Source organism: Cryptomeria japonica, chromosome 7, assembly GCF_030272615.1.
Source record: "Cryptomeria japonica chromosome 7, Sugi_1.0, whole genome shotgun sequence".
NCBI classification, from domain to species: domain Eukaryota; kingdom Viridiplantae; phylum Streptophyta; class Pinopsida; order Cupressales; family Cupressaceae; genus Cryptomeria; species Cryptomeria japonica.
In genome coordinates, this window is record NC_081411.1 from 568,369,518 (window position 1) to 568,430,465 (window position 60,948).

At 35.5% G+C, this 60,948-nt stretch overlaps 1 protein-coding gene across 4 annotated transcripts; it reads right to left on the bottom strand.

The window, feature by feature from the left end:
• Positions 1-29,386: 29,386 nt before the first annotated feature.
• On the bottom strand, positions 29,387-60,608 carry LOC131036326 (putative pentatricopeptide repeat-containing protein At1g16830). Of its 4 annotated transcripts, XM_057968178.2 has the most exons (3): positions 59,800-60,608; positions 58,229-59,637; positions 36,755-36,955 (listed from the first exon to the last, which is right to left on the bottom strand). In XM_057968178.2, exons 1-2 carry the CDS (start codon positions 60,548-60,550, stop codon positions 58,382-58,384), a joined length of 2,007 nt encoding a protein of 668 aa, XP_057824161.1. In that variant the 5' UTR covers positions 60,551-60,608; the 3' UTR covers positions 36,755-36,955; positions 58,229-58,381. The 4 variants fall into 4 exon arrangements, with proteins under 4 accessions (XP_057824159.1, XP_057824161.1, XP_057824160.1 ...); XM_057968176.2 differs by lacking the exon at positions 36,755-36,955 and adding an exon at positions 29,387-30,511 and having other exon boundaries at positions 58,229-60,608; XM_057968177.2 differs by having other exon boundaries at positions 36,755-36,950; positions 58,229-60,608.
• Positions 60,609-60,948: the final 340 nt, after the last annotated feature.

The following is a 60,948-nucleotide window of genomic DNA, read 5'->3' on the forward strand; positions in this document are numbered from 1 at the left end:
GCAATTTATAATGATGTAGTAGGATATGGAAAAGGTTATAGCGGCATAATGGTATTAATAAAAGAAACATTGGGATGAAGCATTTAGTTGCAACAATAAGATACAAATATATGATATAAAATGTCACAATAAGATACAAATATATGATATATTTGGTTTAAAATATCAGAGAATGAAAAGCACATAAGAATTATAGCTTGTTATTTTATCTCTCAAGTGTCAAAACCTACCGAAAAATGTGTTGGAAAATATTAGAGAATGAAAAGCACATAAGAATTATAGCTTGTTATTTCATCTCTCAAGTATCAAAACCTACCAAAAAATGTCACAATAAGATACAAATATATGATATATTTGGTTTAAAATATCAGAGAATGAAAAGCACATAAGAATTATAGCTTATTATTTCATCTCTCAAATGTCAAAACCTACCAAAAAATGTGTTGGATGGTGGAGCCTTATGCAGCCATAAAAAAGATATTTCATCTTATTCCCATTAGGGAAAGTCCTTCTATTGGGATATTCAATGCAATGACAGGAAATGAACAAACTAGAATGTTATGTAGCAAGGAGGATAAAAAATTGCTAATTAACAAATTTTTTGTTCTAATTTTATCTTGAAAAATGATCCTGGATAGCTACAAACTAACTTTCAGTTAGAAGGATTGCTATTGAATTAATGATCTTCCTTTGAATTTTAGAGGTATAAATCTTTCGTATAATGAAATTTTAATTTTAATTATGTTTTCAACCAAAAAAAGGAAAGATTTGTCTCTTAAAGAGACAAAGAGAACATATAACATAAAAGAAAAAATACTGCATTTAAACAAACAAAACATTAAAGAAACAACTGCAAATTCAACATCAAGAGAACCCACAATACAAAAACCATGTCTGATTTATACAGCAACCATATTATTCTCCATTTATTTGCGGTCTTGAAGACCTGAGCATTAGTTTCATGATATCATTACCATCTATGAAGATTGCCTAAAAAATGCACAACCCAATTTAATGTCACCCTTTACTCTGGTGACCTCCTCTTCTATAAGATCCTTGTGTTCTATCTCAGTTCTTCTGTCAAGATTCCTAAAATAGGTTCTAAATCTTGGGACCCCTTCACAATACCCAACTAATTGGCCCCACCAAAAGAATTTTTTATTTATTTCAATCAGTTCTTGAGCAAAAAGACCAATGACTCTTTGTTATACATAAAAAACTATAACTATTCTCGTAGCAAAATCCCTTCATAAAGAGTCACTTTGCTACTTTTTCACAATTGTTGACATCTCATTTGCAATAGCACTTCTAACTTATGTTATATCAGATACCAAACATAATATCAACAGCCTGCAATTATTTTTAGTTGAATCAAATTACCTCATCTCCTTTTCTTAAAATGGTTAATAACATCATTTCTCATATATATGTTTTTTGTGACAAGGCCAGTATTCTAGTCTTCAATTCCCATTTTCTTCAAATTTTTGGATCTAGTTTGATGCATGTTTATTTATCAAGCCTTGATATTTCTTGTAGTAGATTATATCTAGAACTAACATACTGACATTGGCTAGAGGAATTCAATGTTTCTCTTATAATCATATTGGCGTAGTGCAAATCATGTTGGCTAATGTAAGTGGATGTTCTTTGTGGCACAAATTTTGTTGATTGGACCTTACATTTTTTGACCTCTTCAAAGACAAAACAGTTATCTAGTCTTTAGAATGCACTCAGACACCATTACCTTTTATATATATACATTATAATAGATGTTTGGTGCATTCTAGGAATTAAATAGTCATTGCCCCTCACATGGATGCGATTTTTTTTATCTACCTATTCCTTCTTACTCAATCTTTAAGATCTTATTCACTACCTTATATTGCACATTACATGGGGCATATCCTTCAAACATTGCCTTTCATGATACAACATTTATGTCAACCATTTTGTCAAATAGTCGCATGCCTTGTCAGTGCTTCCACATTTCAGTCATGTCTACCAAAGCTAGCATTTGCAACTACAATATCTCACAAAATTCATCTTTAATTAATTGAATAAATTATCTTGATTTATCCAATTAAAGCTAGAGGAAATATTTAATTAATTAATTCAATGATTAAAATTATTTGATTAATGATGGTAGAAAATTTTGGATAGTTAATAAAATAAATATAATTTATTCAATTTAGAATTTGGTGATGTGAAGCGAATTGACGACAAGAAAATGGTTAGGAGATAATTTCAGGTGTCTACATTTTGTGCATCTTTAAGATAGCGTTGTGACTTAGCATAATCCATCTCATTTCAAAGAAAAACAAAATTTAGAATTTTGGGATTACTGGGGCAATGATATGTCCTCGTTGGTTGGAAAAAATAATGCTATTAAGATGGAGGGATGATATGCCATCAAGAGTTTAGTTTGTCAAAGTTAGCATGGGTGAGCTTTCAAAAGAAGAAATGGAGAGAACTATATGATAGAGGAGGGAAAAGGAGGAGAAACTCAAGAGAAATAGATGAATAGAAGGAAAAGAGGTGAAAGGGGGAAATTTTTTTCATTAAATAGGGGAAATTGGGAGCTTAGGTGCATAAATAAAGGTAGGAGTAAAAATATTTCATTTTCACCCTCATCCTTAAGAGTTCTTAGAGAAGAGTATAGCAAGGAGATGATGAGATGGAGATCATGCTCTTTGATGAAAACTAAAAGGATCTCACGATGCACTACAATGACCAATGGAGGGAGGACAATTAATATGTATATTTTTTTCAAGCTTAGGATGCATTTAGGGGTCATTAATGGGGGGTAGAAGAACTAGGAAAATATGTAATATGTGCACAAAGCCATGAAGGTTTCCTTTTGGTGTGCATGTGAGGTAATACAACATGTGTGTAAAAGGGTGAATCATATATATTGGAAGTAATATGTGTGGAATGGAAAAGGCATGTTTAAGGACACTACAATATTTTTAGGATTTGACACATGCATGACAAAGTACTGTATGTGTGCATTTTAAAAAGTATACCTTTCATATTGAGAAATATGCATGTTTTAGTGTGTCCATTCATAATAAGACATGTATTTGACATGGTATAGTGCATGCATGAAAATTGGATTATCAAAGAATTTGATTTAGTTTTTGGCTAGATGTAGGATAATTTTCTTTCATTAATAACACGAGAGAGGTCGTCACAAGTGTTGTGACTAATAGAGCAGTTTGATGAGCTAGAATAGGGCTACTTGGATCAATGAAATTATGGCATGTTGCATGGATGTTGATTATTAGGGCACACAAATATATGCTTATGATGCTAGTAGAGAAGTGGTGTGATGGGTATATTTCATCTTCCTATAGGGAGACTATATTCACATTGGAGGATGTGTGGAGGATTTTACGAATTCTAAGTCATGGCTACAATATATATTGTGAAACCAAGGATATAGAAGTGACACTACAAATATTATTTAGGAAGAATGATCTACCATGGATGAGCTTGTCAATATACATGAGAGCATGTATGGGGCTCATAAAGTAGCTTGCACTAGTTCTAGCAGCCCTTGTTAGCAACATATTGTTACTTGATGAGATAAGTTGATTCCTCCCTACTAGACTAGTACATTGTGTGGTATATATGCAAGAAAATGGGCAAGAGTTTGTGTAGGAGCCATGCATACTCACATAATTGTATAGGGATCTTCACTTAGATACTAATAGATATGGAGGATAAGATTGGTCACACTTTTGTAGATTTGGGCTTTAGAGCACATTTTAGTGATAAGAATAATTGGAGATAGGTCAAATAGGGCCAAGGGTAAGCCCTATGTTTTTGCATGCAGAGGAAAGTGACAATATAGTCACTTGGGGGACTTGGAATAATGGAGGAGAGACCTAGACAAGGTGGATGTATTGGTGTAGTGGTCATGACTAAGCTACAAAGAGTGGCTAGAGAATGTGTTCATTTGGGGGAATATGCTAAGACTTTGTTATTTCATTGAACAATACTATTATTTAATTAAGTGCTACAAGCTATACAATGTTCAATAATTAGGGTGGAAAATAATAGGGTATCCTGGTAGAGGGAGACCATTTTTTTTCATGGTTGGCTTAGGAGGAGGACCATTAGGGATTGAGGGTAGACTCCCAATTAGTGAAGTGAGATGGAGGCACATGGTGTAAGTTCCATGGGATGCTAGTGAGGGAGTGGTGAATGTAAGAGTGAATCTAAAGTATGAGACATGGTAGTAGCAGCATAGGCTAAAAACAGGCACAAGATAGGATAAGGGAAACAATTATAGAGGCTTAAAGGAGGAGGAGACAACCAACAAGGATAAGAGTTACATGAATAGGCACAAGAGGAGGTCATGGATGTAGATTGCTAGGAGGTATAGGGGAGAAAGGAGAGGTGGGATTACCAATAGGGTAGGGAAAAGAGGTACATCATGAGGTAGATGACCTCTGGATGAGATTATCTACAAATCTATTCAAGAGTGTTATCTTGTAAGGAGAGTAAGATAACCTAGTGGTGGAGAGAGGATAAGACATAGTAAAGAGGGACAACATGAGATTAGAGTGAGAAAAAATAGTTGGGAGAGGGATCAAACAAGAGAAAAAAGGGACATCCTATATCATGTGCATGATAGGATTTAGATACATTTGTAGAGGGCTCGAGTAGAGTCATAGAGGCGAAGAATGCAGAGGTACTGGGAATAGGAACTACTCACACCTCAGCCTAGACTAAGATAGGCACTATAAGAGATGGATAGGGCTTCTAGGGAGACAAGATGAGTGCTTAGGGAAGTAAATACAATAAGCATTTATATGAATGTGTAAATTCAATAAAGAAAATGATGACTTTTTTATGAAAATGAGACAATGTTAGGGACTAGTGGTTCAACAAGGTTAGGAAAATTGATGTCAATGTCTATGTCTCCACTTCCTCTTAGAGCACTAGGACTAGATCCAAGGTCATAGGGAGATAGCACTTGGTAGAGCTACCTGAGATAACTTTATATGTGATGTTGAAATATATTGAAATTGGGTCCTATCCTAGAGACATAAACTAAGATCTTAATTTTCAAATTACTATCATTTATTCGAGGAAATAGCCAATAAGATCCAACTTTAGTCCCAAAAGAGAGTTGCATGTTGTGTATGATTATTTCCTCTTTTTAATTTGATTTGATTTTTTATGGTTATGTAAGAATCTAGATAAAATGATATAAAAAATAATAATATTCAACATAAATCAAAAGATACAGAACTAAACACCAACACAAAAGTAAAGATCTGGAATGAGATGCATAAAGGAACCTTCTACTAAATCTAGAACTAAAAGTGTCGATCAAGTGTGCTAGGTGCCCTAGACCTCAAGATTTTTTTGTCAGCTAAGACTTGGGATTTTGAATCAAAATGCTCAACCAAAAAGCGTGAGCTAGGTGTGCAAATCGACATAAACCATGTATTTTTTCCTATTCAAAGTCTGGAACTATTTGTCTCAGTCTACTCTATGTAAATTTGCAACTCTCTGATGTCAAATATGTAATCTACTGTAGCATCCTAAATTGTACTCCCTTACAACTTGGTCCACATTTGGGCCCTTATCTCAACGTTCATGTTCCAAAGCCAGACTAGGACCTAATTCTTCTCATACCATTCAAATCTAGTCTTCTTTTCTCTTTGCACATCACATAGCCTCTTTTTTTGGCCCTTAAATGGGGTAAGACCAGGGCATGGCTCCATGGTCCTCACTGAGAGCAAGGCATAGCACCTTGGTCCTCTCAATTGAGACCTTAATTTGGCCCTCCTTAATTCTCGCAATGAGTTGGCGAGAATCTGATGAAAAATTAAGATGTTTTTCGATGGGCAAGTATAAAAGTAGGCACATCCCTCTCATTTCATCATCATAGGAGAATCATAAGATGTCTAATCAATCCTTATTCAAGAAATCTATTATTCAAGCATTGAAGAATTCATCATCAATCATTTCTAGAGATCTTCAAGGCTGCATATTCTTTTTTTATCCATTGTTGAGCAATATTACATCATTAATATGCAAGCATGTGTGTGTGATTAGGGTTTTGTCATGTTCGTGCCATTTCATTTAACATATGTGGTTACTTTCAAGAAGCAAATCATTATTATCGGTCATTACAGATCTGAGGTATATCTTTCCATTATTATTTTAGTATTTCCAATATTTCATTCAAGGTTCATTCCTAAACCAGGGTTTCTCCCCTTCTTTCTGTTTGTAGGAAATAGGTATGGAGTTGCAATCTTCAAAATACGCATTATTTATAGTGACAAATCTCATTGGAGTGTGAAAATTTTGGAGGAGCAGGGCAACCACCACCATAGTGTCAACATTTTAGGAGCTCTTTCTGGGAATAGGTCTGAATCTGCTTGCATTGCTCAAATCCAGGTTCATCGCTCAATATAACGGTTGTAGCTTATTGTCTATGTGTTTCTACTTTAATTTCTAGCACTTTTACCCTAATTTCAACAATTCAACTTATAAAAGAGGTTTTATTAATTCACATCATCAAAAAACCCCAATCCAATCGAAATTCTCAGTCCTAATCCTTGTTGGTTTGTGACTAGATCTATTATATTGGAATCCTCTTTTGAATGTAATGGTCTTTAAATAAAAAATTAATGGTTTCTTCCTTCTATGGTGGAAACCCTAATTTTTCACCATTACATCTACACACAAAGAAGAGGGTAAAATGGTTGTGCTATATAAGGTCCTACCTAAGTCAAACCCCATGTTAGTGTATCCACCTCCAAAACAACTATGATGATAAGAAAGAGAGCTTACCCCTAGTAGTCTAGAAGCTAAATGATAAATGAAATGTTGAATTGACAAGATTATACCTTAGGATTGATAGTGGTGGTGATGCAATTCTCTTTAGATAAGTCCTCCAAGTGTTGATGCAATAACATGAAAAATCATAAAAACTCCATCATGAAAACATACTTGAAGATAAGTTGTTGAGCTTGATGCTCCTTGTACTTAGATATTCTCTCAAATGAAGGAATTAAAACTTTGTAATTGGAATGATAGCTTCTGAAATCTTATATTGTGAATGATGAATGATTGTCTTATATCATGTTCTCAAGGTATCTTCACATTTAGGCCAACTTCCAATGGTCATATCAAAATATCAAGATCAAATAACAAATGGTGTGAACCAATGATCACAAGTGTTCAATTATGGGCCCCTTTTGGAGGGACTATGGTGTTGGGCATTGTAGTCCACTATAACTATGGAACTAGGCACCTTCGTCCACTTATAAAAGGACAAAAGAAAGGTGGTTGCAAAGTGCAAGGTCCCGGGACATAGGATAAGGTCACAAGATTAGTATATGACGTCAATTTGGATGTGATAGGGCCAAAAATAGGTTCAAAATGACCCAGAAGGATGCAAACTAAAGAAAGGGCTCAAAAAAAAATTAGAATTGTAAAGAGTTATGATTTACGATACTACATTTACCCCCAATTTAGCGAAAGTATGAACTTACACTCATACTCACGCTAAAGTAGAAATGAAAAGATAGAGTAGTTGAGATAAAGACAAACTAGGGATAGGATAACACTAATTTGATGGATGATCAGGCCCCCAAACTTATGATCCTGTCAATCCATGCAAAACCCTCAAATATATGCATATCAAACAACATCGGTACTAAATCTAATAAGGTCCCAAGTCAACTAGTTGAAGAGACCTCGATGTCAAAAATGTCTCAACCACTTATATCATTCTTGGAATGTTATTGCAAGAGAACAAGTGGACTTATAGAAAGGGACAAGAGAATACACCAATTGATGAGACAAGGGTCCATGAAGAAGACATGAATTCCACTACCCAATAAGGTGTGTTATGCTGGGTGATCCATGTAGTGCAACAAAACAATCACATTAGCAAGCTTTGCTATACTAGGTAATCAATGCCTCAGAATGTGTAAACAACAATAACAATCATGCTAACAAGTTGTGTTAGGTTAGTTGTCCAAGTATCAAGGAGTGCAAAGTGATAACAATGATCAAACTAGTAAGCCATTGTGAGGTGGGAGAAATAGAATTCACAAGTCCATACATGCAAACTAGGAATCTATTTCCTACCTATAAATCACATTCGAAGGAGAATGATCTACTAGGCTCAAGATGGATTAAGAACAAAGTGGATGCAATGGTCCTTCGTTGTGTAGGAATATGACTATACAAATTGTAAATGAATAATTCAAGAAGTAGGTCCAAATAGGTTGAAATGATAGTCTTCAGAATGTACGAGAAGATAGTAAAATAGCAAACCAATTCTAGAAAAAGATACAACAAAGCAAACTATAATTAACTTGCAATCTAAATTTTAGGCAGAAATGGAGGGAGAAAGGTGCCTAGCTCAACCTTCTCCTAGGACTAATGCACCCAGCTCAGCTTGCTCATAGCAGTTCCAACTCCGACGAATTGTAGACTATAGATTTCCTCTTGCTTACTATGTACCTATTTTCATGGGTTCATCACATATTCCTACACACAAAAAAGAGAGAAAATGTTGGGTAAAAAGGGGTTTTCCTAAGTCAAACCCTAGTTTTAGGAATTAACCTTGAAATTGAATTGAATTGAAAGCGTGTTGTTAGGTAGCAAAGGCTAGAACTAAACATAAAATATTTATACCTTTATAAGCCTTCTTGATGCCAAAATGCTCATGAAGATGTTGATGTTGACTTGAACGTAGTTGACTTTAGGAATAGAAGACCATGGATGCCATCACAAATGCATAGATATGCAAATTACTCCTAATCTTCAATGTCTTGATGCTTGATCTCTCTCTTAAGGAATTGAGATATGAAATCAATATCATATCATTGTCTTACTTTCACTCTCTCTTTTTCTCCACCCAAAATGAGGGAGGGCACCTTGCTTATATACCTCTCCCAAGCATTTTGGGGTGCAAAAATCAGAGCAGGTTGACACGGAAAAATATTTCCCTCTCAACCAAGCTAGCTATTAAGTGGTTTAAATTTTGGCCAAACATTAGGGAGCAAGGTTCCCTAATTGGTCTTCTCCTAGGATCGAGGTGCCCTAGGCGCCTTGCTCTCTCCAATGTGGTCTCAAATTGGGACATGAGGTCCAAAATGAGAAGGAGAAGCAAAATCAAATGTTAAATAGGGTTGGATCAAGAATGTTGAGCATGGAAGGCCAGGTTCTCTATAATAGGGCCTAGATAATCACAAAATTGCATAGGAATTTAATTTAAAATTCTACTTGTAGTCCCCACTTTAGTGAGAGTATGAACTTGCATTCATACTCACAGTAATATAGATCATAGCATGAGAAAATATCGTCAATCTAAAAGAGACAAGGATCACCAAGGCCCCAATTGAATTTAGGACCTCATCAATCTAAAACCAAGACAAAAGGAGAAAAACATAGAGAGAGAGAGAGAGAGAGAGAGAGAGAGAGAGAGAGAGAGAGAGAGAGAGAGAGAGAGAGAGAGAGAGAGAGAGAGAGAGAGAGAGAGCATGACTACACTAGCCTAGTAAGGTTAAACTTACTATGAGTCATGTAAAGAGTTGCAAAGGAGAAATGAAATAGTCTAGCAAGTTGTGTTATGCTAGTCAATTCACCCCAAGGATAACCAAGCGAAGAATAGTACACTTAAAAATCTATCAAAGGAATAGTGCAAAGAATAACCAATGAAATCCATCAAAATGAAAGACTACAAAGAAAAAGGCACACTTTTCTAAGTAACCTAAAAAAAATGACAAAATATTGATTGGTGGTGTGTGCATAAAGTGTGACAAAGAGTGGATTGTATGCCCTCACATTAAAGTGATTGCATATGCCTTAGCGAGAGCAATAGCTTTAAGGTAGCATACATGCATCCAAAAGACAAGCACCTTTCCACTATGATATGTCCCCAAGAAAGGACAAAATCAAGGGAAATAGAGCATATGAAAAAAAAATGAGAGAGAACATAAGGGATCCACTAACTTTGGGTTCACTATGTGCATATGATAACTCATGTATATCAAGTATAATTGCATGGATTTGACCTCATCCCCCAAAGGTAGTGGAACTACAAGAACAATGGAAGAAGATAACATAAGATTATAAACAAATGTCTTTTTGGGTCAACATGGAAGAGACCAAAAGTATATCTCGATGCCTTGCATCATCCCCAAGGAGGCAACACAAAGGCACATTTATGAACAATAGCACTTGTATGACATAACATTAATATGACATATAGAATAATTGAGATACAAATAGAGGCATGTCACAATGAATTGGTCCCTCTATTGCTTTGTGCCAATGGAGAAACAGTGGTCATCCAAAGAGAGCCTAACATAACATAAATACATATCAAGCAACACAACATGGGGGGAGTGCATTACAAACAAGAAAAGACACAAAAGAGAATCCATGACACAAATGAATCTAGTCAAGCAAATCATCCACCCCCAATCTTTCTTAACATAATTTAGGGATGGTGGATAAGATGCAAGAGGAGAAACATTGAGCATGATAGATGGAGCTATTGTGAGTTATAAACAAGGACCATGCTCTAATGATGGATCACTTTGTTTGTCACTAGGAGCTATGATCAATGCTTTGGAAAATCTTGAATATAAGTCAAGATTGATTTCAATAACCCCATACATAGCATCAGAATCATTATTATTGGCATTGACATTGCTATCATCATAAACATTATCATCCATATCATTATCAAAATTAATCACAATAACATATTTAATGCAAAAAAGAACAATTATCATGCTTAGACATTATAATTGTATTCCTCCTTTGGACTAGTCATAATTTGGTCAAATAGGATCACACCATTAGGGGGTGTTTTAGGGGAGTAAATGGTTTGAGAAGCAATTTCAAGGGCCTTAGCACGATGTCTTCAACATTGGTCTCTAGCACTATTGTTTTTTTCGGTTTGGCTTAGGATTTGAGAAGACTTGGAATCAATCAGCATTGGCTCCTTTTATTCCTTTGTAGGAGGAACAAAAGGAACCTCACTAAGTTGAGAGATAGAGGATGTTGAACGTTTGTATGATATAGGAGGTAGACCTAAAGCATAAATAGGAGGAATGAAAGGTGTGGGAAGGAGTTGAGATCCAAAATGAGGAGGAGGTACATCCTTAGGTTTTCTTAACTTTGAAATCATTTCATGTTTGTATTTTTGGTGAGATAAGAAGAAAATGTCTTGATGAGGTTGTAATGGTTGATATGTTTGAGGCCAAAAGAAGTTAAGAGAAAACTATCCACGACTTGCTAAAGGTTTATAGAGACAATGATTGATCACGATAATTTATCCATTGTGAGGGAACTCCAAACACTTATGGATAGGAGAAGCAATAACTTTCATGGAAGTAAGCCAAGGATATCCTAGTATTGCTTGGAATTGGTCTGAGGTTGGTATAATGGCCAAGGTGTCATCTAAGCATTGCTTACCAAACTTAACAGGAAGAGTAATAGAACCATGAGTAGGAAAAGTAAACCATCATAAGTTTTAATCATCGCATCAGATTTTTCAAAAGTTTCTTGATGAAATTGCCCTATAAAGAGATGCTCTTCAGTTATAAAATTCATTGTACACTCAAGGTCAACAAGAATTCCCTAAGAGAACTTACCATTAATCTTCATTGAAATGTATAAGGGTACATCAGGTGCCTTAATACTCTCCTTAGGATAAAAGGTAATGCAAGGTTCAAGCTTAGATTTTGGATTCGGTTTGGGTTGCTCAATAAGATTGACAATATTGCTGGCATCAACATAAGTATTATCAATATTCATGATAGTAGGGTTGCTAGGAACAACAATATTGGTGGAAGAGGAAGGTAATAAGCTAGTAGGCTCAACAGAGTAGGTAAAGAATTGGTATCGATTTGCAAATTTTGGTTAGGAGGGGCAACTGATTTGTTTCCTTTTTCATTAACACCTGCAACAGTTATGGTATTGGAATCAATGAGGTCTTAGATAAGATGTTTCAACCTATAACACTTCTCAATATCATGGCCAGGTTGATAGTGGTATTGACAAAAGGCTTTGGGATCATGGGAAGTTGGCAATACATTTGAAGGGACATGTGGTTTGATGGGAGGAAGTTTCAAAACATTAGCATTAGTCAACTACAACATAACATTATGCAAAGATTCAAAAAGAGGTTTAAAATCACGAATTGGTTTAAAAATTGATGACAAAGGAGCCACACCTGGTGTTGCAATTGCCACTTGTGTATCAACATTGTTTGAAAAATTATTGTTCTTAATGAATACTTTGTTTGGCTTTTGAAACTTTTGTAAATCTTGTTGAGAGGAATAATTCTTATCAATCGGAGCCATTGAAGTGGATGAATCAAATTGGCTCACTTGAAGTTAATAATTATGAATCACTACACACAATTGATTAAAAGAAGTAAACACAAAGAACAATAACTTATCTCTAATGTCTTTTTGCAAATTAGAAATGAAAATTCTTTGAACATCCTTATAAGGAATGGTTTAAGATATTTGACCATGCAAATGTTTGAATCTACCAAAACAATTAGTCACTTTTTTCTTAACACCTTGTTTACAATGAATAAAAATAGTCAAAGAAATTTGAGGACCAGATTATTTTGAAATTGTTGAATGAAAGTATTAGCCAATTTTTTAAAAGAATCAATAGAATAAGGAGGCAAAGAACAAAACCATTGCAAGGTTTTGTCTCTGAATGGCCCGGCAAAAAAATTATCTATAAGTCTATGATAATTTTAAAAGTCACTACACAAGGATTGAAATGTTTTCACATGAGTCAAGAGATCACCCTTTCCATTATATGTCTCTTGGTGAGGGATTTCCATGGATAATGGTACGAATGATGTCTTGGGAAAGTGGGATAGCAATGTCACAAGTGGGAATGTTGAATTTGGATTGAATCATGGAAGCGTGTTGTTGTTGCAAGGATGAAACACTTTCGGCTAGGTTATTAATGGTTGATTTGGTGGATAGGTTGGTATTGGACATATTGGATAATGAAGGATATGAAATATTATAGGAAATGAATGGAGCATTGGAATATGAAAGTGGGACATTATGGTAAGTAGGGACAGGATATTGTTGGGAAATACATGGACACTCACAAAAGAAGGTATGATAGAAATTCCTCCAAGACTAACATGTGTAGGATTGGCATTTTGTATAGATGTAGCCATGATAAGTGGAGTATAAGTAGGCACATTAGGCAATGATGTTGGGACAAGAATGGTATTTTTAATGGTATTAGGGGGATTAGAAAAGTTAAGATCTTCGACACAACTTTTCATGGACATGATATTATCATTCACAATATGAGATATGTCACACAACAAATCCATACCATTTTCATCATTTTGATCCATCCTCCTCAACACTTCAATCAAGGGGATTGCCTCACTATTCATGTAATCTTGACCCATCCAATGTTCAAGATTTTTCAAATCCTAGAAAAGCTTTACTATTTGGCTAGAAGACACTTGTGTTAGGGAGTCATCCTCATCATGACAAGTATGGGAAAAATTATTGTCAATAATGTTAGGTATTTCATGTGTAGGCATAGAAGTTTCACCTAAGTTTCCATGAAAAATGTTAGCTAACTCGAGCTCTACACCTCTTAGGGAAGCCATTAGTCTATAACTTCTTCTCACAAGGATATTAGATGTAGGGCTCAAAATCAAGAAACTCATGCACAATGCTAATGAAGGAAGTGTCTAAATAATACAAAAATTTAACAATTTGACTATTTAAACATTGCATAAAATGAAGAAAAATTGAATATCTAAATGCATTAAATTTAATACAAATTAGATCTAGACATCCAAATAAGAAATAAACATGAGCCCAATCAGATATACCAAAAATGTAAGGATCAAATGAATGTAACTATGAGTGCATAAGCTATATGATTGCAAATAAGAAGTGAAATGATTACAAATCAGATCTAAAAATCAGAAGTAAGCATAGTTCATGTCGGGTTCACCAAAATGTGAGGTGGGAGAAATAGGATTCACAAGTCCATACATGCAAACTAGGAATCTATTTCCTACCTATCAATCACATTGGAAGGAGAATGATCCACTAGGATCAAGATGGCTTAAGCAAAAAGTCAATGCAATGGTCCTTCATTGTGTAGGAATATGATTATGCAAATTGTAAATGAAGAATGCAAGAAGTAGGTCCAAATAGGTTGAAATGACAATTTTCAGCATGCACAAGAAGATCGTAAATTGGAAGTCTAATTCTAGAAAAAGATCAAGCAAAGTAGATTGCAACTAGCCTGTAGTCTAAATTTCAAGTAGAAATGGAGGGAGCAAGGTGCCTAGCTCGACCTGCTCCTAGGACTGAGGCACCCTACTCGACCTGCTACTAGGACTAAGGTGCCCTGCTCAACCCACTCCCAATAGTTCTACCTTCGACAACTTACAGACTGTAGCTCTCCTCCTACTTGCTTTGTACTTGTTTCTATGGGTTTGTCACCTATTCCTTCACACACAAAAAAAGAGAAAATTTTGGGTAGAAAGGAGTTTGCCTAAGTCAAACCCGGGTTTTAGATTAACTTTGAAATTGACTTGAATTGGAAGTGTGTTGTTAGGTAGAAGAGGCTAGAACTAAAAATAGAATGTTTATACCTTCATTTTAGCATTCTTGATGTCAAAATGCTCATGAATATGTTGATGTTGACTTGAATGTAGTTGACTTTAGAATAGAAGACCATGGATGTCATCACAAATGCATGGATCTGCAAATTACTTTTAATCTTGAATGCCTTGATGCTTGATCTCTTGCTCTTGAGGACTTGAAATGTGAAATTCATGTCATATTGTCATCTTACTTCCACTCTCTCTTTTTCTCCACCCAAAATGAGGGAGGAACCTTGCGTATATACCTCTCCTGAGCATCTTTTGGTGCAAAACTTGGATCAAGCCAACACAAGAAAAGATTTCCCACTCAACCAAGTTGATTGTGAAGTGGTTTAAATTTGGGAAAGGATGTCATGTTGCATTATTTTTTCTTGATTAAATAATGAATAAAAATTGATTGACATTAAATTAGTTAATTTTTTATTTATGTGTGAATGATTAAAATAAAATAGAATAGTGATATGTTTAATTTTTAAGTGATTAAATTAGATTTTTTGATAGAAATGATGATGTTTAATATTAATATGAGAAATTGATGATGACTTAGATTATGCACGTGTGATTTTTTAGGGCTAACCTAGTAACATGTGAATGAGTTTAAGTGGATGTAGGATTAGTTGAAGGCGAAAACATGATCGAGGAGAGGAGTCTTGGCCATTTGGGTAAATAATGAACATGATGGAAACCATATCACACACCATGTATTACATGAACACTTGCATACGAATGACATGATGAATGCTTTCTAATTAAACTCTCTATGCATAGATATGTTTGTTAATGTACTAATCCAAATAGTTAGAAAAAAAGATAAGATTGTGCACAATGTATTTACTCTTGTATGTTTTCCTTGATAATAGGTACATCTTGGAATACTGAGAAAATAAAAACTTGGCATCTTTGCTTTTGTAATGTCCCCTTCTCAGTGATGTTGATTCAGTGATCTAGTGGCCTATTTTGGAGAACCGTAGGCTATTTGGAAAGGAGAATTAGGGTTTCCTGCTTTTGAGGAGTTCTACACAAGATTTTTAGGGTTTGTCGGGAGGGAATTCTTCAGTTCTGTTTATGGGTTCCTTCTGGGTTTTTCATGAACTTCAGGGTGGCATAACATGCATTTGATTCTACGGTGAAGTGTGAACTTACTATTTTTAGTAAGTTAGGGTTTGGTTGACTGGATGGTACAGCTTTACCGAGCTTTTCAAGCTCTTTCTCTAGGTGCGAAGATCATGTTTTTCATAGCAGTATTTCATGACTTACTACTTTTAGTAAGTGCTAGTTTGAGCATTGTTATTTTTCGCAGTCTTGGGTAGGGCTCTGATCCAGTTCAGTTCAGTGGTTCTCATTGCTCAATTTCATCCTTGATTTTGATGAAAATTAGTATTGGAGTTTTAAGATATTTAATTAAATATTATTTCCTTATCCTAAGGTTTAATATTTAATTATTTAATTATTGATTAATTTTATTATGGGCGACTTAGGGAAAAAGATGTATATTTGTTGTCAATATTATTATTTCCTAAGTCTGATGGCGTTGAGAATATTATAACACTTCATGTTTGCATTATTTTTTATGTTGCAAGTGTTCACCTAGGAAAAGTTCGAACTTTTGCCTAGGAAGACTGGGTAAAGTGGACGCCATGTCTTGAGGGGACATGAAAATGAAATGAAGTGAGTTTCAAACGGATTTGGGCGCCATTTACATTTGAATTTCAAAGGGAAAAATCTATAAATACAAGTGTTTGGCCTCTCATTTGAGTAACTTGGATAAAATACACCGTTATGTTGTCGGTTTGGCGATTGAAATATGAGCTTCGAAGTGTGCCTTCCTAGCTAAGTAGCAGTTTTGTACTTGAGAGACAGTACATGGTTGTTATCATGTATTCTCAATATTGTTAGTGAGTCTTTTGGAGTGTGGTTTTGTTGGTCTATTGTAGTTCGAGTTTTCTTGGGTGTGATTGGGTTGTTGTTGTGGCGTACAGGCTTAAACAATCTTTTGTTCGTTGCTCCCTGTTGTTGGAATAACTTTTTGTGGGTATCAATGCAATCTCTGACTATACCTTGGGCGATGAATTCCTCCAAAGGGCAAGTGATATTGTTTTGAAATGAATTTTTCCTTGTTGGTCGAAATTTTCTATTGGGACGTCTTTTCCTTGTTGCCTTGGTATGCATGCCTTGGTCTCCGAACTTGGAAGATTCCAAGTTTGAGGTTTTAAGTGTTCGCCTTGGCCATATATTTCATTTTCTTTTAATTTGGTGTGATTCTGTGTGGATTTGAGTGAGTTGTGAGTTTTTTGGTGTTGCTGGGTGTGACTGGTTCTGCGTGTTATCAATTTTCAAATTCAGAACAACAAGTAGTGTTTTATGTAGTGTGCTTTTGATAGTTGATTATCATTGTAAGTTGTATTGTAAAATCATTCATAATCTTCTCATTCTATATTGTAAGGTTAAGTAGTACTACTACTAACCATCTCTTGAGTGTTGCCTACCCACTGTATAAGTGGAAGAGGTTGGCTTAGCCGCCTTCTTGTTGGTTGTTCGGTTTTTGTAATTATTGTCCTCCCTCTGAAATATGTGGTAGAGTGATAGTTTTATGTAATGTCCTCCCACTGAAATATGTGGTAGACTGATAGTTTTTGTATGTTCTCCCGCTGCATATGTGGTAGAGTGATAGAATTGAATTTCCTTTTTGTTTCCTTGGCTAGTTCACCGCCAAGTAGTTTAGTTTCTAGCATGTTGGATAAGCAGAAGGGGTTGGCTTGCCACCTGTGCATTGTAATTTCAGTTCAATTTAAGGTGCTAACGATCCCCGGTACACCGTATTCTCTCACCCTCCCAGATTGGTCTCTCCGTGAACAATAGGTGGAAAGGTTCCCTTTCAATTGTTTTGTCTTATTTCTCTAACCTTAACGGGTTATTGTGTTTGCATTGTAATCCTTTTGGAAAATTTTTAAATAAATTTGCTAGGGCTAGCCAGAGCTATTACAGTGGTATCAGAGTTGTTTTTCCTGCCAACTAGTGAATTCAAAGTGATCAGAGTTCTCCATGAGTGGTAGAGGCATCTGCTACTACAACAGAGAACAAAGGTGTCAGCAGTATCAGATTCCTGTAGTGCCAGTTGAAGAGACTTTTTTAAAGGTTCTAAGAAACAGAGATAAGGAAGTTGATTCAGTAGACTCAATAGATTCAATGGGAGAAAGATTATTTGGTCAGAATGAGGTAGCAGTGGCTGTGGAGAAAATGGAGAATAAATTTGATACTATGATGGACATAATGTCTCAAATGATAGCCACCTTTAGACAGAGTGCTGGAGGAGGGCATAGCCAAGATCAGAATTGGAATATGAGTGGAAACAATGCCAGCACTTCCAACAACTCCGATGGTAATGGAAATGGCAGCAACAATGGTAGCAACAATAGTGGAATGTCTATTGGATCGGTGACAAGGTCGTTGCAACCTATTTTCCTTCCAAGGGAAACACCGCCTCGTGAAGTTGAAATTCTCGTGGTTGATGAGATTCGGGCTAGTTTTGTGGAGTATTCATCACTTCCCCAAGAGATCCAAAATGTCTTATCTCTTGACCAATACATGAATCAGAAGAAGAGGAGGGAAGGTAGATATGATAATCGATACTCCACTCCAAGGGATTATCAGCAAGGTGGACTTAGAGTTGTTTCATTGAAGAGGATGGAGAGGTTGATCCGCGATAACCAAGTGGAGTGGGCAGCAGAGTGTTTGATAATGTCGTCAAATCCATTAGAAGACAAGGGCAGCTACTCTGCAAACATTCAAGCATTGATCACTAATAAGAGTAAGGTCTTGGGGAAACCACCTCTTGGTCGATCTCTTGAGTGTATGGTCATGCCATCTAACTCACTTGAAGAGAAGAGAAGCTATCCTGATGACATTCAAGCTTTGATTACAAAGAGTAAGGTGTTTGAGAATCCACCCCCTGGTAGACCTCCTGAGCGAAGTACTGAACACATTATTGAGTTAGAAGGAGCTAAGTCTGTCATGACTACTCATGAAATTGAGAAATCCATTAAGGAGCTTCTTGAAATGGGTTACATTTGGCCAAGCAAGAGCCATTTCGCTTCAACTGTAGCTGAAAAAGAAGGATGGGACCATGTGCATGTGCATTGATTATCAGTCTCTCAATCAGAAAATCATAAAGAATTAGTAACCTATTCCTAGTATTGATGAGCTACATGGTGTCCTCTACTTTTCAAAGATTGATCTCAAGTTTGACTATCATCAAATTAGGATGAGGGAATTTGACATTGAGAAGACAACCTTCAGATGCCACTTTGGCCATTTTAAGTTTTTATTCATGCCCTTTGGCTTGACTAATACACCTGCTACTTTCCACTCGTGCATGAACAAGATTTTTCAGAAGCAGTTGTGGAAGTTCGTGCTTATCTTCTTTGATTACATCCTCATTTTCAGTAAGTCATGGAAGGACCACTCACTTAGATGAAATTCTCAGCATTCTGGAGTCTGAATCATTGTCTGCAAAAGAATTTAAGTGTGAATTTGGAATGAAGGAGTTTCTCTACTTGGGGCATATCATCAGTGCAAAAGGAGTGAAGGTTGATCCAGAAAAGATCAAAGTCATAGTTGATTGGTCTCCACTTGAGAACTTGACTCACCTGAAAGGGTTGTTGCGTCTATGTGGCTTCTATCGAAGGTTCATGAAGGGTTACTCTCATATGGCTGCCCCCCTCATAGATCTCACTAAGAAAGAAGATTTTGTGTGGTCAGAAAAGGCACAAGGAGTTTTTGACAAGTTTAAAGAACTTATGAGCTCATGCCCTGTTTTGGCCCTGCCTGATTTCTCCAAGCCTTATGAGTTTCAATGTGATGCATCAAGAGAGGGTGTTGGAGTTGTGTTGATGCGAGACAAACACCCATTTGCATTTGAAAGCAAAAAGCTGAGAGGAGCTAAGAGATCATATTCTATTTATGATAAGGAGATGCTTGCCATAATCCATGCTCTTGCAAAGTTCAGGCAATATCTCATGGGGAGTAAGTTTGTTGTTAAGACTGATCATAACAGTCTTAGACACTTCATGCACCAGAAAGATTTGAATGAAAGGCAGCATAAGTGGGTCAGTAAGCTTCAGGCTTATGACTTTGGCATTGAGTATGTCAAAGGAAAAAACAACATAGTGGCAAATGCACTTTCACATAGACCACATCTGAGCTCTATATGTGAGCTCACTGCTGATTGGAGAGATTTGTTGCAGGATGATTATGCAAAAAATCAGTTTCCAACCAGCCTTATTGAGGGTACTTTTCATGATGAAAAGTACAGTTTGGTGGATGGTTTGATAATGTATAAGGGTAAAATCTTTCTTCCACGTGAATCTAAGTTGAAGGAGAAGGTATTACAAAATTTTCATGACATAACCCTTGCTAGTCATCAAGGGTTTTTCAAGACATACAAGAAGATCCGAGAACGATTCTCTTGGAAAGGGTTGAAAAAAGACGTCTTAAAGTACATCAAGGAATGCCATACTTGTCAGAAGAACAAAGACGAGCACACTGCACTCGTCGATTTGTTCCAACTGTTGTCGATTCCCAGTCAAAAATGGGAAAGTATCTCTATGGATTTCATCACTGGGTTGCCTAGAGCTAGTGGGAAGGATTGTACCTATGTGGTGGTAGACATATTAACAAAATTTGCTCACTTTTTTGCTATCGCCAGTTCATTTACAGCAGCTCAAGTTGTTGATTTGTTCTTCCATGAGGTTTTTAGGCTACATGGGCTGCCTAAAAAACATTGTAAGTGATAGGGACAACAAGTTCCTAAGTGCATTTTGGCAGGAGATATTTCAATTGTGTGGTATTGTGCTTACCCCAAGCATGAGTTACCATCCACAGACAGATGGACAAATGGAGATAGTAAATAAGTGGTTGGAAGGCTACTTGAGAAACTATGTTTCAGAGCAGCATAAGGCATGGGTAAGATGGCTACACCTTGGTGAATACTGCTATAATTCTACTTATCATATGTCCATCCAGATGTCTCCTTTCATGGCACTCTACAGTTACAAGGCCCCTAGCTTTGCCGACTTGGTGTTTGGAGATAGCAGAGCACCCCAAGCTAGGGATATGGTTCAACAATGTCAAAATATTTTGAAGGCATTGAAGGAAAACCTCCAAATTGCATAGAATCAACAGAAGTTGTACGCTGATCAGCAGCGTACTGAGCATTCATTTGAGGTTGGTGATATGGTCTACTTGAGACTATAGCCCTTCAGACAGTCTACTCTTAAGAAGAGTGGAGTGGAAAAGCTTAAGCCACATTTTTATGGACCATTCAAGGTCATCAGGAGAGTGGGAGTTGTGTCTTATGAGTTGGAGCTACCAGCGAGTAGCCGAGTATGCAATGTCTTCCATGTGTCATGCCTCAAAAAGGCGCTTGGGCACAATGTGATAGTCTCTTCTTATTTACCTCCTTTGGATGAAAATGAAGAATTGGAGCTAGTTCCTGAAGCAATCCTTGATGTTAGAGAACGATTTTTGAGAAGGACCATCAGAAAGTATTTGGCTAAGCGAAAAGACTTACCAATTGAGGATGCTACATGGGAGAATGAGGAGATTTTATAGCATCCTGGCTTGCGATTGCTTGAGGGCGGGCAATTTTGGGAAAGGCGGACTGTAATGTCCCCTTCTCAATGATGTTCATTCAGTGATCCAGTGGCCTATTCCGGAGACCCGTAGGCTATTTGGAAAGGAGAATTAGGGTTTCCTGCTTTGGTGGAGTTCTACACAAGATTTTTAGGGTTTGTCGGGAGGGAATTCTTCAGTTCTGTTTATGGGTTCCTTCTGGGTTTTTCATGAACTTCAGGGTGGCATAACATGCATTTGATTCTACGGTGAAGTGTGAACTTACTATTTTTAGTAAGTTAGGGTTTGGTTGACTGGATGGTACAGCTTTACTGAGCTTTTCAAGCTCTTTCTCTAGGTGCGAAAATCATGTTTTTCAGAGCAGTATTTCATGACTTACTACTTTTAGTAAGTGCCAGTTTGAGCATTGTTATTTTTGGCAGTCTTGGGTAGGGCTCTGATCTAGTTCAGTTCAGTGGTTCTCATTGCTCTATTTCATCCTTGATTTTGATGAAAATCAGTATTGGAGTTTTAAGATATTTAATTAAATATTATTTCCTTATCCTAAGGTTTAATATTTAATTATTTTATTACTGATTAATTTTATTATGGGCGACTTAGGGAAAAAGATGTATATTTGTTGTCAATATTATTATTTCCTAAGTCTGATGGCGTTGAGAATATTATAACACTTCATGTTTGCATTATTTTTTATGTTGCAAGTGTTCACCTAGGAAAAGTTCGAACTTTTGCCTAGGAAGACTGGGTAAAGTGGACGCCATGTCTTGAGGGGGCATGAAAATGAAATGAAGTGAGTTTCAAAAGGATTTGGGCACCATTTGCATTTGAATTTCAGAGGAGAAAATCTATAAATACAGGTGCTTGGCCTCTCATTTGAGTATCTTGGAGAAAATGCATCGTTATGTTGTCAGTTTGGCAATTGAAATCTAAGCTTCGAAGTGTGCCTTCCTAGCTAAGTAGCAGTTTCGTACTTGAGAGACAGTACCTAGTTGTTTTCATGTCTTCTTAGTATTGTTAGTGGGTGTTTTGGAGTGTGGTTTTGTTGGTCTGTTGTAGTTCGAGTTTTCTTAGGTGTGATTGGGTTGTTGTTGTGGCGATAAGCTGAAACAATCTTCTGTTCGTTGCTCCATGTTGTTGGAATAACTTTTTGTGGGTATCGATGCTATCTCTGACTATACCTTGGGCAATGAATTCCTCCAAAGGGCGGGTGATATTGTTTTGAAATGATTTTTTCCTTGCTGGTCAATTTTTTTTGTTGGGACTTCTTTTCCTTCCTACCTTGGGATGTGTGCCTTGGTCTCCGAACTTGGAAGATTGCAGGTTTGAGATTCTAAGTGTTCACCTTGGCCATATATTTCATTTGCTTTTGATTTGGTGTGATTATGTGTGGATTTGAGTGAGTTGTGAGTTTTTTGGTGTTGCTGGGTGTGGTTGGTTCTGTGTGTTATCAATTTTTCATATTCAGAACAACAAGTAGTGCTTTATGTAGTGTACTTTTGATAGTTGATTATCATTGTAATCTGTATTAGAACATCGTTCATAATCTTTTCATTCTATATTGTAAGGTTAAGTAGTAGTACTACTAACCATCTCTTGAGTGTTGCCTGCCCATTGTATAAGTGGAAGAGGTTGACTTAGCCGCCTTCTTATTGGTTGTTCAGTTTTTGTAATTATCGTCCTCTTGCTGAAATATGCGGTAGAGTGATAGTTTTATGTATTGTCCTCCCGCTGAAATATGTGGTAGAGTGATTGTTTTTGTATAAGTCCTCCCGCTACATAAGTGGTAGACTGATAGAAATGAATTTCCTTCTTGTTTCCTTGGTTGGTTCACCGCCAAGTAGTTTAGTTTCTATCCTGTTGGATAAGCAAAAGGGGTTGGCTTGCCACCTGTGCATTGTAATTTCAGTTCAGTTTAAGGTGCTAATGATCCCCAGTACACTGTATGCTCTCACCCTCCCAGATTGGGCTCTTGGTGAACAAAAGGTGGAAAGGTTCCCTTTCAGTTGTTTTGGCTTATTTCTCTAACCTTAACGGGTTATTGTGTTTGAATTGTAATCCTTCTGAGAATATCAAAAAAAAAATTGTCGGGACTAGCCAAAGCTATTACAGCTTTCCATAAAATTATATATGCTCAAAATGAGCAATACGATAGTAGTGTATTATGTTTTTTCTTTTAAATTTTCACATAGAAACTTATAAGCTCACATATATGCATAACTACATCATCATATGCATACATAGATATGGATACATTTGTATGCATATGCACTCACATAGGCACATACCTATGACGGGCTATATGTGTCATTACATGTAACTATTATGATTTACTTTACTATGCCTCATATTAACTTGGCCAATTTATTATGAAAAGTTAGCTCACATGCATATTGCAAAATCATAAACATTCAAACACAAATAATACATTTCAAAATCCAACGTTGCATAACATAGAGAGCAAATGCCATAAGATTCATCTATCGAACCATATTAAGAGAGAGGTTGACTGAATCAAAGCATTATCAAGAACATGGTAACGACCAGCCCAAGTGCCCGAGTGCATGAAATCAACCTATAGTAACAGCTATTTCATTTTATGACTTTACGCCTCCTAAATAGAGCTGGTAGATAAACTATCATGTTCAGAAAGGAATAACATTTTAAAAAGAAAGGCAACAACATAGGGGTAACGCCATGTATTATTCTCTGCTATTAAGTATGCAACTCATGCACTGCAATATGTTATCATTTTGTTAAGTTTTCTAAAAGTCCATTTTCATATAGAAGCCTACATAGATAAGGCGTAGGGAATACATTTTTCTATCTGCTTTTATCGTTGCATTACAATATCCAATCATAGGTTGATATATCAATTTATATACACCTGGGTTTGGGAGGTGTTTTAAGCAAACGAATAGAAAGGATTTTGAGTTGATCAGAAGCAACCAAGCTGAGGATGAGGTGCTGCCTGTAAACAACATATTCATCATAATATTGCAGACTGAATCTTCTCAAGATTGATTCTAAGTAGGTTTAATATTTCTTTGCGAAATCTAAAGCTTTATAATCCTTGCTTAATTTCTGAGTAAAATCTGATTATATATTTGATAATCTATACACGGGTACATGATGTATTTATACATTTGGTCATGTACCTATTAGATTTTCTTCATAAAACTCTAGGTGAAACTAGAGAGACGGGGGTATAATTTCATAAGATAATGCATGGGTATGGGATCATTGGTATATGTTGCATTTGTGTGTGTGTAATAAGCTATGTTTCTAGGAAGGAGTGCTAAATATGGAACACTAGAGAAAGATGATCCTCTTTTTGAAAAATATTTGTATTTTTAAAAGTGTTTTGGTCAAAACTTAGTTCATTGAAATAGATGAATTGCCTAGCAAATTTATTTAATATGGTTCTTTATCATATCTTGATAATATGACACTATATTATCATAAAGTAGATGTGCATGTAGATGTATCATGTTGCACCATGGTTTCCATCATATCATTGTTTCCAAGTAGCTAGGCTCTTTATGTAGGGTCAGTGGTTCTTAATGTCAGGAAGAACTTTGGGGAAGCATAATTGCTTTGTGGTTGGATGGAAAAGCGCCTAGGCCATGTTCCCATCCTCAGCTAGTAGATGACCTTATGGTTGGTGGTGAGTAAGGAGGATTGACTTATGTATATTTTTGTATCATTGTATTCATCATGACATGTATGTCATCATTGTACTCATGACTTATGTATATGTTCTTTCCTAGAATTAACACTAGAACTCCATCTGTAATTAGTTATTTGTATTCTATATTTTCCCATGGAGTTATTGATATTAATTTACATTTGATGATGTGTTAAATGAGCTAATTAATTAATTATATTGTTTGAGTTTCGAGGTCCTTACAAGGATAGGAATTAGCAAAGACTAGGTTAACAAAAGGTTTTGGCTTAGTCAAAGTGTATATTGGTGACTATTTTGTAGTGATTTGGTATGCAAGATTATAAGAAAACGAGTGTTTCTTTATCTATTAGTACTAAGTTGCCTTTGAATCAATGTTCTAAGTCAAATGATGTTTTTCAAGAAATATATAATCTTTTTTATGCTAGCGTCGTAGGTAGCTTGAAATATGCAATGTTATGTACTAGATTAGATTTTACCCAAGCAATGAGATTTTTTGGTATGTTTATGCTTAACCTTGGTATAGAGAATTAGATATGTTAAAAGGTATTCAAATATTTGTGAGGAACCTCATATTACTATTTATGTTATCATGGTATTGATAATGCAAGCAAGATATTATATATGGCTTTGTTGATTCAAATTAGGCTAATGATGTAAATAGCAATGAATACATAAACAATTTTGTGGTTTCTCTATTCGGAGGAGTTATCAATTGAATGAGTAAAAGGCAAACCAAAGTTTATCTACATTAAAAGAAAAGTACATGGCTACTACATGTGCCTATAAGGAGGTAGTTTGGTTACAAAGGTTTTGCTAAAGTATTATTTTTAATTGCTAGGTTGTAATGATCAATTGTAATGATAAAAATGATCTATTTGGCAAAAAATCTCATGTGCCATACTTATACTAAGGATATAGATGTTTAGTATCACATTGTTGAGAACGATGGTTGATAGTTGTTAGCTCATGATATAGAAGATGTACATTTTAGATAATGTTTCAAATTCACTTTTAAAAAATAACATACATAGATAAGCTATATTGGTGTAGGGAGGCTAGGGATATTGCCTCTTCTCACACTTTATTTGTTTTAACTAGAGTTTCAATTTTAGCATTTTTTTTAAATTGTAGATCTCAATGAGCCACACATTAAACTAATATCAATTTGAAGATTGTTAGAACCCTCAAAAACTCCTAAAAAGTGAGAAAATGAGCTCCAAAGTTTTGCAATGTGATACTTGAAAACAAAGAAGGTAAGAGATGAAAACCTTAGAGGGCCAGATCTTTGGGTTTTCAATAAAGATCGTGAGACTTGGAATGTTATTATAATGGCATTGAATAAGTATGTAATAGTTAAAGGCCAACAATAGGAGCTACATTGTAAAGAGTGAATCCTCTTGTCATTAATTGGTTTTTATCTTGGGCACATGTTTCAATTCATAGAGGGGTGTGTATGAGGTTTTGTTTGTGGACCATGGTTCTGGTGGCTACTCGTTTATAGATACCTCTTAATGGTTTCTTACTTTCTTTGCTTATATATTGAATTTATGAGATTGAGGTTTAATGGTTTTATGCAAGTGAAGTATTATCATGTAGCCAAAATTTACTCAATTGAAGAAGATTGAGTGGGTTGTACTAGTCTTAATCTTGTTATTAAGATCAATACAAGTTTGGTATATTTTTTGTGGTGGAATTTTTTTTTTCCGAAAGGGTTTTTCCATGTAAATGTAATATTGCGTTATGATTATTTTTATTTATGTTTTATTTGATTGTCTACACACATATATTAATCTACTAATCAAAATTGAACACTATTTGTTTATACTTTTGTTATATATGTTAACTTTATTCTTAACAATTATTGAACTACTGTGAATTGTGATGCTTCTACCTTCATGAGAACGATAATATCAAGTTTTTGACTCGCTTCATATAATTCTACTCAAAATTACAAAGAAAGAGCATGGTAAACTTTTTGCATGCACATAATGAGGTTTGGTTCTATAAAGCTTTATTTTGCATAGAACTACAATCATCTATATTCTTTCTTCAATGCCTTTGCATGCATTTTTGCACCCTTTATATTGTTTTCTTTATTATTTGGTCTTGGTATTTACTAGGCATTGTTTATGGCACATTCACCTATGATTGACAATGCATGTGGTAGTAGGTCATCTCGCAAACATAAAATGAGCAATAACATATCCACATCATGTGTGGGCAGCTATGATCAACAATCCTCTACACGAGCATGCTAGTGGTAATGGTTCAACTAGTAGATATCATAGAGATAATATGCAATGTAATAACCATAAGTATAAAAATATGAAACCATCAAAGCCAAGTGAGAGAAACACCATGCATTGTGTGCAAAAGATTACCTATTGGCATATTGAAACCAACTCTCCCTTCCGATGTGCATGTTCCTCATTCATCAACACCCTTGCCTTGAATGATCATACAAGGTAATACAAGACTAGCAAATCTTACTTGCTTCATGAAATTATATATTCACTCTCAATGATCGTTCATCCATCCCAACCATCATTGGTGTTGCTTGCCTCAACCAGAGTTGCACAACAATCAACGTCAATGCATCCACAATCCTTATTGCTCTTTGCATTCCATTAAACAAGATAAATCCTCTTAAGGGTCAAGCCCTAGCAACATTCCAAGAGAACGCATTTCATTCGCTACATTCTAATTTACGAGATAACTTCATTGGACCTAGGTTGTTGGCTCGCATTGATGAGCACTTGTATGAAGCTTTTCCCATTCACAATAAAGTTCCTTTTCATGCTCACTCCATCTTCATTGGTGATTTGGTTCAACTACCAACTATAAAAGGCATTACTATATATGATAGGAAATCTTATGCAACAACAATTTGTCATAGCTTTTACAAAAACGTTACATTAAATACAATCTTCCATTAACCTGGTGAAAATCCATTTGAACTTGTATTTCATAGCCTTCTATCCAATTTCAAGAATGTTGAGCCAATGATTTCCAATTGGGAGCTCTTTATGTCACTCAAATCATTTACTTACCAATCATTAGAGGTGCCATTTACATATTATAATGTAGAACAAATAAGGTAGCAATCATGTTAAAATCTTGAAAATGAACTAGATGTCTAGGTGCTATCGTGCATTGGCCAACAAGTTATACTCATTTTGAATTATGGGTTGAAATGGATCTTGTCAATGGAGCATTCAAAAAAGTTATTGCGATTGTATACAAAAGTGAGAGCAATTCACTAAATCTTCCACTCTTTCTTTTAGTCAAGTTTTCACATTATGTAGGTCCACCTTGGGTTTGACATGACCCACAACTCATATCAATTGTTATGGTTACTAGTGATAGTCATCACAAACCCTAAATTAAGATGGCATGGCCTTGACAATCCACAAATCCTAGGGTCTAATACTTGAAAAAACATCAATGGACATCAAAAGCACTAATTGCCAATGCCTCACGTTCACTATTGTCTCACATGTGCAACATCTTCTAAACTACAAATCACATCAACTATCAGTGAACCAAAGTATGCATAAGTGCAAGATAGTGCAGGTGTTATTTAGGAGGATCATCTACACAATATCAGTAATAAATTTCCAAACCCTTCACCCAATCTTTACTCCACCTCCTTATAATATGTGAAATACAAAATGGCTACCATTGCCACATACAATGTTATTTGTGTTTCTTTGTATTCTTCAAATTAATTCAAAATTGGAATCATTGCAGAACTTATCAATGTACCCATTGCACATTACGAGCAATTTATAATATATAACACTTTCACATAATCATCATAGTTTGTCTTGTGATTCATGGGTCAGATATTGCAGACTTAATTGGAGCCATAAAAGTGAATAAATTTTAAATTTTGACATGTTAAAAAAAAACTATCACTAGAACTCAGTCTTGTGATTCATGGTTCAGATATTGCAGACTTAATTGGAGCCATAAAAATGAATAAATTTTAAATTTTGGCATGTTAAAAAAAAACTATCACTAGAACTCACAAACTAGCTTGATCATTCTCATGTTATTGTAACCTACAAATTTTGGAAAATTAATCATAAGAACACTTTTTAGATATCTACACCATAAATGAATGATAATTTATTACATCTGCATGTTGCAATTGTCAAACGGAAAAAGACAAGGACTGTCTAACAAGTGACCAAACGGCGAAAGATGATTATTACAAATATGTTAGTTAAATTTTATGTGTCACGATTAAATGCATTATTTCCAACGATATCTGAAACAAGCAATCAAATGTAATTTTAAATACTAATAGCCCAAGCTCGACAGAATGCCCTGAAGTAGAATTATCAAGCTCATTTGAATGTCTTTGCAACATCATTTATAATTTGAGATATTATTTTTAATTTAATATAGGATATAGGATTTGCAAAATGTTAATAAATGTCCGTAACATTATCATGGTCACAAGATTCTTCTATCAAGTTTCCTAGTTGCATTGGGCTGATTGGAATACAAAGATGAACATCATATCATGCAATATTGTATCTTTGCAATGTTGTTCAGTTAGCTCTTTGGAAACATTGGTCTACTTGAAATGATTTAAAACCTTTATACATCTGATCATTGGGATCCTTCCTAAATTAAGATCCATCGTTTTCCTCTACGAAAAAACCATAGAATGACCTATCATTGTCCTATGCCAGCTTATGGGGATACCGATCCATTTTGCCACCTAAATTGATCGTCACCATACAACTTTCATGCATCCAGCATTGTCCCATCACTCGGTTTAAGTCGTCCTTTAGCAACCAAGTCTATCTGGCCTTATTGGCATGTTACAGGATTAGCAATCTGGAACAAATAGGTAAAGTTCTTTTTATTTATTAAGCCTGAAAAAGCCACGTTGTAACAGATTGCACACCTGCACTATGCTGAGATCCAACGCCAGGAAGAATTTTCACCTTGTTCACTAGATAGGTCCGATAATCTCTTCCCTCCATGTTGACTGTTACCAGTTATGACCTTTTCATGTCTCCACCCCTTTATTCGGTGCTGAGATACCTGTCTGGCCATTACCACATTCTATCAGTTCACAAGCTTCAACACCTCATTTTAATTCCATTCAAAAATCTGGTCATTGCTAAAATATTCATTATACCTTAAATGCCTCGCATTAATCTCATTTCAGTAGGCATTTACACCCTTACTTTAAAGTTTATACCTCTTGCATTCCATTGGCATTCGAGTATGTTGTAATTCTATTTGTCAGAAAAATATGTGCTGAACTTTGCTGCTTTTTAATTTCCTTCCCTTACAAATTTCCTAACTGTCCATCCTTGCTCCCATTTGTTGCTGTTCCAGGGTATTTAATGAGCTCTGAAGGACCTCATCTGCCTTCCATCCATAACAATTTGTCCATATATGCTTGTGAATTTTGGAAACATATCAGTCAGGAACAAAAACCTCATCAGTTATAAAATGCAAGCATATGTTGAATCTCTTCAATTGAGTTGTGCAGCTACAGTTTTCTGCACAGTAGGACACATTATATTTATAATACATTCCTGCCTACACAAATAAAAGAAAACAAATATTGATAGTATTTCTACAGTCGTCAAAGTAGAAATGATGCTGAAGCATACAAAATTTGTTGAAATATATCAAATAGGTATTTGTTGACGTATAAAATTTGGATGTCTGAATGTAAGAGCAAATATTTCACTGCTGGATCACAAAACTCTAACATGAATGAAGGCTGCTAAAAATTTAATAAATTAGCCTTAACTGGGTAATAAACAAACCATCCCGTGGCTGGAATAATATCACACCACGAATGTGAACAGAATAAACGACATCCTATTGTGACACAAGTTCAGCTAAAATAGAAGCATACACAAATATACAGTATATATATGCATATTTTATGTAAAATGCAGAGTTATGCATGTAAAAATATCTATATACATATACATACATGCATATATATGAGTGAGTATGTAAGTTGTCTATTAAAGATTCAAGTCATTCTGATTGGTAATTGATATTTTAACCAGTCAATGATGGAAATTGTATTAGAAGTCTAGACCAAATAATGAGCATTTTTTATAGGGTCAAGTAACAAATTATTTTCACACCCTGCACTATGTATGTGTGATAGTCAAGAAAGAAATGATGACATTCTGAATGATCCACAAACTGACAATGAAATTGGACCTCATAGTGACCAAACATTCAAAATGATGATTGGAAATACAAATTAAGCAGAATTTCTGAAAAGTCTTGTCACTAGCATTTGTAAGCTAATATTTACAATGGATTAAACTCAAATGAATATTATTTTGATCTAGAATTTAGCAGTGTTCCACTGGGATGCATCCCCAAGGGTCTGGATGAAGTCACTCATGTCCCCGATCTCTTAAGGACTTGAGAACTTGGAGTGGATGTCCCCTTCTCAAAACTGGACAGCCTGCTCCATTGGGTGCATAAAATGTTTACAAAGTTATTTTTAAGGAAAACAATGCTTTAAACCTAAGTTGCCGGTTCGGGTTCGAGCACTGGTTCGGGTTCGAAGAACCAGTACGCTGGTACGGCAAAATTTTGAAAAGGGATTTGGGTTCGTTTGGGTTCGTTAGTACAAAAACATGTAAATTATATATATATATAAGCATGAATTAAGATTAGCATGTCACATAGCATCATATAACAACAAAACCAACATAAACTTGTAATCATAGCATCATGATCATACCATAACAGCATCATTTACATCAAGTTTAATATCAAAATGACAAAATGTTCAAGTATCATTGTTTCAACTTTCAACAATTTAAAGTTTAATCATCAAATGTATTCTCTAATTCATCATCCTCATCATTGACATTGACATTAGATGAACCAGTGCCAATTCCACTTACACTTGTACTTGCACTATAAGTTTGCTCGCTATCGGAGTCATCAAATGCAACAAGCTGAGAAGTGAAAGCATCTAAATAAGTATGCTCTGACTCTATATCCCACATCTTCGTTTCCCCTTGCTTGTAGTCATGTTGCTTGTGTGAAATGAGCCAAGTTAATGTTTTATAAATCACTTTTAGGGTTATATTTTAATTTTTTTATGTGGTGGATTTCAAAAAAAAAAAATTGCAAAAAAACACCATTTTTGGGCCATCAGACCCTCGGGTTCGCCCTGGATCCTCTTGGGTTTGACGTGGTCCGAACCAGGCTTGTGAATCACGGACTTGTTGTGACCTTTTTCACACATCGCCCCATTGCAAATGGAGACCCCCCTTTTTTTGCTTTTTAGGGTTTTTGTTAGAGCCTTGTGACCTTCCTGCATCGGTATTGCCAAGTTTGTCAGTTTTGAATGGTTTGAATTTTGAAAGTCATGAGTCAGTTTGTGCAAGCCATGGTTAGAACAAAGTCTAGACGTCTTCAATGTGTCTAGAAAGTCCGAAGGACGAAGATTGCAATTTATTTGGGGTCAATTTGGACAACTTTCTATTTTTCGAAAGTTTTGTTTTTTCTGTTTTTTCCTATTTTTTAGGAAGTTTCATTTTTGACATTTTGAGCACGATCCCTAAAATAACTTTTTTTAGAAAGTTTTTCCTATTTTTTAGGGATGCTTGTTTTTTCTATTTTTGGAAAAGGGATCTAGGGTTTGCACTGTCGACTCTGAATTACACTGGAAATGATCGACAAATTCCTCTGAAATTCAAGTTTTGATTGAAAAAGCCAAGTTCCTAAATTTTAGGGATCATGAAGAATTCAAGGGATGATTGAAGTATGGTTTTCGAATTTCAAGACAATCCGAGGAGTATTCTTCAAGTTATGAAGATTTGAAGTTTTGATCTCATGGTGCATGGATTTTTTGAAGTCCGCCCTCCTTGGTTCTTGAAATTCATGAAGGTATTCTTCAAGTTATGAAGATTTGAAGTTTTGATCTCATGGTGCATGGATTTCTTGAAGTCCGCCCTCCTTGGTTCTTGAAATTCATGAAGTCCGCCTTAGAGGTGATAGCAATGGGTCATGAAGTTGAGAAAGTCCGCCATTGTCTAAGTGAAAGGTGCCTAACATGATCCAACTCCGCCCTCACCATCGAGTGATAAAGTCCGCCCAAGGGTATGAAGCAATGTGGCATGAAGTAAGTAAAGTAAAGTCCGCCCTCCTAAGATCATGAATGTGACAAAGTCCGCCCTATCAAGAGGTTGAGTGCACAAACACAAGGAAGTTCTCCCTCCTTGGTCACATAAAGAACAAAGTCCGCCTTCATGAAGCTTAAGATCAGTAAAGTCCACCATGAGTTTTGGTGCACAACCTTGATGAAGTCCGCCCAAGAGAATAATCAAGGTGCACATCCCTCACCAAGTCCGCCTAGAACACATTGAATAGTGCATCAAATCAGTGAAGTCCGCCCAATCTGAAAGGTAATGTGGTGCATGAAATCTGTCAAGTCCGCCCTAGGGAATGGTTGCAAAGTGCACAAGTCAAACAAAGTCCGCCTTAGGAAGAAAGTTGAAGGGTCCAATGCAAGGTAAAGTCCGCCATGAGTCATGAAGAGAGCAAAGTCCACCCTATGCTGCAGATGAAAGGTTCCTAAGTGAATTGAACTCCACCCAAGAGTATAACATGAAGTGCACAAACTCATGGAAGTCCGCCCAGCAATATGGAGTGATGCATGAAATAGACAAAGTCCGCCCAACTCATAAGGAATGACATCCCTCCAAGTCCGCCCTACCTCAAGTGCAAGAAGAAACACTTCAAGTAAAGTCCACCCAGCAACATTTTGCAAAGGGAAACAAAGTCAGTCAAGTCCGCCCTCATGAGAAACGTGCTAAATTTAGAGAGAAGGAATATTCCTATGTGATATCAGCACACTCTCTTGATCAAGTTTGAACTAAGTGCAGATTTGGAAAGTTTTTGAAAGAATAATATGGAAGATCAAATTCGATTTGCAGACTGAAAACCAAAATAGAAACTTCCATTCAGAATGAGATTTATAATTCAGTTCAACTGAGATTTAATTTAGAAACTTTCTCTTGCACTTTGAAGGACTAAAGACTAAATAGAAACAAATTCAAGAGGATCTTCTATGTTTCTAAATGAAGAATTCAAACTCTATACAAATACTTCATAAATTTCTTTCATTTCAACAGTTTGAGTTTGGAGAGCAAGATTATTTCAGAGCTTCAAGAACAGTTCAAGGATTTTTCTAAGGCATTTACAAGAGGGAGAAGTGAAGATTTTCACACCGAGCATCCTTTCTACTCATTCCTTGCCTAGATTCTGAAGGTGACAGGAAATTCAAGACATGTTTGTGGAGTTTTCAAGCTGCTTTTCAAAGTTTTGGAGGATATTTTCAAGGACTTAATCTGATTTTCACATATTTTCCAGAATTCAAATCTAATTTCAACATTTATTTCACAGATTTTGGGACTAAGTTGTTCATTTTCAGATAAATCAAAGACAAATTTCACTCCCAAACCTTCAAATCAGATTGAGTTTTCAAGGGTTTCTAAAATTTCTAAGTGTTCACAGCTTGTTAAAGGCTAAAGAGTTGAGGAATTGGAGTAAAAGGGACCAAAATCAGAGCACTCTACCATCAAACCTTCAAAATTCACGCTCAAAATGAGGATTCTAACTTAATTTCTTTTGGTTTTGCAGATCATGAATGGCAGCCGAGGCAGGATCATCACAGAAAACACAAATGGAGTTTCAAGCCAAATTCAGAATTGAAGACAAGTCCACAAGCAAGGTTCGTCCGAGCATAAAGATAGCCAAAATTTGGCTAAGTATGGGAAAAACTATTTCATAGTAAGAAATTCCAAATTCCTCCATTATGGCAAAGGCATAGAGGAATTCTTCTCCAAATTCAAGGCACTTGAAAGAATCTCAAAGCATCAAGAAATAAAAGTCCTCAAAATTGATGAAAAGAATTTCAGACTTCTTGAGGAATTTCATCTACAAATACCAGACCTATGGAAGCAATCAGGACAACTTCCTGAAGGATTTCATCTCTTGAAGAATTAAGGACAAGCTCCCAATCAGAATCAGATGGTGACAAGAAGAAACAAATTTCCATACTTAGACAATTTCTTGACACAAATTGGAGAATTCAGAGAGGACATCCAACACGCTGAGGTGGCGCCTCGTCATCTTCCAACCAATCAGATTGTTCCAAGTCAACATGTCTAGGTTCAATGAACCTGACTTATCCACATAAGCTTCTAGAGAGCACACTTCACAATGCAACCACCTTCTATTTTTATTGGTAGTTCATATTTAGCAAGAAGGACAAGTGTCCCCAAATGTAATTGTCTCATTGGTTGAGGGGTAGTTAGTTGTAACAAACCCTAATCAGGGTTTTGATCTTTCAATCTAGGCCCTTGATCACTGTTCGATCTCAGCCATTCAAAAATTTTGGACTCCTATTTAAGGTTTCCTCCTCTCATTTGGAGAGTGAGGTTTTTTTTGAAATATTGTTGCAAGGTCATTTTTGGATAATACATTACTTGTGTGCTTTCTCTCAAGGCCTTGTAATCTCTTTTATCTGAATGATTAGCAAGGTTTTCAATTTCCTCAACACAATAGTTTAGATTTTATTTCATGTATGTTAGACGAATGCAAGACCTGATAAGTATTGATTTGTGGTGAATCTTTGCTCATACTTTTGAAGGATAGATGATTTTTGTTCATTGTGTAGAGTTAGTCTGAGCTTTCCTTTGTGTATGCTTAACTTCCGATCATAAGCACATCCCTTGAAGATTGCATCTGTTTTCTGTAGTTGTCCTAAGCGAAGCGAAACAAAGTGTGGTTATTGAGTTCACCTAGTCAATATCGTCTCTTGAATTCCTAGGAATAGATTAGAACTTCTAAACCCTTGTCTCCTTTTCAGTTTTTCATGATCCAAGTCCAAAATGATAGAGCTTCATTGTCTAAACGTTCATTGTGAATTGAACAATTCAAGCGTAAGTCCCTTTGTGTATTACCAGCATATCACAATGCCCATTGAGTTTATCCACACGTCAAGACTTGACAAAAGAAACCTTGGAATCGCCATATGATCTTCTAGCAATCTTAACATAAGCAGTGATTTTTTTTCAAGAGAGGATAAATTATCTTTGGGTACTTTATTCTAATGTTCGGTATATGATAAAACGTACACCAGCAGGACCCTGTCTGGACCACAAGCGGACCAGACCAGTACCAAGGGTCCAAGGGGCCGAACCCGGTAACATAGCTTTAAACCCTCAGAAAGCTAAAGGGAGGAGGGCAGTCATTGCAAATTTAGCACATTGTATTTAATTTTTAAAAATTTCAGCTGTTTATGGTTTGATTTTAATAACCATCTCCCTAGCATCCCACTGCTGTCCCCCAAATTTGGAAAAAAATTGCTGTCCGTAAAACTGCATCCCCACACCAGAAACTCCAAGAAAATATTTAGTCATATATTCATGAGTGGACAAAATCCTCTAGAATATCATAACTCATCATACAGCCTCTCATAATAGCATTTAATTTCAAGCCCCAACACATTACTTTTAAAATATTTTGTTGACCAAACTCTACAAAGCCACTTAGGTCAAATCGCTAAAAGAACAATGTGGCTGATCTACCTGGTCAAACATGTATGTTGCAGTTTATCTCATCTACTATAAGATATCCAAGGAAATTTAGCACCAAATATAATTATATAATAGAACAAAATAGGAAACTGTTAATCACTGCAGAAATTTGGAAATAATCTCTTATATAAGTCCAAGGAAAACTTACCCGCTGATAAATGGTATGCCCTCAATATTTCTTCATAGAACTCAATACAAATTTTGCCTTAGAAGACTTAGATGCCTTTCTCCAGGGTGGACTTTCTCATATTCTCCTTTCATCTCAAACCTTTTTGGTTCAAATTTACGGTTCCACTTCCAATGTTCTTATCAGTATCCTTGCCCCAAGTACATCAGAACTGAAACCCTGGCCTAGTTGTAATCAGATTATCAGTGTCTCAATAGACATAAATAAAAGAAATTAGGTGCATTATTTATCCATTTGAAACACATTTAGAAAAGAGATTGACTTTTCTACACAGTTTCTATGGAGGAAAAAGTTAAAGCTGTGAAATTTTTAGAAGGTATTAGCAAACCAAATGTAGTGGGCACATGAGGCTCTTAAAAAGGAAGTGATAATTATAGAGATTTTACTGTACAAAATCTTCAGCGTTGTCATTGTTGAAAATCTAGCCAATTTTCTGTTGTTTGCAATTCTGGAAATTTAGTTCTTTTGCTCAACATAATATTTTTTAATTGAGCTACATCAACATGCAAACTAAAACAAGAAAATGGAAATTCTTTTAGATACGATATGACATAGGTTATGTAGACAAGAAGCATTGACAATTCTAATGTTAAAGATGGAGTTTAAGATTTTGATTCAATCTAGAAATATGTTGTCCATGGTAACCCACCTTTTGCTAGGTACAAAGATCCAACTCAACCGCTTCCTAAACAGCCACAAATCGTTTCCAAGCACTTCACAACTTCAACTTGGTTGACTGTTTAGTGCAAAAAGTATGAAAATCTACAACCTACTATCTGCAAGGCAACATGCACATAAAATGCATAGCAAATAAACTAAGCTCCTTTTGTTGGACTATTGCCAGAACTGTCAGAATTTATGAAATCACTTTGTCACTAAGATCAACAAATTCATACACAAGGAAATAATTTGAAATTTCCATTTGGAACCTTTTGAATTTCAAATAAATCTTATGTTGCATAACTTACAATATACTCTATATTTACTCCTCAAGCCCTGGAGCAATTCTGGCATTGTGATCATCATGAACATATCTCTATTGTTATTGATTTTTGTCCTCTAAACCTATGGCCATCACTGCCATGGTCTAATAGAGATCTGCCATTGAATGATATTTTTGTTGTTTTACCATATTAAGGAATGGTTTACATCTACATCACCCCTTTTTATGATCACTGACTCAAGAAGCACGTGCAAGTATATTTAGTAATTGACTCCATAACAAAGTGATGCTCAGCTCATCAGTAAAAAGGGTGAAAGAAGTAAATCAGTTAGCACCCATTACTAGCCGCAAGAACATCAAGTAGATTATATACATGATAAAAAACCTAACATTAAATCATGCCTTCAAAATATTTATGTCAATTTAGATGCTTGCTAAGGACATGAAACAATAAACCAACCTCTAAATGAATGATTTTCAAATAAATTGGATAGTTGTTAACACCGTGATGGCACAAAAATTGTAAGTTCACAGTGCATCAACACCCTGCATTCGACCTCAAATGGAACCACCCTAAAGATTAATGAGCAAAAAATTATTTTAAAGTGAACTAACAAAATAAGAACTATCTAATCAAGGGCATAAATCACATGATTTTATCCTACTGACTCTTGTGCACCCTATGGCTCCAAGTTGCTCAGCATGTTCAGTATATCAAGGCCCCCTTTAAAAATTGTAACATTATCAGTAATGCAAAGGCCTTCACAATTTCAGGAGTGGGCTACTTGACAGCTGAGGTCTGACTTTCTTCAATGCAAAGACAAGGGGCCACAGGATACTTGGGATCTTACAGAACAACCTACTTAACAATTCATTTGTAAAGTAGCCAGCTTGATGGCTTGGTCTCTTTGCAAAGGTTTGTTGTTAAATGATTAGCAAGAAAATTCAATTGGAGAGATTTGTGGGATTGTGAGATGTACAATTGGCACAATTTTAAATGAGCCCAAGAGTTAAAAAGAGAAAATCTTTGTAGATTGGCTCCAGAAGGTTGTCTTTATTAAATGTAACTTCATACAACAGGTCTTATTTGCAGAGATTGAAAATGGAAATGAGAAGGCCTTTTACAACTATCCGAATGACCTCCATGAATTAGTAAGCACAAGGCACCCTTTGCTCTGCAGTTGAACAAAAGGTAAGCTGTCCATGAGAGACATTCAAGAGTGATAACAAAATAAGTGTCAATCCTTCTTGAAAAGCACTGTCTTTTTCAAGCATGAAGTTTTAGGATGGTTAATGATTCACCAAGGATTAGGTTTTAACTTAAGAATTCAAAAGTTGGTGTATCAATTCTTCTCATAGACTGCATTGCACAGATGAAACCGATCGTGTCTTTTGGATACCTCAAGTACCAAGACTGTTTGAATTTCAGTTCCAAGCTTGATTTAAATATCTATTTGTTGCTTCCCTTTCTTATGGGCGTTTGAATATTTAGGTACAGCTACAAACCAATATAGCATCCAATCTGGTTGACAGTTATTGGGTTGTTGTGGAAGTCCAGGTAAAAATGCATGTCATGAGGACCTTTCTCCTCTAATTCTAAGGGAGCTGGGGCTTTTTAGCTTTTTGAGGAAGAATTTACTTATACCCTGTTGATAGATTATTGTAATAGTTTTTTCCCCAAAGCGATTGAAGATGAATTCCTAAAAACAATCTCTTCCTCCCAACATAAATTTTGATGATTTCAGAACTATGCTCTTATCTCCTTTGTAAATTGAAGTTCTAAACCAAAAACATATAATATCCCCAAAACATGGAACTGGTTACTTTTGTTGAATCTTGGATATTGATGATTATTGTTGAATATTCATTATCTGATATGAGCATTATTGATCTAACAATCATTGTTCATGTTGTTGATTTGATTTAGTTTTCCTTAAATGGATGCTGCTGATAGAAAATTGGTGTTTGTGCAGGTCCTTGAATCACATTTTAGAACTGTGGTGATGCTCTCATGGGCATCTACAAAAAGTTGAAACATTTAATCGGCACAATATCTGATTGATCCCTGATTGAAATTCTATGTATTGTGTGTGTGAGCATGATTTAATCCTGTTAGGATGTGATGCTATGTATTTTGAGCTGATTGGAGGTTTGTTTATTGTCAAAGATTGTGATTCGATTGATTTGTATCATGCCCCATCAGAATTACAACTCCGGCTTCATCATCAATAAACAAACTCAAGAAAATTGTCTTACTCCGTAAGACTTCACTATTTTCCGATGAGATTAAGACAAAAAGCTAAGTAGGGAAGCGATCTCATTACTTATTAAACAGCAGTCTTATTATTACAAAGTGGCAATCATAATCTTAATAGATTACATCATGTATAACAACCAGATCGCGGCCTTTATCTCAATCAATTACAGTCGTCAAGACTCAATGCAATGAAACAAAGATTCTTTTAAGGGTTGGCTAAGGATGACAATGTTCAAACATTAAACCCGAAATACAGGAAGTCGTGGGTTAACCTCAAAACATAATCTTAACAGCAGTGATCCTTTCTTAATCAAAACTAATCACTAGTAATTCTCAATATGAGTGGTTAGACATGCAGCACTGGGTTTATGAAGGGTACATCCTTTGAAAAGGGTGTAATAATATAAGTCGTGACTCTTCATCCCACCATAAGGGATATAAATAAGAGACAGGATTCTTGATAAAGGGAGGCATGGGATGTGCCGTTTGAATGCAACCAATCCCTTCGATCAGGGAGGGTATAAGATGGAATTGACGTCATTGTAGCAAGGCATCAAAAGGAATTAAGAGAAAGGGACTGCAGGTTATTCTGGTCCAATCACTATAACTGGTATGTTTGCTGCCACAATACTGACAATTCTTTATCATAATGCATTATATATATATATATATATAACAGAATAATAATCAATTACATAAATCAAACATGTTTAAGTAATCCTTAAACAAGAATGTAATCTGGGAGGTACAAAACAGCAAGATAATCAATAATATAATTCAGAATGACAAACTACTTATAATGTCCATAATACAAAGTGATATGGCCATAACTTTGTACTAAGTCTTAAACAATTCCAATCCTTCTATTCCCCAAGGGAGACGGGTGCTGTTAGGGAGAGGCAGAGTATATCCACTCCAAGATGAAAGAGCCCCAAGGATAAAAAAGACTGATGTTCCTGACATCTGGGCTGAATTAAGGAGGTGGTGTCATAGCGCCCTAGACAAGCCAATGCCCTCTTCTGGGATTAAGAATGAGAAGGGATTAGGAATTAGGTCTGGAGTAATGACAATATTAAATTGAAATGCGGACAACTTTAATTATCTACTCTGAATTAATTTAATATACTAGGTAGTAATATATGTTTCCCTTTGGGAATTGACATCCTATAAATAGGGGACATTACAACTTGACTATTGTAGACCATAGTGTTGAGTTGTCCTAAGTCTAACCATAAAATCTAAGGCTAAATATCTAAGTTGGAAAGCTACGAGATTAGAACTTAAAAGTGTTCAGAATTTGAACTATAGTTTCTAAACTTTCAGAGAGGTATTTAAATATTGAAAAGGTTGGATGATAAGCATGACTTATGTCACAATTCACCAATTGAAATCTGAATAGGGTGCAAGCTATTAAAGGGGCAGAGGGCAGTTACATTTTGGCATTTATTAATCCAGACGCTAAATTGAAGTTAACTGGGGGTGAAGTTATTTAAACAGAGTTAAAAGGAGTAGTGATCATGTGGAGGTACTGCTAGTTCTTGTTTATTTGGCATTTTTGACATTCTTGCAAAGACAGACTCTTCTTGTAAATACACTTCTGCATGATATAGGGAGATTATTCTCCAGGAAACATGATGGATAAAATAATCTTATTCTCATCTTGGTGTCTTTGTTCCAATGTTCAAATTTGAATAGCTTCTGTGAAGCAATGGTTGACTATTCTGTCAAGAAGTTGGAGAATCTGTGTCTATGATCAAGTTGCAAGATTTTTGTGGAGCTCCTATCTCTTCATCATCAAGTATCCAAGGTATAAATTTCAATCGGCATGTATATTTAACCTTCTGTTTGATTATAGGAGAAGGTATTCTGAATAGTTTTTCTATATAGATAGATGAATATGAGCATTACACTTAATGAAACTTATCTTCTTCTTACCTATAAGTTGTTTATGAAGTTTTGGTTAGGAACTTAGGATATATTAAGAAAATTAGTGTCTCACTGTTTAAAAGGGAACAAGAGTTATTTTTTCTAAGAGTTGCCACTTTTCTCGCTGTAGAATTTTTATCAATTTTTACCTATTAGAAAGAATTTGAAAAGTTCCTCTAATCTTACTATAATCTGGATTTAGTATAACTTGAGGATGAAAGAACCACAATAGGTAAATCTTTGTGTTTTCCATCACCCTTACATAGGATAGATAGGAGTAAATAATAGCCATGCATCTCCCTGAAGAGTATCTCATGTACAAATTGAATAAATAAATAAAATAGTTTGTCCGAGTTCTCATATTCTTTTCTATCTAGACCTTTGTCTCCACATTGCTTTACATGCACACAACACATCCAGGTCCTCATCTAGAGCATTGTCCCCAAAGAACATGGGACCCAACCATTGGTATCAGAGCAATTCACCTTGCACATCCTACCAGATGAGGTTGGTGTCTCTAAGGCTCAACATCAAACCAAGAGATCAATCAAATTATCTCCCTAGTCGTTTCAAACATGTTCAGGTGAAAGAAGGACAAGATGACGTCCATATGATGATCAAAGATGAAACTGCAGAGGCTCTTTGAGAACAATGAACATTGTTGTTCAACCAGTTCACTTAGTCCTCAAACATGTAGTTCCTTCAGCTCAATCATTAGGTAAAGCTTCTAGTAGTCGGTTCCAGCCTAGGTTCCAATTGAATTCAGACATTACTATGTTTGAGGATTAAATAGATGCAAATGCAGTATATATCTAGTTAGATGAGTTAAGTCATATTTCTCCATGAATGACTTTCTAATGAAGAAAATATCAAAATCACACTCCTCGCTCATCAAAAAGTGGTGCCAAGCCCATGCTTTATGGGAGGAAGACCATACAAAAGGAAGATCTGAACCAATCCGGGAGAAGCTCCTTGAAGCCTTCAAGGATGAATACTATCTTAAAGATGTCTATGATGACCATTATATTTCAATGGCAATGACTATGATAAGGATATGAACAATCAGTGTGTAACTACACCAATGCCTTTCATGACATATATGTTAAATTGGGCATATTTGAGAAAAAGTAGCATAGAATCCTCAAGTATTGCAGCAGCCTATGCCCATTCATTAGTACAAATGGAAGTTGGCCAAGGTCAAGACAGTGAAAGAAGACTATGGTTACATGACTCTCGTTGAGGAGTCAAAACTAATGGGCAAATCGGACAAATCACCTGCACCAAAGAAGATACTTTCTTCCAACAAGAACAAACCACACAAGATAGGTAAATGGTATGACAAACACGAATCTAGCAGCCAATCCAATGCAAAGTGCCATGCACAGAAGAACATGTTCAGGTGCAAAGAAGTAAAGGGTTCCCACAAGCTAGAATTAGGTAACAATGAACATAGACCCGAAAGTTGCCTGTCTTATGTGATAGCCAAGATAAACATGCTCAACATTGAAGCAGAGAGCTTATTCTATTCAAATATGCGAGTGCTCATTGGTTTTTTTGAACGATAGCAATAGCATGAAGAACCTCCTCTCCAAAGCCACTATTGCATGCTTGAACTTGCCAACCATGCCTCATCCATAGCCATACAATTTGGGATGGACCATTCCTACAATACCAAAGGTATACATTACACATGTCAATACCACTTCACATATGCTATTCAGCCTTTTCATGAGGAGCTAGTATGTGACATCACACCAACTGATTCCAATGATTTAATCCTTGGGCATCCGTACTTGCATTATCACCAATGTGTATGTAAAACCAATTCTCCAAGCATCATTATATCAATGAAAGGTAAGAGAGATCAGGATTTAGAAGTGAATCCTCAAATCAAACATGTTGGACAACCTCCACAATTGATTGCGGAAGTATCCTTCAGCACAATTGGGACAGTTATCTTTCAAGAAGAAGGGGTGAAAAATCCACATGTAAGCCTCATAACTTGCACAACCTGGCGCTCACCTCCTTGCATGATGCACAACCCGTGCAATGCCAAGACCCATGTCATGCACCCACACACAACTCCTTGCTTCGTGCCACTTGCAAAGTGCTTAAAACCATGCCATGAAACTCCAAAGACATCATATAGCTCATGTTCAGCCCTTTGCATCATGCACCATCAGCATTGGAGCCATGAACATGCCACACAAATCAACTAACAACTTTCTTTGTGTTTCACATCACTTTTGCACCTACACACATTAGTGCACACAAGGCAAGTACTAAAAGCAAAGCATCATGCAACACCTCAAGGTAAAATGGATCAATTCATTGCACCTCCTAGATTCATTTCATGACATTCCGTTTGTCAATGCAACACAACATGCATCTAGAATCCTAACCATTGGAGGGGTGAAGTGTCACACAGTGCTAGAACCCTCTCATCCTATCTCTTTACTTTGGGGTTAGGATTTTATTAATAAAATCTTGGACACATATGCCGTTTACTGCTAATCTGATAAATTAAATACATGAATTAATAATAAAGATGACAATGCATATTGCAAAAGAAGACCAAAGATGATCAGCCAAGGATTGGAGTTGATCCAACTAGATCATACTACTTTCCTTGACAATACACAATATATTTGAAGGACCCGACGATTGCCAAAAGGAACACAACCATCAACCAACCGATACTAACTACCCATTGCTTATAGTTACTCAAAGCCAACAATTAATACAAACAATTAAAGAACCAATATTACCGAACATAACAATAGACATTGTATGCTGACTACATATGCTTTGTAATCCATCACTTTAGCTAAATTGCAGTCATCCCACATGTATGGGAAGTCGTAGTTCTCTTGAATAGAATTAATTTAAATAGAGAACTTATGCAAGAGGAAAGATAATCCATTGAAAATTTTGTATTAAGAATTGCTCAAGGCAAGTTAACCCCTTAAAGAAACCCGGATTTTTTTTTAACATGATTCTATGTTTACAATATAGTATTGCTCTCTTTTATTTCATTTGTAGTGCATATTCTCTATAATTTTTATTATTTGGTTATCTGTTGCAAGAAGGATTACAAAATCTAGTATTAAAGCTCCTCCTAGGTCCATGTTCGATAATAATAGTAAAAGTTTAGGATTTTCGACAACTTTCCATTGTATGCTCTCACCTTGCCCTTTCAATATCTTGCTGATAAGAAAGTGACTACAAAAGTAAAGACACTAATCTTCTTGCCCAAAATTTGCCTGATTTTTTTTTCCACTGCCAATAGTTTATTTTTAGTTTTAGGCTAGATACCCTATTGGGTTTCATATATCCTCGAAACAGATATTGTTTTTAGCTAAACTAGATTCCCAATAAAGAATCTAATGATCTGAAGGGAATTAAAACGCCAATAGCCAGGCCTCAAACAACATTTATATATGGCGCTCACCTTCCACATACCCTCAAGTATATAGGAAGACCCCATAGAATTCTTCAAAACCTAGCCCTAGGCATCCATGGCTATTTGTAATAGGTGATGCATGAATATGTGGTCAAACCTAGGAAGTTACTCGCATCATGCCTTGGAGACATAGTAGTAAGCTACAAAACAATTCCACCCTCCATAGTTAAAGCTCTGAAATACTGGGCCAAAACTATTTACAAACAAAATCAATATAACTGAGAGCTCACAAACAAAACACACCCTAGCCTAGCAATTACCTTTTGAACAGCACTGGTGAAGCACCTACTTCATGAAAATGAGGCACCAACCTCAAAGAAACTGCAAAAAAAAATGTTCCTCTTCTAGAATTGTAACACTATACAGCTTCAAAAAGCTGAATTCAACCTTTAATTATAAACAAAATTTAACCCAGAATGCAGAGATAAATATGTCTACAAACAGAGCTTTCACTATCTTCTTCCAGCAACTTAACTTCTCAATACTAGGCTCTTCCATTTAGAAATGCGCTTTACAAATATTCGAACAACCTCAAGCTACATTCATGACATTCAGAACAGAAGATTCACAATATGCAAGGAGGATGATTCATATTTCTAAGAACATGCCACGACCTGGACCAAAACAAAGAATCTTTTTCCATTTACCCACACCACACCGAAATAACTTTTGTTCCAATCTATGCTTAAACCCTTCTAACACAACACACTCTTTCAGCAACGTAAAAACTTTTTGTATGTACGCTAATGATTCTTAACAAGATTTATCAGCAAACAACTTAACAGTTTTTATCTTACTTTTTCAACACGACCTATGCCCTTATAAAAAATGTTTCTAAATTTATGCGGACCCCAAAGTCTGTGCTCTTATCAAAATAGAAAAAACCCTCATGGTTTCTGAGTTTTCAGAATATCAAAAAACACATTATTTTGAGCTTCCACAATATATCCCAGAAAAAACAACCCTCCATATTATTTGAACCCCCACATTAAGCCGACTCTTAAAAACGAATCTCACCAAAAAAACATCTCCGAAAAGCAATCAAAAGTTTTTCAGCCAGCAAAACTAATCATATCGAAGCAATTTTTTCATACTCCCAAGTAGATGAAAAGCGTTACCTCAACTAAAAACAACCATCAAAGAACTAATAAAAAACGGCACCATACTTTTTAGAAGATGCACAACGTGGTAACACCGTTGGCATTCTACCAGTAACTGCACAAACCAAAGACAAAATGTGTTGAAAAACGCAAGGCATAAATTGGCATTTTTCAATAACTGCCATCATCAAACATTCTTTTACTTCCTTCCCAAACCAACACACATGTCAATCAATGGAGAGGAGGCCAAAAATAAATGTTTCTGGAAAAACTGCGATAGAGAGAAAAATGCCCAACAAGAGTAGAAGCAATACTCTAACTCATAAGCTGGCAGGAATGTTGTCTTCTTCTAAAAGAATCAACTTCATTCCTAAACATTTAACAAATGAGTGCTGCTTTAAAAACTCAACACTATTTTGATCATAGCCCTTCAAATGAAATCGCACTTTTAAATAACACACAAACAAAACATCAATCATTTGCCAACTATGGGTATTCCTTATTATTATTAAAAAAAATATATCAATAGCTTTCTTTGACAAATTAAAGATGATGTGGCATATGATTTGACACTTGGCACAGCAAGCAGACAAGTAACCAGCTGAGGTAGACAAGCAGGCAGCTCAAGTAAGCAAGCAAGTAGCTCAAGCAAGCAAGCAACCAGCTCAAGCAAGTAGACAACCAAAATTCAAATCTCTTTTCTAGAAACCCATCAACCGACCTTTGACATCAATGACAAAAACAGCAACAAACTCCCCCTTTGTCATTGATGGCAACAGCATTTGTAAACAAACTGAAAGTTGCTCCCCTTGACTTACTACTCCCCCTTTGACATCAATGACTAAAACACATCTGCATAACTGAAATGGGGCTCATAGAATATAACAATGAAAAACTCCCCGAGTCAAATCTACAATTCAATGATGGAGTGAAATTACTCCCAACTTTTCTCTCAAGAATTCAAACGTTTCCTTTGGTAGAGGCTTAGTAAACAAATATGCAATATGTTCTTTAGAAGACACATATTCCAACTTAACTTGCTGATTAGTAACCCGATCTCTCAAAAAATGATATTTAACAGGAATATGTTTAATCCTAGAGTGCATAACTGGATTCTTAGAAATGTTAATGGCACTCGTATTATCCCAAAAGATAGAAATAGGATATGCATACTCTACCTTTATGTCCTCAATGTTTGCTTCATCCAAAGAACCTGTGTACAACAAGACATTGCTACAATATACTCCACTTCAACTATAGACAATGAAATAGAAGCGTGTTTTTTACTCAACCACGAAACAAGACAACCACTAAGAAGGAAAGCACCTCCACTTGTGCTCTTTCTATCATCAATTGAACCACCCCAATCTGCATCAATATAGGTTGTAAGTGTAAGATCATTACCTTTAGGATACCATAAACCATAATCCATAGTACCCTTAAGAATCTTAAAGATCCTCTTAACTACCTGAACATGAGTATCCTTAGGTGTGGTCTGAAATCGAGCAACATAACCAACAATTTGCATAATGTCAGGTCTAGTAGTAGTAACATACAACAAACTTCCTACCATAGACCTATAAAATGTTTGATTAACATCTAAAGACTCATCATCTTTACTAAGTTTACATCTTGTTACCATAGGAGTGCTTAGAGGATTACAATCCTCCATTCTAAATCTTTTCAACATCTCTCTAATATACTTTGTTTGAGAGATAAAAATACCTTTATATAATTGATGAATTTGTAAGCCAAGGAAGAAGGACAACTCACCCAACATGGACATTTCAAATTCCTTCTTCATATTGGTAGCAAAAAACTTTACACATTTCTACATAATCACTACCAAAAATCAAATCATCAACATAAACTACAATCAGCATGTGTTTACCTTCTTCTTTATCATATAAGTTGTCCACTATTCCTCTTCAAAATCCTTGTTGTTGTAGATAACTGTCAAGTCTATCATACCAAGCACGTGGGGCTTGTTTAAGGCCATAAAGAGCCTTTTTCAATTTACAAACATAGTTTTGATTTTTTGATAATATAAACCCATCAGGTTGTTCTATATACCATGGAAGCAAACATCTACAAAAAATCACGATTATACCGGATGAATCGGGAGTCGGGGGGAGCTTGCCATTTTTTCCCCAAAAATCGAATATAATCGGTCAACCCTAGGTCAACGATTTTTCCAAAAAAATCGCCCAAAAAAAACCAGATTTAAACGCAGAACGATTTTTTCTCCAAAAATCGGATATAATCGATCAACCCTAGGTCAACCCAAAAAAACGCCAAAAAAAAAACCGATTTAAACGCAGAAAAAACGCGATAAAAAAGATAACCCTAAACGGAGCGGAAACGACAGAAAGTATTGGGTTTTTTTTTGGTTTCTTCCAAGTTCCAAAAGAAGAAATCACACGCACATAGCCGATAGCCCCGCAATTTATTCTTTGGCATTCCTTGTTCTATTAGTTGGTTTGTTGAATCTCGAACTCACGATATGCCTCTGGTCAAAGGTAATGCCGATATTGAATATTTAATATTTCGATCTTAAATTTTAGGGTTTGTTTGTGATGCTGCTATAGTTTTAAATTTTTAATATTTAATATTTCGATTTTTTATTTTTAGTTTAAATTTTTTGCTTTTTCTAATCAAATTTATATTTTCATATTTTATATTTAAAACATGTCTATTTGTTATTTAATTTTAAAAAATTATTATAATATATTAAAATTTAATATTTTAAAATATTTAAATTAGATTTTAATTATAATATATTCATTATTTAACATTTAAAATTTAATATATCTATTAATAATAATTGAATTAAATTTTTAAATATATTATATTATAACTTTTAAAAATTTATTATAATGTATTCAAATTTAATATAATGGTGTTTTATTTTTATTGATTTATTACTTATATTTAAAAAAATCAAATTTATAAAGGTGAATTTAATTACGAATTTTCTTTCAAACTTTTTCCCTTTGTTGAATTTCATCTAAATTTAATGGCTGCCTAACACAAACTCAAACTCGAATCTTGTGACATTGGGTGGGGGGGTGTTGGCATTCGGCTGGTTGCTTATTTTTTCACCAAATATATTTTTTTCTATCAAAATTTATTGTATTAAAATTTGTTGTTATGAATAAATGCTTACGAGGAATAATAGATTAACGTTGCTTATTAAATGGAACCCATTCATTGAGACCCTAATCATACTAAAAAGGAACTGTGTAATGTTCATCCTATATATATTTCAATACAAGTAAGCAATAGCACACTATTACTTTCAGGATGAGAGTATGATTGTTGTTATATGAACCTTCCATGTATTATACACGCAATATCTTTTTGGTATTATGTTATAACTTTTAATAGGCCTTTTTCATTTTATTATTGAGGACAACAAAAACTAAGTCCTTGTATCTTAATACTTGAATATAGGCAAAACCATCATCATTACAATTGTTAACATAGAATCATAGATAAGACTCCCCTTGCTTTAGACTACACAAAGTGATCTTTTCTTAATCAAGAAAAAAAGAAAGAAAGAAATGTTCACAAATAACCAAAAATGCTCAATGGGATTCAAATATGCAACAAACAAATAGAGTTGTAAAAATAGAGCTTAAAGTATCTTCAACTTGAACAAATAAAAAGGTGTACAGATCTCATTTTAGATGGAACATTGGAAGACTACATGTTCATATGCCTCAACCTCTAAAAACAGCAAAAAACATTTTGTTTATCCTCCCGATAGCAAAAAATGTTTTGTTTATCCTCCCGAGATCTATGGCAGCTTGTGTTGATTTTTTGAATTTTTGTACTTAGTTTACACGATATGAATATTAAAAACGAAAATCTATTTCCTACAATTCATGTGTTGAAGTGTCTATTTTATTTGCCTACAATATCTCTATGCTATGGAGATGCCCTTAAATATATAAAAAAGTAGTTTTTATTGCTTTTCTGCAATTTTTTACCTTTTTTTGTAAATCCGATTTTTTCCCAGTTTTTTCAAAAAATCTTATACTTTGGTTTCGCCGATTAATTCCCCAAACGATTAATGATTCTTTGCTAGATACACTTCTTCATTCAAATTACCATTGAGAAAAGCAGATTTGACATCCATTTGAAAAATCTTAAAACCTTTAAAAGAAGCAAAAGCCAAGAACATTGTAATTGCTTTTAAACGTCCAACGGGAACAAAGGTTTCATCAAAGTCAATACCTTCTACCTGAGCATAACCTTTGCAAACAAGCCTTGCCTTTTTTCTTACTACTTGACCATCTTCATTCAATTTGTTTCTGTAGATCCATTTTGTGCCTATCACATTCTTGTCTTTGGGCCTAGGAACAAGTTCCCGTGTTCCACTTTTTTGAATTTGATCAAGCTCCTCTTCCATGGCTGCCATCCAGTGTTTGTCTTCAACTACCTCTTCAAAATTCTTAGGTTCAATCATGGACAGAAAAGGGATGTCCTCGTAATAAATAACATTTCTTCTTGAAGCTCTAGGTCCGACCTCTTGCAAATCTAATCAATAGGATGATTCTTTTGAACAAACTTAAAAGGAGTCTTCAAAGTTGATCTAAATGTGGTCTCACCTCATCCAATTTCAGGTTCATTCATAGTGGTTGCTTCTGCTGTCCCAAACTGAATATCATGTTGAAGTTTTAGTCATGAAGTTTAAGTCATTGACGTCAATTGAGCTGCTTGAGCAGCTTAACCTACTTCAGCTGTCTGAGTGTGTGCTTGAGCTGCTCATGTGTTAGTCTGAGCTATTTGCTTTGTGTCTGCTTCAGAAGTGTAAGTACTTATTTGTTCCTTATCAGCTACCACTTCAAAATTCTTGCTATATCATCAGAAAACTTGTGCCAAATCAGCCTTGAATAGTCAACGAAAGAATTGTGGTCTACTTTCTTTTATCCCTATTATTCCATGTGTTGGGCGCTATTTTTTATGTCTGCCAAATTTTGAATATTCTTCTGGGACCCGTTTTTATTTAAGCTACAAAGTTCTTATGACTATATGAAGACGTGGAGCTGGCAAAGTAATACGAATTATGTTCAATAGGGTGAATTGTATTGCATCCCATTTTTTTTGTAACGTCTTTTTCATTATAGTTGGCGGTTCCTAAAACACACGATGAGGCCATTTATTCATTTGCATTCAGACTCGTCTCTTCTTTTACGAAGACTGGAGCTTATGAAGTCCATTTTTTATGGTTTGAATTCTTTTTGTGGTGGCTCGACATTTTTAATTATCTGCAGCTGGGCGTTTTTTCTTCAGCGTCTAATTTATTTTCCTTTGACGTTTTTTTTAATGAGATGGCATCGACTTTTAAGGAGCCTCCAATGGTGGGTAAAAGACGTGGAGTTAAACTCGCAAACCATGATTCTGTGCGTAGCCTGCATGCAGTGGTGCGATGATTTTCCAGCACTGCCGTTAATTTATGGCAATGAGATAAAAATTTGAGCTGTAGTGCACTGAATTTTTTTTTGGCAGCTATCTACAATTTGGAGCAAGTCTCTATTTTGTAATCGTATCATTTGGAGGCAGTCGTCTTGATGAGTGTGTGTCGTAAATGCAGATATCGACTTAAAACTTCTTGAAGCTTAAAATTTCTGGAGGAGTCGTGGTTATTTATTAAGTGCGTTGAAGATTCTCTTGCTGTTAGGAGCCATTTCTGGAGGAAGAACATTGAATTTTTTTTTACACAACAATCATATTATGCAGTAAAAAATTTGAGGCATTTCTTGATGGATGCAGTGTCCGCTATTGTTGAAAATAGGAGCAATTAAAAGATCCCGCAGAAGATGTTTTGTCTAGGAGCTATTTTTGTGTTATATGCTAAGTCACACTCAAAAAGGGGTATGTAACATTCAGAGTATATTATTGCAGAGTGTGTATTATGCGGAAAATAAGTGAGAGTGTTGAAGGTGTTCGGATTTTTTTTGTGTATGCAGTATTGGGGAATTGAAGAATAGTCTACGTTGGTGAAAAAAAAAAAAAAAACTTTCTTTAGTAGCTGTGTATATTCAGCAGGGTCTAATTTAAAAATCTGGGCTTGTTGTCATTAAGAGTGTGAATAGCTTCTTTGGAAGCTGTGTTGTTCATACAAACCTGAAAAATTTGATGCTTATCACTCAAGTGAGGGTCAGAATCTGTTCTTTAAAAAGAAAACATTTAACAATATATGAAAGTTGGAGCTCTCACAAAGGTTAGAGCCTTTGTTTCAATAATTTTAGCTGATCAGAGATTGGTGTCTCATTTCCACTGAGTTGGTGCTTAGTTTGTAATCTAGGTTGTAGCCCATTGGGTTGGTGCCCTTTTTGAAATAGAAGAAACTTTGAACCGTGGTTTTTTACCCGGAAGGGTTTTCCACGTGATATATTTTGTGTTCTTGTTGTGTGCTATGATGTTATCTTCATATTTGATAAAATCTGAGTTTGCTGCAAATATTAAAAATTATAACATTAATTCACACCCCCCCCCTCTTAGTGTTATCTGTGTGACTTTCATATCAGAAGGTGCATTCTCGGTAGGAGCATCTTTTGCCTCATGTTGAACACCTTCTGATGAATTTTTAGGACTTCCACTTGCTGTCCTAGCTTGTACATGTGAAGAAGATTGTTGGACAGATCCTTCTACTTCATCTCTTTGAGTGCTTTCATCACCATTTTCCAACTTATTACATGTGTTAGTGTTCTCATGAACTTTTACATTATTATTTTCAACAATCTTATGTATCCTTTTGTTAAAGCATCTATAAGCTTTACTTTTAGAAGAGTAATCCAAAAAGATACCTTCAATAGCCCTAGGATCAAATTTACCAAGATTCTCTTCATCTCTCTTAATGTAACAAGGACTACCAAAAACTCTAAAATACTTAACTGAAGCAGCTTTATCTTTCCACAATTCATATGGTGTTTTGTTATGCTTTGCTCTCATCATCCCTCTATTCTGAATATAAACAACAATATGTACTGCCTCTTTCCAAAAAGAATCACTCCCCTTAGACTCATTCATCATGCTTCGAGCCATTTCTTGGACTGGTCCATTCTTCCTCTCAACAACACCATTTTGTTGAGGTGTTCTAGCAGCTGAGTACTGTCTTTTTATACTATTTTTTTCACAAAAATTTATAAACTCATAAGATGTAAACTCACCTCCATTATCTGAACGTAGACATTTAATTTTCAGACCTTTCTCATTTTCAACTAGAGCTTTAAAAACCTTAAATTTTTCAAGTGCTTCTGATTTCTCATTTAAAAAGAAAACCCAAGTCATACGTGAATAATCATCAATTATAAGCATGAAATATTTCTCGCCTTGCAATCTTGTAGTTCTTGTAGGTCTGCACAAATCAATGTGTATCAGCTCAAGAGGTTTCGTGCTTGAATAATCCTTTGACTTGAAGCTATTCCTTGTTTGCTTGCCAAGTTGACACTCTTTACACACAATATCAGAAGGTTTAGTGAGTTGTGGCATATCTCTAACAACTTCCTTTTTGCTAATCTAAATAAGATTATCAAAATTCATGTGTCCAAATCTTTTGTGCCATAACCAAGCTTCATCTAGCTAACTTAAACAACACTCCTCACTCCTAATGTCATCAAGGATATACAAATTTTTAGCTGCCCTACTGGCAACAACAATGTGTTTACCATCTTTGCTGATAAGATATGTCCTTGATCACACAACTGACTTACACTCAACAAATTGTGTTTGAGACCTTCTACATATAAAACATTTTCAACTTTAGTCTCACCATCATTTAGAATAAGTATGCCTTTACCTAATAACTTTGCAGATGAGTTACCACCAAATCTAACATTGCCTCCATTCATCTTCTTAAGAGTCAAAAATTTGCTTTTATCTCCAATTATACGCCCAGAGCAGCCACTATCAACATACCAAATGTCCTTTTCATTTTGTGCAAGAAAGGTTGTTTGCACAATTAAAGATTCTTCTAGGACTTGTTTCTCCTTTTTCCTCCAAACTTTGGTACTCTCCTTTGCTTTGCCCTTTGTATCTACCTTTTTGGAGAAATCTATCACACCACTTTTACAAACTCTTGTAAAGTGTCCAAAGTTATTACACTTGTACATATAACGTTTTAATTTCACAAAGAACAAAAGAATTCCTATTCATGAATCTCAAATTTCTTCTAGCAAACACTCTACAATTGATTGTCTTGTGTCCAAAATAATTACAAGTATAACAATAACCATAAAAGAAAGAATTGTTAAACCTGGTCATATGTCCTTGTCTGAAGATAGGAGACCTTTTGAAGGCATCATTTCTGATTTTTGATGATGAAATCCTTTGTATTATCAGCATTGGTCTTCTGTTGTTCTTCTTTAGAAGATTTAGAACATTGACCTTCTTCAAAGCCTACTCCACTCTTATTAGTAGACTGTTTCTGTGAACCTAAGATGTCATTCAAAGACATAGAACTTTTTTGATTTATATTCTCATGATTCAACAGTGCTAAAGATTTATTTGACTTCCTAAGTGAAACTATTTCAGCTTCAAACTTCTCATATTTTCTCCTTTGCTTTGCCCTTTGTATCTACCTTTTTGGAGAAATCTATCACACCACTTTTACAAACTCTTGTAAAGTGTCCAAAGTTATTACACTTGTACATATAACGTTTTAATTTCACAAAGAACAAAAGAATTCCTATTCATGAATCTCAAATTTCTTCTAGCAAACACTCTACAATTGATTGTCTTGTGTCCAAAATAATTACAAGTATAACAATAACCATAAAAGAAAGAATTGTTAAACCTGGTCATATGTCCTTGTCTGAAGATAGGAGACCTTTTGAAGGCATCATTTCTGATTTTTGATGATGAAATCCTTTGTATTATCAGCATTGGTCTTCTGTTGTTCTTCTTTAGAAGATTTAGAACATTGACCTTCTTCAAAGCCTACTCCACTCTTATTAGTAGACTGTTTCTGTGAACCTAAGATGTCATTCAAAGACATAGAACTTTTTTGATTTATATTCTCATGATTCAACAGTGCTGAAGATTTTATTTGACTTCCTAAGTGAAACTATTTCAGCTTCAAACTTCTCATATTTTCTTCTTTGTCTTTGAGCTGACTTCTAATTTCTTCTCCTATTCTCTTTGCTTCTTCAATTTGAACCTTCAAGTCTACTATCAATTTTTCTGCATCCTCCAAGGCTTGATATTTCTTAGATTTTTCTTCATTCTCTTCTTGTAACAATAACATTAAGCTATGATTTCTCTTTCTTAGCTTCTTGATTTCATTTAGAGCACTTATTAGCTCTTGCTCAAGATCAACTTCTTCCTCTTCTTCATCAAAGTAATCATCTTCTTCTTGGTTTTCAGTAATAGTTTATTCTAAAGCTATGAATGGAATCTCATCATTTAAGGACTCCTCTTCACTCGCATCCAATGAACAGCTTTCCTCCTTAAAATAGAAACTCATTTTGAAGTTATGAGTCTTTTTTTCTTTTCCCAAGTATTTCTTTTTACTGAACTTAGGCTTCTTCTCATAGCTGTTGTCCTCATCCTTCTCATATGGACATTTGGCTGCAAAATGTCCTATCTTGCCATAGTTAAAGCACTTTAAAGGCAGCTTGTCTTTATATTTTCTAGAACCCTTTTTTAATAATCTCACTAAGTGTGTCTCATCACAATCAGATTCTCTATCAAAATTTTCACTTGACACAAGTTCCTTATCTTTACTTTTCTTAGAGACTTTGAAGGTGTCTCCTATTTAGATGAGGACTCGGTATTTGTTCTCATCTCATAGGCAATTAGAATACCATGGAGCTAGTCGACAGTCATTTTGTCATGATCCACCATCTCCTCAATTGCTGAAACTTTTGCATCAAATCTCAAGGGTAGAGACCTTAAAATTTTCTGAACTATATTACTATCCTCAACCTTCTCTCCTAAACACTAGTTGATCTGCATAGTTCCACAGCAATCCACTATAATTCTACCAGCCCAAACAAAATTCTCCAAAAATATAGTTATTAGTAGGTTATTGCTTTCAAATAGCCAAATTTGAAGGATTTGTGTGCCAAGATTTAGCTCCTATACAATATATCAATTTGAAACTTCTGAAGTCAATTTCTCTCAAACCAAAAGGCATTTGCTAATTTCATTTGGGAAATCTCCCATGGGGTATTATTTGTACCAAAAACAAAAAACAAAAATTCTTCGAAAATACAATGATCAGTGGGTTATTGCTTTCAAACAGCCATATTTGAGTCAATTGTGCATCAACATTTCATTTGGGAAATCTCCCATGGGGTATTATTTGTACCTAAAACAAAAATCTAAAATTCTCCAAAAATACAACGATCAGTGGGTTATTGCTTTCAAACAGCCATATTTGAGTCTATTGTGCATCAGCCGTATTTGAGTCATTTGATAGCTTGAGAAACAAGTTAAATAAGATAATTGATTGTTTTCCTATGGTCAAGGTCACTAGATGGACCTACTTGTAATCAGAAATTGACATAGAAATATCAACTAGATGCTGACCATAATAGGGTAACAAGTAGTACCGTAGCAGTACTAGAAAGTCTGAATAATCTTTTAAAAACAATTAGAACACTGTCCAAATGGAGAATGCTTCTATTCTGCTAAGAAATGAATAAGCATTGAAGAAGAAAGATGCCCTAGCTATTGACCGATTAGAAGAAAAAAAAGAAAGAAAGATTTAATGTCAGAAATTATTACTAAAGTTAGGGAAGGATTAAGAGCTTGGGTTGAACAAATAGTGCTCACTTTCGAAGTAACTTAATGAATCCTTAACCTAAAGGGTTTATTCACTCTACAGATATGCAGTGCTTGAACAAGGTCCGATAACCTTATTCAGGGGAAAAGCTTCTTCCCATATAAAGTGGGAGGCATTCTCAAATACTCTGCACAATGATTACTTTTTTGCTTAGCACTGTAAGACATCACAAGGTAGAGCTTGGGTTGAACAAATAGTGCTCACTTTTGAAGTAACTTAATGAATCCTTAACCTAAAGGGTTTATTCACTCTACAGATATGCAGTGCTTGAACAAGGTCTGATAACCTTATTCAGGGGAAAAGCTTCTTCCCATATAAAGGGGGAGGCATTCTCAAATACTCTGCACAATGATTACTTTTTTGCTTAGCACGGTAAGACATCACAAGGTCCGTTGCACGATGTTTGATTAGATTCACAGTAGGGTAAGAGATGTGAAATCGTGTTGGAGATACTAGTAGCAAGGAGACCAGGGTTTGGGTGTTGGATGGCTACTGATTGATATTCAATTAGGCATCTCAATGCTATAAGATTGTATTTGGAAAAAGGCTTGAATCCTTGAGTGATATTTTAGAAGGTATGACTTAAGGTTTAGTAACTTGTGTAAGTTCTATTATTATTTTGAGTTAGATAAAGATAAATAATATGAATGGTTCAGTAATGAATTCATAATCAAAGGACAAAATGACAAACACCGAGATGACTTGACCATTAAAAATATGGAACATGATTCCACCAATAAGAATTATGTTAGTCTAATACTGGTTTATCTGAAATTTGCGCCTGTGCTAGCAGTTTATGAGATAAGTATGAGTGAAGATAATTATCATGTTAGGGAGATGGGAAATTGTATGTAATGTAACCTTTCAATCGTTACTTAGAACAAGACAAAAGTAATTTAGTTTTAAGGTGACATTACAACACAATTATCAACAAAAATCAGCAATTAGCTTACCTGTGTTAAGTTGTATAAAAGAATAATTTCGAGAGACTTGTTGCCAGCACCTTTGACTTGTAAAGCATCATTTGGAATGTCAGGAGTGCCATGCACCCTCCATTGTCCCCCATAATTTCAAAACTTTCGGCTGCAATAGTAGTTTCATGGAGCCTATTTTTCCTTATCAGCAATCTGCACCCTTTCAAACAGTCTCTGCAATGTGCTATTACTTAGTATAGGCTTACTAGAAAAGCCTTTCTTTGTGCTATCTACCATAATGCTGGAACTTGTGTTGTTTATGTCATTTGAATCAGGCTTACTAGATACTGGATAATCGTGAAACTCTAAATGGTTTACAAGTAGTTTATAAGCATCATCCGGTCTGCCTGCTGAGCACAGACCATCAACAAGTAACCCATAAGTTATTTCATTAGGAACAAATCCAAATTCCAACATTTTCATAAAGAGGTCAGAAGCCAAATGAACAAGACCGGATTTGCACAGAAAGTTTATTAAGGTATTGAACGAAACTGTGTCAGGACCAAAGCCTGCACTATGCATCTTGTCAAATATTTTCTTTGCTGCTTCTATATCTCGAGCTTTGCAAAAGCCATCCAGTAGAACATTATATGTATAGCAGTTTGGAACCACACCACTGTTGCACATCTGATTATACAATTCACGAGCATCTTCAGGTCTACCAGCCTTAAAAAGTCCACATATAATGACCGTGAAAGCAACAACATCAACAGAGCACTTTGATTCTAATGTCCTCCTGAAAAGTTTCATTGCTTTGTTTACTTCTCCTATTTTCATAAGATGGTCAAAAAGTATTGTGTGGCCATGAGGATCAAAATCCAAGCTGTTTCGAATAATTAGTTCATGGAGACTGATAGCATCCATCTCCCTACCTGCTCTAAGAAGTCCCGTCATTAATGCACTGTATGTATACCGATCCAATGCATACCCGTTGGCCAACATATTTTTGTAAAGATCCAGGGCTTTGGACAGATGTCCTGCCTTACAAAGACCGCTAAGAAGGGAATTACATGCAATAATATCCATTTCAAAGTCTCCTTTTGTGAAAAGTTCAAGTGCACAAAAGAATTTGCCCGATTTGCAAAGAACAGACACTAATGAGCTGAAGGTCACAGAATCTGGCTTCAAACCCCTTTTTTGCATTTCATTAAACAGAGTGATGGCATCTCCATGTCTATCTTCTTTGCAAAAACAATGAATAAGGATATTATACGATACCACATCTGGAACATATCCTTTCAATACCATCGCATCCCAAACCTCCAGGGCTCGGCTAAACATGCCAGCTTTCCAAAACCCTTTGACGAGACAAGTATAAGTGACAACAGTTGGAATGCTTCCACTCCGTTCCATGCTGCAAAATAAATTACAGGCAGCCTCAACTTGACCTGCATTACAAAGCCCATTAATCAAAATACTCCAGGTAATGACTGAAGGAACATAACCATACTTCATCATAAAACCCACTATAGGAAGTGATTCATGAACATCCCCATTCTTAGAAAGACCATTAATGAGTCTTGTATATGTGCCAAAGTTGGGAACATAACCTTTACTGATCATAACCTTAAGGACCCTCTGGGCCTCGTACATGCTGCCTGCCTTGCAATAGCCATCGATAGCCGTGGTGAAGGTGAAAAAATTAGGAAAACGTATCGAGCCAAATGCTGAAGAGGCCATATTTACCTGATTTGTTTTGAAAAAGACATCTAGAATTAAATTTTGAGCTAAAATATCGGTCATACATCCAAAGCTATGCATTTGCTTGATTGTTTCGAGGGCTTCTTCAACCATACCTGCGTGGCTGTAGATTCTGAGAAGCATAATAGCAGTCTGCACGCTCATTACACAGCCAATGTCACGCAATTCTTCAACAATTGCATTTGCATTGCCATTCTTGTCAATAATTCTTCTCATCACTCCCACCATGTGATCATACGAGTGTGAAGATGGTTTGCAGGCCTTCTGTTTCCCAAACCAGATGAATAAGTTTAAGGCCATGATATCTGATGGGCATTCTGCTATGACCCTGCTTAAAATTTCTGGACTAATTTTCCCTCCCTTTTGCTCAAAATTATTACTAACAGATGTTTGAGTGTGTAAGAAATGAGAATTATCGGGCTTGAGGACAAAACGTCTATGGATTCTACGAAAGAGTTTTCCAAAGAGTATCATTTGCTCTGTTTGTAGGCCACCCCAACGTTGGTTTGGTAATTTTCTGGGGCGGACGGGATAAACCCTAAACCCTGCGGTACGTTGGAACTTAAACCCCGAGGGGTCTGAGGAATTTATTTGAAGCATAAATCGTGTAATGGTGGAAAGCTTGCACTTCACTTGTTTCACACCACTTTGTTTGGGTGTGAGACCATAACCTTGGCACATTATTTCGGTATTCTTCTTGATTCTATTTGATATTTTTAAATTTAAAGTGTAATTTTCAGTAGAACACTTCTCGCATATAATTTTTTTCCAAAAAGTTCAAGATTATAGGTATAGCCTTATCTAGTTTAAGATTATAGGCATAGCCACTTTTAAAGTTTTAAATTTAATAATTTTCAAGTTAACTTGATTTCTAATTTGTTATTGTTTATTTTTCCGTATCAAAACATTCAAATTGTGTATCTAGGACATGTATAGGACATTACCACTAAGTCATTTGGAGGAGAGCAAGGAATTCATCATCCATTAATAATTAGGAC

What these genes read in the sequence shown, in the direction of transcription:
- LOC131036326 (XM_057968176.2), bottom strand. Translation starts at nt 60,550, where the DNA reads ATGCTTCAAATAAATTCCTCAGACCCCTCGGGGTTTAAGTTCCAACGT.